General features: G+C 38.6%; 1 long non-coding RNA gene and 2 pseudogenes across 2 annotated transcripts; 2 read left to right on the top strand and 1 right to left on the bottom strand.

Moving 5' to 3' along the window:
- Positions 1-6,711: 6,711 nt before the first annotated feature.
- LOC116658806 lies at positions 6,712-10,505 on the bottom strand. Of its 2 annotated transcripts, XR_004314114.1 has the most exons (4): positions 10,418-10,505; positions 9,925-10,146; positions 8,145-8,226; positions 6,712-7,043 (listed from the first exon to the last, which is right to left on the bottom strand). It is a non-coding gene; the product is annotated as an uncharacterized LOC116658806 (long non-coding RNA). The 2 variants fall into 2 exon arrangements; XR_004314113.1 differs by lacking the exon at positions 6,712-7,043 and having other exon boundaries at positions 7,889-8,226.
- A 31,538-nt stretch (positions 10,506-42,043) lies between these two features.
- Positions 42,044-54,879, top strand: LOC102507943 (annotated as a pseudogene).
- A 13,061-nt stretch (positions 54,880-67,940) lies between these two features.
- On the top strand, positions 67,941-68,116 carry LOC116658828 (annotated as a pseudogene).
- The last annotated feature ends 3,973 nt before the right edge of the window (positions 68,117-72,089 follow it).

Raw genomic sequence — 72,089 nt, 5'->3', positions numbered from 1 at the left:
ACATACTACAGATGAAGAAAGTAACAATTACTGAGTTTAAGCAGCTGCTCAGGATTACAAAGTCACTTGGTGACAAGCAAGATTTGAACCTGAAGTTTTGACTTTCATTATAGCAATCTCTTGCTTTCACAAGCAAGTACCAAACTTTGCAAAGAGTTTTACTTAAAATGCTTTCCAATAAGACAACAATTTTAGATTTTATTTTCCATGAAGAGTAGATTAATCAAATATTATCACTGGATAATCTACCTGGCTAATCTTATCCTTCTCAATTTCAGATAAGCTTTTGTGCTTCAGATAAGCCTTGCCCATCAAACTGACTTCCATGATTAAATGCAGTGCCACTGGACTGCTCTGAACTACTTTTGCTGAGCTCCTGATCTGGAGGATCATCTATATTGCCTACTTTTTTTCTACTCTGTATACTGGGATTTGTGCCAGAAGGTCTTTGAGGATAATTCTAATTAGCTTTCTTTTGAGACTGTTACCTTACCAATGTCTCTTGCTTTCATCAGTACTCCCAGTCAAGTCTCATGTCTTTATCTTTGTCCAGTGCCTAATTTCCACTTGCCTGATCTATTGTAATAAGCTCCTAAGTGATCTCTCTGCCTGCTATTTCTAAACTTTCATGCTATTACTTATGTTCAAAAACTCCCTTCCCCAACCCCAAATAATAGGCTATGCCTATGGAAAAGTTTAAATTCTTGCTACATATTTAAAACTCCCAAAACTCTTCCTTTAACATAATTTTCTAGGTGTATTGCTTTCTACTTCCCTTCAGGATACTTGTTTTTACCAAGCTATTTCTTTGGTCTTCCAAGGACATGTTTTATCATTTCCTTCCCTCTGCCTCTTGCTATGTGCTAAGCCTGAAGTGGCCTTGTCCCCCTCCTCACTTGGTGACATCCTACACCATTCTTAGCCCAGTTCAGAATCTGCCTCCTTCGTGAGACCCTTCTCAGGTTTTGCAAGTCCACCTACTCTCTTCTCAATTTCTACTTCCCTTGCATTTTGAATGTTTCATTATTATGCATTTGACAGTTTCAGCCTTGACTTATAGCTGCTTATAAATATATGAGTCTGTCTTACCAGTCGGTAACATCCCTAAGGGAAGGACCATTTCTTATTCATAGTTGTATCCTCTGCAAGCTTATCACAGCACCTTGCTAATAATAGGTGTTCAGTAAATGCTTGACAACTTAAATACATTCTAATAAATTTAGTTTTTGAGTGTGTGACAAAGGTTATGAAATCATTGAAACTGGATGTTTAAGAAGTAAGGACTAAAATTATTTTTAGATTCTGCTGTTGTCCTGACAGAATGGTATGTTTGATCAGATGCTTTCTTTAATGTTATTCCCTCTGAAACACTCAATATCTTCATGTAAAGGAATTCATTGTAATCTGTTTCTTATTCTGGCTGTCACACTTTGCCTGTGTACTTGATGTCTATTTCAGCAGCCTTTGGATAAAAGCAAAATAACTTGATCTAACCTTGGTCCGTTACAGTGCTTTGTTACGATCTTCTTGGCTTGTGAAAACTATGAGTTGATTTCTCATGATAATAGAGCTCCCTGACCTGTCAATGAAACACAATTCATGTCACAAAATTGATCACTGGAGGCCCTCAATGTTCATTCTTTGCTTTTTTTTTCAAGCTTTATTCATTCTTTCTATTTTTCATTTTTAATAAAATAAGGCTTGTATGAATGATAATGTATGAATATATCATATTATATATACTTATTTATAATATGTGGTATATTTTACATATACCAGCAGTGTGAAAACTCCCTAAAATGACAAACTTTGGAAGATATAATAACATTTCTAGTGCACAGTCATCTTAAAATGAATGTGCATGTGCTATGCAAATAATTTGTAAAATTAATTTATGGTCTTTTTGACCAAATTGTGCCAGACTGAGGCCAAGGAGAGAGCATTCTTCAGTATCACTTAACATGCTTGTGTTTTGTAACTCAACAGTTTGGTCCCAAATTAGCAAATGAAGAGGCACATGGAGAAGTTAAAATGTGCCCTGAGAATAATAATGAAAATGACAAAGCTGTGGAAAATATGAAGAGGTTACCAAAGTGGATTAAATAACAGTGAGAGAGCCTCCCTTGAGGCAGAGTTTTCAAAGTTGTACTTCCATCAGTAACTGACCTCCTTCTCCAACCCAGTGGTCAGGTCGATCTTTTCAACGTCAGGCACCCACCAGCTAGTGGTATCATTTCCCCTGTGCAGTCCCACCTGGGCTGGATACTGACCTCTTCTACACTGAGACTACACTCAGTAAACCCTGCCCCTTCTACCTTTGCCTGTGATCACGAACGTGACACTTGATGTGACTGTACATGTCTCTCAGGGGTTTTTCATCTTTTGTGCCAAGGTCCCTGATAGAACCTGGTAAAAGGTACTTGTTCTGCACTCAGAAAAATGCACATAACCCCAAAGTTTTGCATGTAGTTTTGGAGGTTCACAGACTCCCTGAGTCCAATCCATGGATTCTAAGCTTATAATTCCTTTACTAGACCATAAATTCTACCAGGGCAGAGATTGTTCTTTGTTCATATTTGTATTCCCAATGAAACTGGAGTGTCAAAATTGCTTGGTGAATGCTTGATGAACTAACAAAACTAAGAATTTTGGACAATTATTTTGGAGAAGAAACAGGGAAGATCTGCTCTATAGGTTATAAGAATGTCTGTAACACTAGCTCTTATGGCTGTTGGTCTCTAGCACCATGAGTATACAAAAGGAGAGACAGGGTTACTCCTACTAATTAATTTGTCGTTTCAGCTGAATATAAAGGAGCCCTTCCCAGTAGAAAGGTTGGTGCTTTCATGTTGAAGTGAGTTTAAGAAGTGAGTGATGGATGAACTTCTCTGTGTTGCTTTTAGAGCAGGGTTGTTCTCTGTGAGACAGAGCAGCATGAAGGCAGGAGGGCCAGGCTAGTGAAGGACCAGCCTGAGATTCCACTGTGGGTAATACCTTCACATGCAAGGGCTCTGCAAAGCACCAAGATTCAAAATGAATGCTCTGTCCTCGAAGGCTGAAAGCCCCAATCTGAGACCAAGCACCAGACTGAACAGGACCCCAGGTCAAATGCACACTAGATGACCAGAGTGATGGTGGAGGCGTGGTGAGAAATCCACTTGGAGGGATGAGGTAGGGGTTAGATTTAGATGAATTTGAGGACGAGATGTGGAAGCTCAGACCAGGCAACCAGGAAAACAGGAAGAAAGGGGCATCTGCTGTAATTATAACTTGGTAAATTTCCACCAAACACTAACCTCTCCATCCTAGAGTCTATCTTCAGGCTTAGGAAGGAACGGAAGTCATTCCAAAGACCCAAAGGGTTTTGCCAATGTTCCAGGGCTTAAGGTTTCCCAGAAGTTCCTAGTTCAAAATCAAGTGTGGGATGCATCCAAAGAATTACTGGGGTCTCAAACAGAGAATACTGTTTGCTTGTTTTTCCTACCCATTTCCTCTCTATGACCTTCACCAGTTCTTTCTTTTTCCTATTTCTTCCCCTTTCAACTACTTTTTTGTTACTTTTCCAAGCATGCATTTTAATAGAAATAGAAATATCCTGGTGCTTCTGCCAACCGTCTGATTTGGGGCAAGTTGCTTCACCTCTTAGGCATGTTTTGGCATCTTCTCAGTAAGGGCACTGGACTAAAACTTCTAAGTTGTGATGGTCTATGTATGGTTAGTGCTTCCTCTCTCTCTTCTCATTCTCTTATCTCAGTTTTCGAACCCTGAAGAGGGCATCCTTTAGGGTTAAAATGTTTTTTTATGACTATTAGGGCATAGTATTAATAATAATAATAATAGCCACAATAGATTGCATTTTCCTAAGATGCCCACCACCATACATCCCACCCCACATGCCCATGCACTTATTACACTGTGGCACTGATCCTCCACTAGGTGGTGATGTCTGTGTCCCTTCCCTGTGAACTTGGGAGGAACTTGTGACTGCTTTGGACAGAAGAAGACAGAGGAAGTGATGCTGTGCCAATTTCTGGGCCACTGTCAGAAGCTCTCAACTTCCAATTCCTGCCTTCAGGGTACTGAGCCACAGAAGCCAGCCACCATGCTGGGAGAAACCAAATGCCCCACATGGAGAGACCCTGTGTAGGTGTTTGGATCAACAGCCTCTTCTGAGTTCCCAGCCAGTAGCCAGTATCAACTGCCAGACCTGTGAGCAAAGAAGCCTTCAGATGATTCCAGCCTCCAGCGATAGAAGCCTCAGACATTATGGAGCAGAGATAAGCTGTCCCCACAATACATTTTCCAAGTTCCTGACCCACAGAATCCAAAGGCTTAATAAAATGTTTGCTGCTTTCTGTCATTCAGCATGGGTGGTTTGTTAACCCAGCAGTCAATAATCAGATCAGTAGCTACCCTTTACTGAATGCTTGCTGTGTGCATAACACTCCTCTCAGTGCTTCAGGTGTAATAGTCCCTTTAACTCTCAGAGCAATCCTGTGAAGTATTTACCTATCTGGTAATCCAACAGAGGTGGTCCAGCCCTCGGGCTCTAAACACTTAACTCCTGTGCTATTATGCTACTCAAAAACAGGATTTTTGAGAAGATACATTCGTATTTCAACCATGGATTATAGCTGGAGGAAATCACGTAATCAGATACCTAGCATCCTGATGATCAGCTAAGTAAAAAGCTAGGAAAAGGGGCTTTGTAGGTATTGACTCCAAATGTCAAAGGAACCCTGCCAGAGAGGTCTTGTTATCTTCCTTTTCTCATAGATGAAGAAGGGAGACCATATAAACCTATTGTTTATATACATACATTTGGCTGGAGGCAGATTGGAATTTGAACCCAGGCCTTTCAAAGTCTACAGAGTGCATTTGTGCTTTTAAACTACCCACCCTCCCACTAGGCCATGTAGGCAGTCAAAACCGGAAAGATGAAGAAATAAGAGAGTAACACAGAGAACACATTTCTTCTCATGATAAAATAGTCCTAATTACTGTAATGAAAACATGACATCAGACCATAAACTCCCTAAGGGGTGGGGTTGTGCCTCACTTTTGATTCTCCACTGCTTAACACAGTATCTGGTACATGACAGGTACTTAATAAACGTTTCTTCAGTGTATGAATATGACAGTTTTGTGGTTGTTATATGGTAATGTGGATCCGTATTATTCAGATTTGCTATTTATGTATAATTTATTATTCAGATTTATTAATATTCAATTATTCATAGATATTTATTTAACACCTGCCATGTCTCAAGTAATAGTTTACTCTGTAAGGATATAGTTTTCAACAAGAAAAACAAGTTTCCTGCTCTCATGAACTTTAAATTGTAGTTGGCAAGCAAATATCATATACACAAATTATAAAGTATGACAGAGAGTTACATTTAAGTTGAAGGTTGAATGACTAGGAGATGCCTTTGTACAATCTAGAAGGCAAAGCATTCTAGGCACTAAAAACAGCTCATGTAAAGGTGTGTTTAAGGAAAGCTCTTAGAATTGGGCACGAACTCAACATGTTTGAGGAACAGTAAGAAAGCAAATGGGCTGGAAAGAAGAGTGAGAAGGTTGGAATGAGGGGTCAGAAGGCTGGATCATGCAGGGGCTGGATTTCTTCTAAGGGTGGTGGGAAGCCATTGGTGGTTTCAAGCTGGGAGTGGTGTGGTCAGATTTACATGTTCAGAAGGTGATCATGTGCTGTGTGCAGAACGGATTGAAGGGGCCCAAGTGGAAACAGGAAGAACAGTGTAGAGACCATTGCAGAAACCCAGACAAGAGAAACTGTGATTTGGACTGGGGTGAAGGCAACAGTGATAAACAGAGATGTTAGTTACTTCCCAGAGGCAAAGTCATAGACAGATGTTAGTTACTTTCCAGAGGCAGAGTCATATAATCTACTGTTGTATTGGTTACAGGGGATGGAAGAATGAAAGAAGCCATGGAAGGCTTCTGGTTTTGGGTGAAGCACTGGGGGGAAGGATAGTGCTATTTGGCGAGGTAAAGAAGACGGTGCGAAAGGGGAGCAAGTTGGAGGAGAAAATAAGAGACATACAGTAGTACAAATATGTTATCGGAGACTAAATGCGTACTCAGTGATAATGGCTGTCATTTACCTAAAATGTGTAATCTGTAGCCTTAATGATGCCCCCGCAGGGCACTGCTGGGATCCACATTTTACTAATGACTTTACTGAGACTAAAAGACTAAAGAAAGTATGCGAAACCACTCAGCTAAGATGAGGAGGAGCTAGCACTGGAACCCACGTTGTTGACCGAAAGATCTTCACTAAGCCACACTGCCTCCCAGCACCAACAGGATTATCCCCTTGGTCTTCGGCTGGCATCTCAGATTTTTACTGGATTTGCTGCCCCCTGCTGTTCATTCAATGTATCCATCTGTAGTTAGGAAGGGTTATTCTGGAAGCGGCCACGTTCAGTTAAATGCAACAGAATCTGTTGCACACAAACTAATCACAAGTTTCTGTGGAAGACTTTGTGGGGAATATATTACAAAGAGGAGACAGGCCCTGACCTCGAGGTGCTGTTGAAGTGACAGACTTTTTTGCAGCAAAGGAGTGAAATGCTTTAAGAGTCACATGGAGGAGAAGAGGGAGTGACATTCCAGAGGAAGGTGAGGGAAGTAGGGACTAGGGAAGACTTCTGGGAGGCAGTGGCATTTGAACTGGATCCTGAAGGAATGGGCGGAGGTTGCCGGAGTAATGGCACTCCAAACCAAAAAGATCCCTTGAGCAGGGGCAGACTGCCATCAGCAGGTCCCTGGACCACCAAAGCGGTGGACGGTCATGGTTAGTGGGTGAACCCTGCAGCCAGAACGCCTCCGCTGAGCTCTGCTGCTGATCTCTGATGTGACCCACACAAATTTCTTAACGTTTTTGAGTCTCAGTTTCCTTTTCTGTAGAATGTTGATAATAATGGCATCTACTTCATAGGGTTCTCATGAAATACAAATGATGGAATGAATTTGAAGGACTTCACACAGTTCCTCATTCACAGGAGATGCCGTAACTCCACCTGTGGATAATTGTAGGGGAAGGAAAGCCAGAAAGTTGGAAGCAAATTTTGGAGGACCTTGGATGCTCTAGTAAAGATTTTCTACTTTATCTGTAGACCACAGAGATCCATCAAAGGTTTTTGAGCAGATGAGCACGTGAGTACAGTTGTCCTTTTGCATTTGCAGGTTCCGTGTGTGCAGATTCAACCAGCCAAGGGTAATGGAAAATATTTGGGGAAGGAGGGGAGGATAGAGCACAGGCTTAGTGTGCACAAGGTCCTGGGTTCAATCCCCAGTACCTGCACTAAAAATAAGTAAATAAATAAACCTAATTATCTCGCTCTCCCTAAAAATAATTTTTAAATAAAATTAAAATAAATTAAAAAAAAAAAGAAAAAGAAACTATTTGGGGGGGAGGGATTCCATAAAGTTCCAAAAAGCAAAACTTGAATTTGCCATGATTTGCATTTACACTTTGTTTACAACTATTTACGTAGCATTTCCATTGTATTAGGTATTATAAGTAATCTAGAGATGATTAAAGTGTACGAGAGGATGTGCATAAGTTATATGCAAATACTATGTCATTTTACGTAAGGGACTTGAGCATCCATGGATTTTGGTATCTGTAGGGGATCCTGAAGCAAACCTCCCCTCATCTCACGCCCTCCCTCTGCCCAGATACCAAGGGAGGACTGTGATCTTCCAAAGATAATTCTGGCCTCTTTATGTAGAGAGAGAGGAAGCAGGTGATGGGTTAGGAGGCTATCAGAATTCCCCACTAAGGTGTGTGTAACGTGTGAATGTGTGTTTTGCCTTGTATTTTCATTTCTTCATAAATATGATAATTATAAATCCACAGGAATCAAAGGCTGATTTAACACGCTGCAAACGGGCTGTGGCTAGGTGTGCTTACTAAGAGAAATACTTTAATTTTTCTAGAAATGCTTCCATGGTAGAAATCTACGTAGTATAGAAACTTCACACTGGGCTTACTGGATAAGACAAATTTCTGCGCAAACATTTTTCCAAAGTAGAGATAAAGAAAGGAGTCACTCTCTCTTTCAGAAATGAGAACAAAGAAAAAAAAAAAGATATCAACAGGGGCAAATACAAAATACCTTTCTTGGTTTCGTTGAATAAGCAGATTAATCCAGAAGCGATTCCCCCAACCTATGCAACATTTTCTCCCCCCACTTGCCCCTAAAAGGAGTTAAAAACAGAAGAACAGATGACAAGTACACTTTCTTTTGAACTTAAGAAAATTTTTCTCTTTCACCACAGGTGTTTTTTTTTAACAAATTATTTTTTAACCCAAATTAATGAGGTTATTTGCTCATAAATGTTTCGTAAGCAACTTCAACAGTAACTTACGGGAAAACTGCTTTAGCAAAAATCAAGCAAAGTGATCCAAGAAAACAAGACTTGCCATATGCCAAGAAATACATAAAACTGTTTGCTTTTTTTGAGTGTCATTGGGGAGAAATGAGTGTTCTGAGTTCCACCATCCATAGAATCACCAAAGCTGAGAAAGTTGTGAACAGAGGAAAGAATTACTGCCAAGATATACACCTGTTTGAACTAAATGACTCTGATCAGATTTAATATAGTGCCTGGGTGAAAGTTTATTTTCATTATTGTAATTTTTGTTTTGTTTTGTTTTAAAGCCAGCCTTTACTGTCTTCTTTTACATGCATCCTCACAATATATATAGTCTCCAAGGCAGGAAAAAGGCTGTGGCTTGGTACATTGGACTGCAACCTAATCTTGGGTAAAAAATTAATCTTATTACCTCATAAATTTCTAGCAATAATTTCTTGGTTTAATTTGAATGCAAACTGTTCCAAAAGAATTGAATTTTAGCAATTGCGTTGGGATGTGTGGTATCTGATTTGAAAGAGTGTACCTTTGTCTACCACTGGTTGAAATCACTGACTTTTTTATTGCTTTGATGAATATAAAGTCCCAAGGGTGGTGACTTCTTTGCAGTCTGCTTACTTAAGCACATACCTACACTTTTAAAATGTTTTCCTGTTTATTTGTCCTGCTGTTATCACAGTAGGATAATAGCCGCTGCTTTACCACTCCATTTCTGTGCCTATGATCATAAAAAGCCTGATGGATCAATATGAGGCTTTTAATGTACTTTTTCTGCCTTTCATTACAGGTTTGCAGCCAGAATACTAAAATGCTGTTAAGACATAGTCTTTTTCCAGTGTTTGTTTCCCAGGAAGTGCTTCCCGGGGAAAGTGAGAGTCTACACATGGTGGCTTTCAAGAAATAAAGCAATGGAGCTTCAGTTCCAGTAATTTTATGGGACTTTTTTCCTCTCAAGCATTAGAGACTGTTGCGCAGATGTTCACAGCATCCTCCATGTGCCTTCTGAAGCACTGAAGTTATTTGAATGTTTAATTCTCATTGGGAGCCAAGAGTAAATCGGGAAGTTTATTCCCTTGCACATCAGTGGTGTGCCGGCAAACGGTTAACAGCAGATTCTAGGGGACCGTGATTTGCAGCACTGGCTGACTACTAAGATGCCCATACTCCCACAAAGGCCAGTTTCAAGCTACCAATGACATCACTGAATACGGAGCTGGGAAAGAGAAACATAATAGCACATGGCTATGTAGTGTGATACAAATACAATAGATATTAAAAAAACAACCTCACTAGCATGGCTAATAGTAAAATGTGGCAAAATAATTAGGAAGTGATGGGGTATGAATTTTTATTACCTTCGTTTTTAACGATATTCATTTAGTTGTAAGTTTACAAACATTTTACTAATAACTATGTTTACAATAGGTTTGGAAAATTTCCTAAAATTTTAACAGTTGAGTCTGATGAGCTGATTCCAACAGGCTAAAGCACATGATTTTCTGATCAAAAAAAAAAAATTACCTTTTCTTAGGGAAATGATCACTTCTACAATGCCTCTGGCCCTTAGAGAAGAAATCTCTGCAGCCATTTTCCAGGAAGCTGGTTACCTTCACAGAGAGCACTCAGAAAGTAAAATCAGTTGTGGAAGCAGGATGTGCTCATGACTCAGAGGGCAGCCCATCTGGGCCAAGTGCTGGGAAGGCTTCAGGGCAGCATATCCACAACCCAGCCAGCAGTGGTGTTCTATGAAAAAAACATGGAAATTGTACAATAAAATTTCAACAACTCCGCCATGGAATTCAACTTAAAGAAGACATGAAACGGATTCAGTATGCTATGTACTGTTCACTCATCCTAGTCTTTTAACGGAGGGGGTGGGAATTGGATTTTAGATCAGTTATAAGTTTTTCACATTTTTTGTTCTTGGTTCAAGAGTACATGTTAGCACCATTTACTGCGGTAAAGCTGTCTTTGGTGAAGCACTCATTTATTCATTCATTCTTCACATACTTACTGGGTCCCTATGGCAGGCAAGATGGGGCACAAGGCTCAGTATGCTTAAAGACAAACAAGCTTGTCCCTTCTGAGCTGGACGTCACAGTCTGATGGAGAGATAAATATGTATATAAATCACAACTTCACATATTCATATTTTATTACAGAAATAAAGTGTTATGTGAGCTATGGGGCTGAACAACTGATTAGACCTTTTAATAAACTTCCCGCCAAGAAAAATCTGAGGAACTAAGCAATGGTGTAAAGAAATATCCCAAGAGACGCATGATGAAGAAAGGACCCAGTATTTCAGGCTAGTTTTATTTCCTGCATGTGTCCCCTGCTTCTGTTTTGGTAAAGCCCCCATACATAGCAGCATCTCAGCTGTCTAGTCAGCACTGTCTGTAGGAAGGGCTCAGTGCTCTGACCTCACCAGGACTCAGGTGAGCCGTAAGTCATGGCACAGAGTCTAGCTAGCTGAAGATAATGGGGTTATTTCAAGGATACAGAGAGCCACAGTATAGGTGTTTCAGGAAGCCCAGCGTGCTCTCTCTGTTTCCTTCTTTAAGAGCTGGTCATACTCTTCTGCTTCTCTCTCAACTTCTCCCCTCTCCCTGCTGGGTGATGCCTCACTCTATCCTACCCAGGGCCCATAAAGCCTGCCCTAGCCTCCTCTGCAGCTCTGTAACTCCCCGCTTGTGACATCCCTCTGACCTCTCCTCCTTGGTGCTAACCCTTGAAGGGTTAGGAGCTCACTCCCTTTCTTGTCAGCTGAGACCAGGGCACAAACCGAGGATAGCTAAGACTCAAAGCTTCTTTTTATGGCTTTTCCCTAAAAGCACATATCTACACACAAAAGACATTCGAGTATGCTGGGCTACATAGACACTCAACAGTCATGACTAGAAATAGTCAGGCCCTTTGCTCTTTGTCAAGATTCCCTACTAGTTAAAAGATTTATATTGGGGAAAACTACATGGCCATTAGAAGGAATGAAACACAATTACACGTGCAGATATCAGAAGATATTCAATAATAATCTCAAATTGTAGGACAGTGTGCATTCGTGGCACCATGGGTAGAAAAAAACCTATATGCCTATAGGTTGTACAGGTATATGCAATTTCAGAAAAATGCAAAAAACTGTTAACAGTGGCTTCCTCTGGGGGTAAGGAACATACTGCGTTTGTGTGTGTAAAATATTAGTGAAGCAAAAGAGGCAGTACCTTGGATAACTAATTCAGACCATCACTTTGCTGCCCTGACTGGCATAGTTTAGAAATATCCCTACTTCCTGCGAAGAAGGTTTGAGTGGGCAGTGGGGGGATGGAGAGATTTAGAATGAGCTAGGCAGATGGCTTAAATATTGCACATTTTCCAAATGGTTATTTAACATGCCACTCACTTTGAGGTTTGTGAATAATTTTTACACATGTGTAGTTGTGCTCACTTGGTATGTTTTAAAAGGTACAAATAGATCAGTTGTTGGAAACGTGTTAAGTAATTTCACAATAATTGAGTTGTACACTGAGGGGAGCTAACACACCGAGGTAAGGCATCTAAACCAAGGGCCAGCTTTGCCCATGTACAAGCTCGCCCTCTGCTGGCCATTCTAGGAAAATGACAGCTGTTTTAAAGCAATTGTATCTTCTCCATGGTCTTCATTCATTCCAAGAGTATTGATCACCTACCATGTGCCAGGTGCACATGTGTATCATACACACTGAATATCTGTTGTATGATTCTATTTACTTCTTGTATGTTTAAATATTTCTCATTAAAAAACTCATTAAAAAATCCAATGTGTATAGAGGAAAAAGTGTCAGAAAAATATTATGATAAAGAAAATTTCATATCTTAAATTCTGATGGTAGCTCTTTGTATTGATTAAATGAGGTAAAGGCAGATAATAGATGAAATATCATAACATTTTAGAAATGAATACGGCTTGAGAAATTATTTAGTTCGGTCCTCTTTATTTTACAGCCAAGAAAACTGAGGTTCAGAGACATTAACAGCTAGTGTAGAGACAGGCAGAAAATTCCCTCCCAAAAGTACTAAAATAAGTCCAACCAATATCACTAGGCACTCATTTCTTTCTTTTAAAAATAATCCCATCTTCCAGTCAGATTTTATTTAGCTTAAAGTTCATAAAAAGGCCAGGCTTGCCTTGCTTGCTTGCTTGCTTGCTGTCTTACTTTCTTTCTTTCTTTTTCTTCTTGGAGAACTTAGAAAGGCCTGAAAAAGAAAAGTGGGAGAAATCCATTTATAACAATTTCACAAATGTGGAAACTTTCCCCATCCTTGTACATGCTTTCTGAGCTTTACATGCAGCACACCAATGGCTGGGATCAGTAGCGAGCACCAGCATTGCACAGGGCTGTGATTTCTACTTAGAATTTTTATTAAAATTATTTCTGTGGTAAGATTTCTCCTTGATTCTTTTTCTTTCTTTCTACTCTATGAAACTAACAGCAACTGAGGAAACAGAGAAGGGAAAACATCCTTTTAAAAAAAAAAAAAAAGCAATTCTGACTGACAATATGGAAATATGAACTCCCATCTCTGTTGCTAACAGGGGAAAGTCAGGTATGCATTTTCTCTCTAGAACTCCTCTCTCAGGTCCTTGTCATCAGCTTTGGAGAAGCTCAGCACCAGAAACCTATTATTTTACTTTCTTGGAACCATACTCTGTCTTTCCCTAGACCCCTTATATTGAATTTCCTTTCCTAGGACTGAACATGTTGCCCTTCTCTGGAGACATGATGGCTGGTGTTGCCTGGAGAAGAAAAGCGAATGGTGAAAAGGTAGGGTCCTCCACCAGCAGGCAATTACTGAAAGCAGGATTTATGGGTTTAAAGAGTGTGGGGTCAAAGGAGGCCAAAGGAATCTGTGTGTCAGATTTTAGACATAAACTTCTAACATCAGGGAGGCAACTTTCAGGAATATTCAAAGATTGAAAGCTCCTTATTGCAGACACTTACTCTGTCCTTGGTTTTAAAATTCAGGTTTAATTTGATTATCCTACAGGCTAAGAGAAAATATCTCATAATGTAGAAAGGATAGAAAGAAAGCAGAAATTCACTGATGAAACAAATGTCAGAATGCTAACTATGTGCCAGGAGCTGTGCTAGTCAGGTGGGATCAACATCATTGCCAACAGCAAAGAGCTCTCCCCTGATGGTGAGTCAACGCTTCCCCACGGAGAGGATTAATCTTCACACAAGTTAAGACCGCAGGTGTGTCCAAGGAGGCATTCTGAAGGTGGGAAGAATAATTTTTATGCTCTGATCAGGAAAAGACCTAAGGCATTTTAAGGAATATTTTCTAGAATCCTTTTTGCAGTCTTTCAGGAGACTTCCATCAAGGTCCATTTCGGGGTTTAGTAAAGAAGGGTAATAGCCCCAAGGCTTTGAGTAGGACAGGAATAAAGCTAAATTCAACCTTTTGCAGCCAGATTCTCCAAATGAACTCTTAGATAATTGCAGTGATTATTTAAGTGAAAGTTCACTCCATACCTAAATATTTGCTGAAACCTGTATAGACCATAAGAAAGACTACAAGATCTTTGCCTGCAGACAGCTTACAGCTCAAGACTCCATGTACACAGACCAAACCCAGACAGAATACGAAGTATAGCTAAGCAATGGTGAGGGCAATCAGTGAGGGCAGGGGTGGCCTGGTTGGGGAGAATTCAGAAGGTCAGATGGCGAGGGACTCGAGCTTTGCCCTAAAGGTAACACTTGTCTATGCAAAAGGGAATGATGGAGGTTGAGCCTCCCAGGACGAAATGTTTTAATTATTTCTTTCCTCTCTGCACAGTCAACGAGAGCCATGTGGTTTGTTTTCAAGTATACTCAGGATTACATCAGCTGTGTGGACAGAGTTGCCTCTAAGGCAGTAATGAAACCCAGTTTGTCGTCTCTCTTATCCACTGATCCCAAACTAGCTGTGGACATTTTCTTTGGACCATACACCCCATACCAGTACCACCAGAAGGGACTGGGGAAATGAATGGGATGGAGCCCAGAGAGCCATCCTGATACAGAGAGAATTGATTCTTACACCCATGAAGACCCCAGGTGGTACATGAAGATATCTGCCAATCTCATGGGTCAACCTGGTGCCAGTTTCTCTGTGCCAGCCTGGCCATCTCAGTGTTTGTGATCACCTGCTATTAACGTGACAGAATAAAGCAAAAGCTACAGGGGCCCAAGTGTCCCTCCACTTCTTAAGGCAATCCCTGTGCCTTTGAACGTCTTAATTCCCTTCACCTGGCTTGTCCCCAGAGAGGCATTTACTCATCACAGGTCACTGAGCGAGATTTGACTGGTTGTCATTGTCTTCCTCTGTCATTGTTATTAAGTGCCCACTATGCACATGGCGCTGAACCCAACAATGGTAAGCATCCCACCCTGGAGGAACATCAGTTAAATGACACACCCCTCATGGACTAATGCATGAACAGTATCTCCATTCAGTAAGAACACTTAGATCTTGGTGCCTTGGCCATATTCGTAACAGAGTGGAATTTTAAAGATTTCCACTCCCCTTAGTGTATGGCAGGATTATTGTGTCATTTCAATTGCCCAATATTCAGCTAACATATAAATAAATGAACATGTATTTACCTACTGTTGCTAGCCACATTTCTAGGTGCTTTACATTTGACAAACTTCACAACAACATATACAAGGGAAGAATTTTACATTCCTTTTATGAAAATTGTTAGATCAGATTGCCCAAGATTATATAATAAATGGTGGTTCAGAGTTTGAACCTAACTGATACCAAAGACAGAGTTCTTTTCTGTATACCACACACTCTCTCATTTTAAACTGCTATTTTTACATACTAGAGTTTACATACTAGAATATTTAAAACCCCCCTAGTGTGTTATGCATTTTCTTTACTGCTGATTGCTTGCTGAAGTAAGCAAATTGTTACATTGTGCATAGGCAAAAAAATTTATTTTTCTAACAACACATAAATATTTATAACAGAATGCCTTGTTGAAGTTTCCTTCTTTCATATAATTTACAAATTGCATATTACCATGATGTGAAGCCAGAAATATTTTTAATCAAGCTGTATTTCCTAATATGAAAGTGTTTATCATCTTGGTCCATTTAAAACATTTGAATAAAAGAATATGCACTTTAAAGAATCTTCAGTTAAAGCCTTCTTTTGAACAACTAGCATAGTATATATCATCAATTCCCAATTTCTGGCTCACAGGTGGAATCTGAGGTAATGATAGTGTAAAACGTATGCTAACATTATAAAATACTTGAAAAATTATCTATAAATCCACCAATCTCATTGTAAGATTCATTAGTGTTGTTCATCAAATATTTCTGATTTTTCTCTCTCTCTCTGATCACATAGTAGGAAATAGCTTTCTTGCCCTCTTTGAAGTTTGGTATGATGATGAGACTTGCTTTGGCCAAATAAATGTAAGTAGAAGTGACCTAATTCACTCCTGTGTAGAATCTTTAAGATATAGTGCCGGACACATCTTTCCTCTGCCAAGGCTGAATTAGTTAAGGAAGCAGGTGTGAAGATGGAAACTTCCTCTGCCTGGGTCCCTGAGTGATTACAGTGAGCAGAGCCTGATAATGTAGCATGAGCTTCTGTTGTGATTGACTGACAGGGAATGTTTGTTACTGGAGCATAATCTGACTGATACATTGTTACATCAAGGGAACATTGTTCATGTTCCCATCACACTTTATCTACATACATATACAGTTTTTACATGGATACAATCCTAGTATACATGTATTTTTCTCTGTCACTTTTCAAAACATTATATTGTAAACACTTTCTCAGGTTTTTCATGAACTCCATATTTATCATTTTAATAGCTGTATAATAGCCTACCACATCCACATGCAATTATTTATTAACTATTTCTCTATTATTTAAACTGTTTCTCTTTTTTCTATTAATAATGCAGCTAAAGTTACCTTTGGACATGTAGCTTTCTTCTTTTTTGAAATTATTTTCTTGGGCTAAAGGAAAGAAATAATTGTTTTCCTTTCAATTTTATAGTAGAGTATTTTATAGTCAAGCTTATAGTACCTTTATCTTAAAATTGGTGTAATAATTTTGGTAATAATTAAATTGAAAAAAGATTGCTCTTTATTTTATCATTCTTTGAAATTATAGTGCTAATTGGTTCAAAAGATAACATTGGAATATTAAAAATCTGTCTGAAAATATATTCTTCTGAGATAAAATCAGGGCACACTCTAAACCTGACATCCTGATAAAATCAACTAAACATCAGAGAATTTTTTACTTATAATAAATGGCTTAAAGTGATACAAGTCTGTGCCCAAAAGACAGCTGGATTGTTTCTGCTGAGATTAAATTAGCAATGTTTCATCCTTGCGCTGAACGAGAGAATCAGTATTTCTATAGTCTTTGTCTTGGTGGTAAACATGTTTCCTTAGGAAAGCCAGACTGGTTATCCTGCCCAGAAACAAACAAGCAATCAAAAAACTCTGCTTTCTTCACTTTACATTGATCATTTTGATGAATAAGGCAGTTTTATTTCTTCTAACTCAGGGACTATATATCTGAGATTGTCTTCCACTTTTATATCCCCCACTATTTTATATTTATCTAACACTAATTTCCGAAGCAGCTATTATCCCATAAATGCCGTGTAGGGTGATGAAGTCAGCACTTCACACAAATATCTGCACCATGGAGGGCCAGCATCTGTGAAACGTCTAACCACTGCTAAGATTTTCTCTTCTCCTCTTCCTTCCTCATGCTCCCTCTCACCTCATGCCTTATTTTTAGTTTTCTCTTAAATTTCAGTGACTAAGAGATAAAAATCACTGCAACCAACACCCTGACAGTACAGATGAGGGCTGCATGGAGAGAGGTGCGGGGCCCTTATTTTCCTGGTGCTCACTGATTTATGAGCGTCAGTTATAAGCCTGGCTCCTACTCATATTACCTTATAGAGTGACTCCCCGAGGCAGACACTCTCTCTAGACTGAGAGGTGCTTCTGGGTAATTCTGTGAGAACGTGGTCACATGATCTTTTGAGCACTCAAATGGAACTTGTCATGCCTAATTCACCATTCTCGAAGAGGGGCTGGGAGAATCAGATGAATAATGCATGCAAGAGTGCTTTGAAATTATGTAGGTACAAACATAACCACATTCATCTAATAACATGAAATTAATGGTGTTATTAAACACTCTACCACTGCAGAAGAAACCAAAAGTTTTTTTTTTTAAGTTTCTTTCTCCAAGTGAAAAATCTTATGATAGGTTATTATCCTATTGAGAGAGAAGAGAATGAGACGGAAACCACCCCTCTCCCCTCTTCCCTTTTTTTTTTTTTTTTTTTTTTTTTTTTTTTTTTTGAGAAATAGAAGTCATTTTATACCAACAGGTATTTTTCATAAATAAAAACTGTTCTTAGAGGTCCAGCTCTAAACTAGTTTTCTGCTAACCACCCCAGTTATTCCCATCAGCTGTAAGACACTAGCTTTGCTGCCGGCAGACCTGGATTAAAATCTTGGATAACTCCTTTTGTGACTTCAAGAAAAATCACCCCATCCTTTGGAGTTGGTTTCATGGTTAAAGTGAGAGTACTGAGAACGTACATTCCTGAGCATCAAATATGAAACCATACATTGAAAACATTTTTATAAATAAAAAATAAATCAACCTTTAACAGCATCCACTCCCCTAAACTTAAAACATTTTAAAAGGATGTCATTGGCTAATTCAGGTAACATTTCTAAATCAAAAAGAATGTGATCACCATTGAACGTTAGTAATAAGAAAAGGAAAAGATTAGGTCGTCACAGCTGGTGGAAATGTAGAGACCAAGTCCACTTCCACTTTGCAGATTAGGACTCTGGGGTGGAGAAGGGGCTTGCCCTGTGCTGCTGTGCAGCCTGACCAGGATCCAGCTTAAGAGCGCTCTGATCGGGTTTCTAGCTTCTCTGCCCAGCTTTGCCCTGAGCCAACTGCCTGAACCCTCCTTCCCACTTCCTGCCCACCATCCCACTCACCCCCATCCCATCCCATCCCGCACATCCTCTCTTCTCCCTGAACCTCCACCAAAGCAGCTCTAAAATCACCAGTGAACTTCCAGTTGCCAAAGCCACTTCTCAATTTTTCCTGTTTTTAGTCTCTCTTTGGCATTTGTCACACAATTCCTCCCTCCTTTTTAAACTCTCTCTCTCTTAGATTTTGGTGTTCCCACAGTTGCCTAGCTTTCTCCTACTTTCTTATCATATCTAGTTTACTTATTTTTCAGAATTATTTTCCTCTCTCCACCGTCAGTTTATTGGTGCTTAGATATTAATTTTTACACTTGCATTGAGTTTGCTACTTGCCACAACTGCCCTCCGGATTTAACTAACATTCATCCATTTAGATACCATGCAAACCCTTCTAGGTGCATATACAGTTGTGGAAAGGGAGGCGTAGGAAGGGTAAGTAACTTGCTGCGCTGCTTCCTGCAATGCTGTGCTAGCTCTGAGGCTATCAGAGCTCTCCCCTTGGCCCTCCTGGCTCCTGACTTCATCTACTCTCATGAGGTAATAATAGCATTGCCTGCCCTGGTCTTCATAAGATCTGTATCCCATGTGTCTAGACTCAACCTCTCTCCTAAGCTCCACATTCCAACAGCGCACTGGACGTCAGAACCTGGATTTACCACGAGCATCTCAAATGTAATACGACCCAAGCTGAACGCATTATCTCTCCTCCCCAAACTTGCCCACCACCCAGTCTTCCTGTCTTTTTACCTCTCTGGGCCTCAGTTTCCTCATCTGTATAATTAACGGGTTGAAGGGAATAACCTCCACAAACACCCTTACTTTAACATTGTTTAATTCTCTAAACCTCTGTCCCTGCAGTGTCTCTGGGTTTGATTCTCTCTCTCCCTTTAAGGTCTCTTTATTCATTTATCAATTCTACAAGCAATAGTTTAGTGTATTCTGTGAACCAAATACTGGACAAGCTCTGGTTGGATAAGAGCTCTTTTAGAACATGCACTGGGGAGAGGAATGTAAGTGAAGAAAGGCAGCTCATGTGCTTCAACAGAGTGGTGGCTGTTGTCTCATGTGACCAAACAGAGGCCAGGAGGTGGGGGCATCACCACCCAGCCAGTTGCCAAACCAATCACTCCGTCAGCCACTGAGCTATGTATCTTCACCTCCTAAACACTGATCTTATCTGTAGCCTCTGTCTGTGCAGGTCTGGGTTTCACGATGGTTCACCTCCTTCAGTGCTGGCTGTCAGTTTTCCTGCCTAGATGTCTTCTCCACTACTGATAGAGTAATCTTTCCAAAACCCAAATCTGGCCATAGTGATGCCTCATCGTTTGTAGAGACAATCTTGCAAGGAGCAGGCTCCTTCCCTGTCAGGCTGTGGAACCTCCCCCAGCCTCCCCCCACTTTGGCCTGCCCCCCAGGAGAGCCTTCAGCACTCGTTCCCTGCCTGTGTGCACGCAGTCCCTTCAGTCGGTCTGCCTCTTGTCCAGGGGATAAATTTCTATTGATTATTAGAAACTCAGCTCAGATAATGCCCCTTTCGGGAAAACGTCTCTGCTCCCACCTCCTTTGGAGTCATAAATTTCCTCTTCTTGTGCCACTTCCGTTCTTTAAATGTGTCACTGTTACTGCCTGCAACATACGGCATTGTGACATTGCTTATTGTTTGCTTCCCGCTTAGCGCAGGGAGAACCTCTAGGGGTTCTCTAGGGTGTGGACAGGTTAATCTCTGAACAGCAGTGCTGCCTGGAGAGCAGCACGTCACCAGCCCGTGATAAGGGTTTGCTGAGTTTATACATGAATCACTACGCTGTGCCTCAGACATTAACACAACATTGTAAATCAACTGTATTTCAAGGGAAAAAAAAAAAGATTTGCTGACTGGGTGATGGAGGGGCACCATTTGGAAAAAACGCAAAGGGGAGGAGTCCAAAATCTAAAGTCACAAAATGCAGTCAGTTTGGGCTACGTCGTCGGCATCAGAAGAAAGGTAAGCAGAAAGTAGCTTCAGAACATGAATGAGAGAAGAGCACCGCTCTCATGTATCTGAGCCCTTCTGCACTCCACGCCCCAATTCATCTCTGGGACAGAGGTGTGGGTTTGCCCCGGGAGACCCAAGAGATCAGGTCGCATCAGACTCTTTAGACACATGTGGAAAGCAACGTGAACCACCTTCCCCCAGTGTTCCGCTGCTTGCCATTTACAGCCAGGGCTGGGAAATGGAATTCTGTTTATGCGGTGAGGTGGTTCTGTGGAGGCAGAAGGTTGACCGACTCAGGTCTTTAAACATCTAGTTAGAGAAATAATCTATCTGAAAATTGAGGGTGGTGCAAAGGCTTTGTGTGTGTCAGAAAGGATAAGCAAAGTATTAATTTGTCCTGCAGTTCTCATGTTCTCCCCTTGTCTCAGCCTAAAAAGTCACACACAGTCTCATGTAGGCTCCCTGGGAAACGCCCCCAGATGCCTTGCACGCTGTGGGCAATCAGAAGGTGGCCCAGGGGCGATCAGGGTAGAGACTGCTTTAGCCAGAAATCATTTTTTGTTCCTTCACTTGTATGGGCATCAAGCTAGCAAGACAGTTTGACTCCACCTAGGATGAACTGTCTTCCCAACAATGTAACCTCATTTTTGATGTATTTTTGTAGCAGAGATAGAATCGTCCTTTGCCAGGACACCAATAGCCCAGCTGTGAAACCAGAGCTCAGGTATTAGACAACTGCTAAACTCAGCCTTCTTCTGAGACGGTCAGCATCTGGATTTGTTGTGCATTTTGTGCCACTCAGCCAATGAGTGAAACCCCAGCTCTGCCCTCTGCCACCCTCCACACCATCTCCCACCTGCACACAACACATCCTCAAGGCTCTGGCCTCCGTTTGGACACGTGGAACTACAGTGGGCACCCTGTTGAAGTGTATAAGCTGCTTTTATTCATTTACATTCCTTTCCCTGTGTGTGTTCTGAGGGCTGAGAACTTATTTTATTTAACCACATATCCCCAGTGCTCAGTCCAGGGTTTGGCCCACAGAATGTAGCTAATTATTGCTTGTAAACTTGATGAATGAATGAAGAAAGTTTAAAAGGAGAGAGAAAAATCTGGAGACAGTGCGGGGACAGAGGTTTTAGAGAATTAAAGAACGTTAAAGTAAGAATGTTTATGGAAACTATTTAGTTCAACTTGCTAATTATGCAGAGGTGGGGAGGAGAGGAATTAGAGACAGAAACAAGTATCAACAATTTTTTTGAGGAGTTCAGTGGAAACAAGAGCAGAGAAATTGATTGGTGGGTTGATGGGGGAGCAACAGAAGTCAGCAAAGATGATTCGCTTTTTGCTTTTGGTTTTTGACAACAGAACTAACAGCATCTTTATCTGCTGATAGGAATGATCCGGTAGATCGTAAAAATCCTTGGATGTGCTTGTAAAAAGTGAGAGACAGTCACTTCATCCAGTAAAATTCAATTCATTGCAACTCAATTCAACTCAACTCAATTCTATTCAGTTCAACAAATATTTATTGGGAACCTATCTAGGGCGCTATTCTTTATGAGACAGACAGAAGTTTGTGAACAACATAGAGATTCTGTTATTGCCTAGCAGAGGGAGTCAAATATACAATAGACATCAAAAGTAAGTAAATTATATAGTGTATTAGAAGACAATAAATACTAGGCAGAGGATAACACAGAACAAACTAAGGGGGATAAGGAACACCAGGTATGATCTGTGACTCTAAATAGAGTGCTCTGGATGGCTCTTGTTGGCTGTGCCCGTCTCATTGAAAGAGTATCTCACGCAGGGAAAACCACCAGCGCGCTCCAGAGCAGGAGCGACATGCAGAAGCACGTCAAGATTGGAAAAACACATAGACAAAACCCTCTCATTGCCCTTTGGTTGCCTAGGGAAAGCAACAGCCAGGGAGGATTTGGGTTAGATTGAGAGAAGGAAAGATGCTTAGGAGAAAATGAAGAAGTCCTGCCAAGAGCATGACGCAAGAAGACGAAAGGAAGGTTGTCCTGTGTGCCGGATGATGGAAGAAGTTCTGAGGGTGTAACACTTTTAAAAGGAAAAGCTTCAGCTAAATAACCTCACACTGGCTCGTGTCCCCACTGTTCTTTTATTTTCCTTGTTAGGACACTTAAGGAGTTCAGCACCTGGAGCATACTCCACCCAGACACACCTGCTTGCTTACCACTCTTCCTGGATGAAGGACCAGATCCTTACTTGGCATCACTGGAGCACCTCAGCAGAGCATGCAGTTTCAGTGTCCCAAGCCCCGCAAGCCACCAGAAACCTCTAACCGAGCTGCTGACCTGAGTGAAGTGGAAGTGGCAGGAACTGGGGACAAAGAGAAACATCCAGACAAGTCAGAACTGCTTCTCTGTTCCATTCACAAATGGTTCCCATTTGTCTCTTGAAACAAACTGAAATAAAGGTAGTGCTTCCTACAAGTTAATATGGACTTCTCGTTGAAATGCAGACTCTGATTCAGTAGGTCTGGAGTGGGCGTGAGAATCTGAATTACTAAGAAGCCCCAAGAAGATGTGGATGCCACTCTGAGTAACATAGGATAAGGAGACCTCTTCTTCTTTAGTATATATTCTTGGCTCAGAAAATTAAGAAAACTCAAAAACATCAGCTTGTATTTGCCTGATGTATCTTTTCCTGTACCTCCACTTCCAATCTTCTTTCAAAGTTACTTTCTTTTAGTGTATTTTTAAATAAACAATCTATATTGTCGTTATTCTCTTTAAAACACAGAATAACATTCTCTATCTTTTGATAAAGGGCATTAAGTTGACATTTAATCAAATGTGTTGGAATTTCATCTTCTATTTTTACATCAATTAATTATTTTATGTGTTTTATATTACTTTTTTCTTGTGCTTCTTCTTCTCTTTTACCAGCTTGGACAAGTTTTTGTTTAATATTCCCCTTCCTCCTTCTTATTTTGAAGTTTTCATAGTCAAGTACCTAAAATGAAACTTCTAGGATTCCAAGTGTATATCAATATATTAATTAACATGTTGATAAATGCACATATGAGGTAGGAGATATACTTACATAAATATCAAAATTTGCCACAAGAAGTAGATAAATGTTGCAAAAATATTGAATAGTTTAATAATACATTTAATAAATACATTTAATTGGATTCTACAAAAAAGATAATGTATTATTTTATTATTTAATGTTCTTGCACAGAGGAAATTTTTTTTAAATCAACAACTACTCTACCTAGAAGTTAAAGAGTACAGTCTTACATATGGATCAATAATAGAATTGAGAGCCCAGAAATAAACTCACAGACTTACAGTCAATTCATCTACAACGAGGAGGCAATAACATACAATGGAGAAAGGCAGTCTTTTCAGCAAGTGGTGTCAGGAAAACTGAACAGCCACATGTACATCAATGAAGTTAGAACACTCCCTCACACTACCCACAAAAATAAACTCAAAACAGCTTAAACACTTAAACGTAAGACAAGACACTATAAACCTCCTAGAAGAAAACATAGGCCAAACATCTTCTGACATACATTTTAGCAATGTTCTCCTAGGGAAGTCTACCCAGGCAATAGAAATAAAAGCAAAAGTAAGCAAATGGTACCTAATTAAATTTATAAGCTTTTGCACAGCAAAGGAAACCATAAGCAAAGCAAAAAGACAACTTACAGAATGCGAGAAAATATTTGCAAATGGTGAAACTGACAAAGGCTTAATTTCCAGAATATGCAAACAGCTCATACAACTTAATAACAAAAAAACAAACAACCCAATCCAAAAATGGGCAGAAGACCTAAACAAGCAATTCTCCAATGAGGACACACAAATGGCCAAGAGGCACATGAAAAACTGCTCAATATCACTAATTATCAGAGAAATGCAAATTAAAACTATAATGAGGTATCACCTCACACCAGTCAGAATGGCCAGTATTCAAAAGTCCACAAATGATAAATGCTGGAGAGGGTGTGGAGAACAGGGAACCCTCCTACACTGTTGGTGGGAATGTAGTTTGGTGCAGCCATTATGGTAAACAGCATGGAAATTCCTCAAAAAACTAAAAATAGATTTACCATATGATTCAGCAATACTTTTCCTGGGCATATATCTAGAGGAAACTCTAATTTGAAAAGATACATACACCTCAATGTTCATAGCAGCACTATTTACAACAATCAGGTCATGGAAGGAACCTAAATGTACATTAACAGATGACTGGATAAAGAAACTGTGGTATATTTGTACAATGGAATACTACTCAGCCATAAAAAAGAATAAAATAATGCTATTTACAGCAACATGGATAGAACTGAAGATCATCATTCTAAGCGAAGTAAGCCGGGAAGAGAAAGAAAAATAACATATTATATCATTTATATGTGGAATCTTTAAAAAGACACAAATGAACTTATTTACAAAACAGAAATAGATTCACAGACATAGGAAACAAATATGGGTATCAGAAGGAAGGGGGAGGGAGGGGATAAATTGAGAGTTCACGATTTGCAGATACTAAGTACTATATATAAAATAGATATACAGCAAGTCTCTTCTGTATAGCACAAGGATATATATTCAATATCTTATAGTAACCTATAATGAAAAAGAATATGAAAATGAATATATGTATGTATATGTATAATTGAAACATTATGCTGTATACCAGAAGTTGACACAACATTGTAAACTGACTAGACACTTCAGTAAAAAAAAATGTCATCGTGTTTAAAGAGCAGACAAAGGTATCATCCCAAATTGACAAATTTTCCAACTCTTGACAGAACTGCCTTTCAAGGTATTAAATGTGTTATACATGGGGAAAAAGAAATCTAAGCTCAAATGAGGTTAAGGCACCCAGTGGAAGAACAATGGGCTGTGGACACTTTATTGTGCTCTTAAATTTTGATCAATGTGCAAAATCAAGTTCAGTCGACTAAGTGCCTCTACTGTTAGGACAATGAATATTAGACAGACATTGAGAATATTAATAGTCATAAGAAATGAAACGCACAATGCAATAGGAAGCTGGCACCAAAGAAAGATGATCATGTGTCTAATGGAACATGAAATGACTCTACTTCATGAGAGCATGAGGGTTCAGTCAGGCAGTGAATTTCTGTTCCAACAGCATCATACTGCAGATGGGCAGTCAAGTGATGCCTACCTGTTTAGAAGGACACTCTTATACCCTAGCCATGGTTTGCTCTCTGAGTCTTATAATCCTTCCATGTACCCTGCTAGAAATTCTGGTCCTAAAATGTGCTACAAACACCCAAAAGTTGAAAACCAATGGCAGAGATCTGGGCAATCTGACGGTCTAAAGTTTCTACTGAGGCTTCCCCCTTGATAGTTGTGTAACGTTGGACATGTTATTTAATCTTTCATCATATGTAAAATAGGGCAGGATAATACCCACTTCCAGAACTCTTGTGAGGTGTAAATGACATACAAAGTATGGGAAAGGTGCTTGCCTTTCAAAGTGTCTATAACATAGTATCTGACAAATAATAGCTATTGTTCTGTTAGAGATATAGACCTGTAGTACCTTGGTAGCTTAATAAAAATATTGATTTGAGATTCCTCTCTTGGGCATTCTGATTTAGTAAATATAGGGTGAAGCCCAGAGAGACATGCACCATTTAAGTTCCTTAGTGATTCTAATGCTCAATCAGGTTTGAAAACCACCAAAATAGATAACCAAGTAATAAAAAATGAAATGTATAGGTTATGTTCAATTGCTGAAAGTGTCTTTAAGCATAGCTTTTTTAAATCTAAACCATATCATAATTCTGTGAGGATGGTATTCATATATTATTATTCCTACTTTATAAAAAAATTCTAAAAGAGGCATTGCTCTAATTTCATACAGGTAGTAAGCACCAAGAAATAGAGAGATGAGAAATTCTTCTGACCTACAGTTCAATGCTTTTTCTATGCACAATGTTTTCTAACTGCTTCATTTTGAATATTTACTTTCTGTTTAAACAGATGGATTTAACTGTCTTTAAGGAAAGAAGCATCATATAGCTGTCAATTATCCATAAATGATGTTCAATATTATAGTCAAAATGTGGTTATATACATGTGTGTATTTAAATTACTTAGGATGTAACAAGAAATTTAGCTTCCAGTTTTTCCCTTTCTGCCCTCATTTCAGAAGGTCTCAAAGGAATTGAAGATGTTGATTTTAGAGATAACACCTTCTCCATATTCTACAAAATCACTAAACCCTTATTCAGAGATTTTTACCTCGTCTATTCTTATTTAATTACAATAATCACATTATCTATTAAATAGATTCAATGGTCTTAATTAACTGAAGAAATAATGGCAATGATTTTAAAGGGCTAATAAGATTTAATGCAAAGCTATTAAGATGTATTATAGTGTCACAATTCATTGTCATGAAATAGAAGGCAAAACTATTATATAAGCTTCCAATCTATTATTTCATCACTTATAAAATAAAACTTGAGTCAGCACCTAAGAACATGAATGTGGGAATTTGGAGTGGATTCAATTCACAGAACCTCTCCCATAAGTGGATGTACTAGAAGTCATTTCAGAAGTCTGTGCTTTTGATTAAGGAAACATGCCAGAATAAGATGCTGGCAACAAGACAGCTGGAGGGTTTTCCATAGACTTCAACAACCTTATTAGCACTTTTATTCATTGCATGTCCTCAGACTTTTGATTTCTAAACCCCTTTGATATTTTTTCACCATAGATCTGATACAAGTGAGTCCCCCAACTTGGTTAAATGTCAAAACAACCCTAGGTCAGCACGTTGCCTACTTCTTTCTATCCAAGAATTTGTTTCCTTTGCTTTCTGTTTTAGACCTGTTAATATTCATTTTATTTCTGAGGATTTCTTGACTGTGGAGTGGAATACGGAGTCATTAAATAAGTAAAATAGGTCATTTTTGTTTGTTTTGAGATCTTTCATTCTGGGAAATGGTCAGAAAGTAACAACAGTAACACAGGTAGAGGGGATTAAGAAAGCTTACTAGGTCTCATGGTCAAGATCCTAGATCCACAGCCCCTAAGTTCATTAGGAAGTCCTAATGGCCTCCACTCCCTCAAAAACATTGGAGCTCATCAAGGTACACTGCCCTTCTCTGAGTACAATTTATCCTTTATCAATTTTATATCATCCATCAATTGTCACTATTAACTGAATAAATAGTCAATAAGTATTTACTACTGTTTCCAATGTGGTAGCACTGTTCTAGGCACTGCTAGGAAGGAAAAACTGCTCCCTAATGCTTCCATCTTCTTTCATCTTTTTTTGATACTTCCATTTGGTCATCTAGAATTCTTAAGATTTTTATATGTTTGCTATAGACAAGAATCTTTTAACTTTTTTGATTTCATATCCATTTAAGAAAGGTAAACACTTTGGACAATTTTCCCAGAATAATTCACATTCACATGTGCATGACATTTGCAAACATCCTCGGGAAGTTCATGGACCCTTGACACTCATGCATGACACCTTGGATAGCCATGGGTTTCAGATTTAGAACTATGAACACAGACATTTCTGTATATGATTTTCTGAGTCCCAAAGAAAAGTTTTGGATTAAAGGAGATAAAGGGATAGAGAAGGAAGAGTTGTAACAAGAAGATGAGGGACAGTTCTGAATTTAAGATTCGGATCTGAAAATGACCCTGGGAATGATTTGGCTACCATATTGGAAGTACAATTAGAGAACATTTTTGTCATCACAGAAACTTATATTAAATAACGCTTTTCTGGAGAATCCTGGATTTGATATAAACCCTTTAAGATGATCATCGTTGAGAATTAGTGTAAACTCGCATTCCTCTGAGATGGAAAATGAGATGTTATACATATCCTTGTGTAGTGGAAGCTAGAGGGCACAACTCAAGGTTCAAGATGTGTTAAGACCAGTTGGTAAAAGTATACATGGGAAATATCAGTTACCCTACTTCCCAATGTTGCTAGGGTCACTTTGAAATGAGTCCTAAATTATAGGGAGCATTTTTTGCCTCTCAAGTTCAAAATACAAAAAGGATAAGCGGAGTCACAGAATTTTGAACTATGAATGATGTGAATTATGAAATTATGGCAGATCATAGAGTAACTGGAATAGCACCGCAACACAATTAAAAGAGCAAGAGCTTTGTAATCAAGTGAACTCAGGATTAAAACTCAGTTTCTCCACGTACTGACTGCACTGGCCTTGACATATTACAGGACCGCCACAATTTCCTCATTTTTAAAAATGGGAATACTTACATGTACTTTGCAGGATGGTAAGAGTTAACGATCAAGCACCTGACTTTTGTAGGCATTCAATAAATATTGATTGGATGAATAAAGACTAGCCATTTTGGTTGTTCTTTATTATTATTCTTTATTGTATCATTAATTTTAAGATTGGGAATAAAATGATGAAGACAGCTTCAAAACCTACTTTTATGAAGTCAATCACATTGTAATATATCTGCTCGTTTGTTTGCATCTTCTTTAAATGTTTCCCATATTTTCCCAGAACATTCTGTGTTTCTCACAAAAAGTAGGCTGCCACCATCAAAGAAATGAAGAATTGTAGGAAAGTGCCTTCCATAAGTAAGAGGAAATCTCTATCCAATTAGAACAATCAGGAGACATTGAGTCACTGTTAGTAGCTACAATATGTATTAGAAAACTATGAAATAACATAAATAAACAAGTGTAACTCACTATTTAAAGGAGAGCCACAGTGAATACTCTGATAATGAGACTACACACACACTACCTTGTATGTTGTCCGTTGGATACAACTCCTTTAAGTCCACCCTTCTTTGTGAGCTTTGAGTTCTGCTGGTCAAGATATGAACTCATTAAAAGGCACGTCTTTACATCTGTAAGGCATGTGCACCTGATAAAACAATGAACAGAGGGCTTTTCAGAGCAACCCCTGGAACCATCTCCCTGACTCCTGTGCTACCTCACTCATAATGCTCTCTATTAAACTGACTGCTCATGTTATCCACTCTTCCTGAAACTACATCTTCTCAACAAGAAAACCATGTTCAAGTTTGACATTTCTTTCCTAGGATTAAACAAAGTACCTTCAGTGAGTGACATGATGGCTGACATAGGAAGAGAAAAAAAATTGAAAAAGAGTAAGAAAGTTGCTTCTTGATGAAAGTCAATTGAAAGTGTTTAGATGGAGCTGTCTTTCAAGTATTCTTTACATTTTTCTCATTGTAGACTCTGAATCTATTTGCCTAGATGACATCTCAAGTTATCAGCTTTTTATTTCCTCATAACCAAGCATAAATATCACGTGTGGAATATTTATGGAATGAAATGGATACAGAATGGTCCAGCCTGGAAACTTCAGAACTTCGTTTAAAGTTCATGCAACACTAGATATAGCCTACAATTATGAACTTACATCATGCCATAACCTTAGAGATGTAAAGCACCTGAAAATGTGTGATGTAATGAAAGATTGTTCAACTCTTTTAAGGAGTTGGAAAAATTAACCAATATGAGAAATGAGATGGCAAATCATTACAGAATTCAATTAAAATTCTGCCATGAAATCCCAAGCCTGAAGCTTGTGCCAAATCTTCTTAATGGAAAATTATTCTCAACCTGTGGGGTTGGGAGTGTAATTTATTTCTATTCCACAAATACCTGTCGAGAATCTAACTGTGCATGTCACAGCATGTTCTCTACCAGCAAAAGGCTTTATTCTATGAAGGCAGTTGTCCAGTAACTTTGGTTTAAGAAGGTGGCCCAGGAATTGCATTTCAGGAATACTTCAAATCAAATTAATGTCACACATTTCTGAATAACTAATCTAATATATAATAGAATTTATATAGCATATTCCTTCACCATTGATTAACCAAAACGAGATTATATCCTAATTGAGAATCAAATGCAAGGCCAAAGTACAGGATTTAGGAGAAGAATATTAGTAAGGCAAAGTCTTCTGAAACACACTTATTATTATCCAAGACCCTTGGAAGGATCTGATGGGGACAAAACACACTACATGAATATTTTGTTAGAAACCACTGAGACTGTGGTCAATGAAAACAAGAAAACTCTTCTTATCTCTCACTTTTTGGAGAAATCATCAACCAATGTTTAGAGGAAATTGTGCTTGGAGGGGTGGAGGTTATCATCCAACTTGAGGTTTCTGATTCTTTTTCCCCTTCTGGTTTCAGATTCCTGAATAAACCCCGTGATTACACGCAGAGATGAAATTGCCTCTGAAATAGGAGTGAATCCCAACCTGTTCTCACTTTTCCTGTGGGCTCCAAAGCTGGCTCTGGAAGTTTTCTTTGGGCCATGCACACCTTACCAGTACCACCTACAGGGGCCAGGGAAGCGGGCTAGGGCCTAGGGAGCCATCCTGACCCAGAGAGAGCGGGTCATCAAGCCCCTGAGGACTCGCACCCTCACCTGTGACCAGCCCCCATGCTCTGTGCCATTTGGGCTTGGAAGTGCTGTGTAGCCCTTCTCCCCTTTGTTCTCACTTCAGTCATTATTAAGGATAATCCTCCTATGATCATCACTATATTATAGACTAATAATGACAAACCCTGATTAAGAGACTGGGCATGTGCCAGTGTTGATCCCTCAGTTCATACTAGACCAGGGCAGTAAATTGTCTCATAATTCCAAAATCACCCATATATGAATCCTCTCTTTCATATCCTATATTCAATCTAACAACAAGTTCTATCACCTTCTAAATCAATCCAGAATTTCACCGCTTCTTACGACCTCCACTGCTACCTCCTTACTTACTCCCTACCATCAACTTTTGTTGGTATTATTGTTTAGTAGTCTCCTCATAAGACTCCTTGCTTCACCCTTACATCTCTGTGGTCCATTCTCATTAAAGCAGGCCAAATAATGGTTTCAAAATATAAATCAGGTTACGACACATTATGTCCAAAACTGCCAGTGACTTCCATACCACTGAGTAAAGGCTAAACCCCAACAATACCCTAGCAGTCCCTTCAAGATCTACTTTCCCACCACTTCTCTGACCTCATCTACTACTGATCTCTTCTGTGTTTATTCCTGGAACAAGCCAAGTCTATCCCCACATTGGGGCATTGCACTTGCTGGAACACTCTTCCTCCTGGACAGCAATGAAGCTCACTTCCTTACCTCCTTCAGGTCTTCGCTCAAATGTTGCTTTTTTAAGTGAGATCTTTCTTGACCATATAAAATATCACTTCCTACCCTTCTTACCTGGCTTTATTGCTTTTTCCCATCATAATACATATCAACTCTTTTTCTGTTATTTATTTGTTTTTCTATCTCCTTCTTCAATGTACCAGGGACTTTTACTGTTTTGTCTAGAACAGTTCCTGGTACAAAATGGGTGCTTAAAATTTTTTGTTGAATAAATGGACAAGTAAATATCGACCCTGTTCTCAAAGAGCTTAAAATTTAATAAGAAAAAGTAGCCACATAAACAGATAAGTGACTATGGAACATTGACACATCAGTCTATAACAAATGTATCATCAAGTACCATTAGACTACAGAAGAGACAGCAAAGAACTTGGAAAAGGGGAAGTGAGGAAGGAATTACAGAGATAAGGAAATGGACTGAATCTTTGAAGATGTTTAGGAGTTTTTTTGTTTTTTGGGGTTTTTTCCTGGAAAAAAAAAAGAAGGACACCAGCTATGAAATGTGTGGGCAAGTAGACCAGCCTGGAATAACAGAATATTCAGGGAGTGACCGTAGCACGTGGTGTATGGGAGTGAGAGACAGAAATGAGCCAGAAGAGGTGTTCTGGGGATGGAATTGGAAGAATCTCCACCCTTCCCACCTATACTCACTCCCTGAGTATATCTGAACTTGAACCAGAGCTTCCAACCCTCTTTCTCCCTGCATCCAGCCTCTCCCCCTCATCACACCATCTCCCAAACTGCCACCAGAGTTGAATTTCTAAAAGTCAAATCTAGTCACATCATTCCCCTGCTTAAAACCATTTTCACTCTTTATTGTCAGTGGAATGAAGCTAAAACACCTTAGCTTGCTTATTAAGTTTATTTCTTAGAGATTGCAAGTGAACTTTTTCATTTTTATTAGAAGTTTTCTATATTCATCCAAAAATATAATATTGAAATTCACATTTACATATGATACATACTTCAGTTGTCCCCACATCAGACTCCTGACTCTACTTCTGAGAAGATTCATCATATAAATCTAATCACATAAGAGTAATTCCAAGCATGGAAGAAGTTTTTTGTTTGTTTGTCTTTATTACTTTGATAGTTTTGTTCTGGCCTCTTACTGACAAATGATCCTCGTCAACAATGGGCCTCAAATTTCAGTGTGCAGCCAAATCCTCTAGAGAAGTTGTAAAAACACAAATTGTTGCACTCTATTCAGAGAGATTATAATTTATTAGGTCTAGGGTTGGACCCAAGAATTGGCATTTCGAGCAAGTTCCAAGGTGATATCACTGCTTTGTGGGGACCACACTTTGAGAACCCACAACAGTTGCAGTCATGTGGTCAAGACTACTTATGAACTCATTTCATATGTCCATGGGAAGTGAATTCAGCCAAGAATGTCAAAGCACAGAGGTTTTAGAAAAATGACCGATTCTGTTCTCTCACTCTGGAGTAACTGCATAGACACATGTAGAGGGTAGACAGCAGATCCTCTGGGACCCTGGGAGAGCCAGCTCAGCATTCTTTTTAAGCAAGCCAAAGAGGTCTTCTCCAGTTTAACCTTCATCTGAGATACTTAGAGAGTGATCCTTCCTTGGTCACAGCCAGTTCTGCCTGAGGCTGGCCCTGCCAGGGGGCCCATGAGGGGCAACAAACCCCCACCTCTATCAGCTTCTACACACACAACACCTACCACAGAGCTCACATCCACGGGAGCTCACACTAAGTTCTTATGTCTGAACGACCAAGTTCCATTGTACCCAAATATGCTGGAGGGATTCAGTGCAAGTGGAAAGTACTTTTGAAATTTGTTTCTTTGTATATGTTTATCCTGGATCTTTGATGGTGTCTATTTCAAAGAAACAATAATTGCATGTTTATTATAATTTTTGACATCAGATAATACTTTGCACAGAATCCTTCAGAGGTCGGAAAGATTTAATATCCTTTCATCCTCCAGAAATGAAACATATGTTACACTGTCTGGCCTAAGGCTGCACACTGAGTCACTGCAGGGTGTGGAGATTAAAAACCCAGGAACTCTTAAGGGTTACATCTTGCGCCTGTAACAATACAGCTAGCTGCTCAGCCGTAGTTCCTTAACTTTTCTTGAAGAATTGAAGAAAATTAAGAGCTCAACAATAGAGGAATCATGATATAAGACTTGAATTATTCTCTGAAACCAAGTAAACATAGGAATGTCTGAGTGCAATACTGAACGCATGTCAGTGTTATTTTCTGGGGGAAAAAACAGATTACATAATGACCTTGGTTTTTAAACATAACAATGAAAACCTGGATCTAAAAATCTCAAATTATGTCAAGACAAGTTGGGACGAAGATGAAGGGAGACTAAATTTGGGCTAAATTCCAAGACAATAAAACGTACTCAAAATATTCCATTTACTTGTGACTGTCCTGTAGTAACTGTGAGATACCACTGAAGGTGGGTGATGGAAGTTTGGTGCTCTCTGTGCTCCACCCGCTGGCAATTATCCTTGCTGGCCATTCCTGAAATGGGCTTATGCCCTCCTTCCTGACTAAGCAGGTTCTCCTGTCTATTGTGTGCATCCATAGATGTTTGGGAGCCCAAGGATCATTTTCAGTCTCAAACAGTCACCATCTATTTCAGTCCAGGCAGGTGGTTCTTCTGACAGTACAACTCTCTCAAAAACTTGGCTTCCTACCTGTTCAGTTCCCGCCAGCTCCAACTATCAATAGCCAGTGACCATAGCTTTCTCTATATAAACTTTCTCTATTTGCTGTATGTCTCTGCCTTCAGCCCGGCTGTGCTTCTCCCTGTGCCCCCACCCTCACCCACACATGCTCCCACCTCCCCTGCTTCTCTCCTTCTCTCTGTTCCCCACCCCTGTCTTGAGTGAATGGCAAGTTCTCTGGCAGGGATCAATGGGAGACCAACACCTTGAGCTCTGCTCAACTGAATAGATTTACTGGGCATCAGTGCCCTGACTGGACCTTGAGAACTTAATGCTCTCAGAAACTCTAACAAAGGGTGGGATGGTTGCACCTTTAATTTGATGCTGATTCCAAAGCTGAGTTTTAATCAAACTTTGTCACTCAAAGGTCTTCCCAGTTTTATGTTTTATTTATTGGGTTAAGAATCAGTTGCCTCTTCCAATCCTGAAAGCCCCCACATTTTTTATTCTCTTTATGCCTTTTTCTAGATTCTTGGCAGCATCCCACTTCAATGTATCAGTTTCTCTGTCACTCAGGATATGGTAGATTTTGCTGTGGTTCAAACAGCCCCCAAGCCTCATGGCTCAGAATCACAAATGTTTATTCTGCCTGTGGAAGGTCAGCAGGAGGGCTCCACACATCATAGTCAATCAGCGCCCCCAGCATGTAGAAGCTGCATCTCTAATCACGCTTCTAAAATTGCTGAGACATGAAAAAGTGAACATGGTAAATTGTGCACTCACTCTTCTATCACCTCCTGAGAGAGACACAAGTCACCACCATATTATTGGCCAAAGCAAGTCATGTGGCCACACCTAACTTCAAAGAAGGAGGAAAGTACCATCCTACCACCACTGGATAAACAGTTTTCACAGGAAGGCCAAGAGCTGGAAAACTTCAGAACAGCCCTGATGACTGGGATACAGGGATAGGTTAGAGAATACATCTGAAAACTTTAACCAATAAAATTTAAAAAACAGTATATACAACTTTCCTAATGTCAGAGAAGAGACAAGCAAAGAAAGCAATGTCTGCATGGCTAAGGAAAATATATGGATACTTACAATATGGAAACCATAAAGCATGATGATAGAAATAAAGTCCAAACATATCACTTTTGAAAACAGGTAAATGTAAATGGGGTTAAATTCTCAAACTGGTTGAATAAGACAAAGTCTAACTACAGAAGGCACAACAAAGTAACATCAAAGGTTAGACCAAGGGACAGAAAACTATGACCCTCAGGACAAATCCAGCCCAGTCCACTGCCTATTTTTGTAAATAAAGTTTTATTGGAACACAGCATGCCCATCTGTTTATATATTATCTGTGGCTGTTCTCTGTTGAATAGTTGCCACAGAGACCATATGGCCCACAAAACCTAAACTTTTTTTTTTTTTTTTGGTTGAACATAACCTCTAGTAACTTCCTGAGGCAGAGTTCATTGATGGTAAGTTTTATCAGACCATGCAGGTCTTAAAAGTTTTTAATTTTCCTCCATATTTAACTGATAATGTAGCTGGATACAGAATTTTAGATTTTAAATTATTTTCTATTTGAATTTTTAAGGAATTTATGCACAGTCTTCTTAGCCTCATGCAGTTTGTTTTTCTCCTTGGGATGTTTAATGACAGTCTCTTTATTCCAAACGATCTGAAATTTCATGATAATGTATCCTGGAGATCTTTTCTCATTCTTTGTGCTGGGCATGCAGAGAACTTTTAATTTAGAAATTTGGATTTTTCTGTTTTAGGAAAGACAGCAAAATTTTTAAGTATTTATTTTATTCTATTTCCTCTTTTCTTTTTGTAGAGATCCTATGTTTTGTGTGTTGAATCCCTTTTCCTGATAACCTACTTTTTTCATCTTTTCTCTTCAATTTTCCATCTCTGTTTATTTATTCCACCTTCTGGAAGATTTTTTTCTCAGTCTTCCCTTCCAATATCCTGACGAAATCTTACACCTTTGCTACTATATTTTTAAATTCCAAAAGGTCTACTTCTTTTATGTTCTTTCCTTAAAGCCGTCCAGATTTGTTTCATGCATACATATCTTCTTTTATCCATAAAGATATGAATTATGTCCTTTGTTTTAATTTTCTTTTCCCTTCACTGTCCATTTTCTGTGAGTTTATCTTTTCCCACTTTGTTTATTTTGGTTTCTGTTTTTAATGATATAGTCTTTCCTCAGCTATCTTTGGTTGTCCATTTTAAGAGTGAGGAGAGGGATTTATCGGATGCTCTGTATATAGGTAGAGCTCATCTAATGGTGAGTTTCACTGTATGGTCATCAGCCAGGGAAAGGGATTTCTCAGTGGGAGACTTCCAAATGTCACTGTCTGTAGATGTTTCTTCCCTCTTGGATCAGTCTGTTTTCCTAGAGAGGAGCTCTCCAGACTCCTTTGTATTCTTAGCATTCAAGGAGTTGAGTTAGGGAAAGAAGTAAATGAAGGGTAAATAGACTCACTATCAGGATGTCAGCATCAATTTAATGTGTTACGAGTGTGACACTTTCCCTCTGACATCAGGTATACCTGAGTCCCTGGATCCAGTAGCTGCTTCCAATGCATAAATTCTCCAAGTCTTAGAGCCAAATAAATAAACAAGATAAGTAGAACCAGAGTAACTGGGACACTTCTATACATTCCCACACACCTCCAGACACCACCACCAGTATCCTGGAGGTAAAGAGTCAGATGAGGACTTGATAGTGATGTCAGTTGTTGAGACACTGCCAGAAAATAATGAACGCATTATAATATCTTGCATTGTCACTCTAACCTCCTTCCTCCCCTGCCCCTTCATCAGCCTCTCATTGATGTAAACAAGGTAAGTAACTTACATTAGAACCAGGGAAAGAATGAGCACATTGTCTTTGAAGTCAAGTGCTCACAAGTTTGCCCAGTACATTTTAACTTTCCTAGTCCAGAGAATGGTAAGTAAGTTGACAAAAAGTTCCAGTTACTAAGTTGTATTGGTCGACTCGACAAGTATTTATTTAGTACCCAGAATAGGTACTGCGACTCACATTGTGTTGAGAGAACAGTTGGAATGAGTTGTGCAGATTTTCTTAAAGGGAAATTTAGATAGGATGTGATAGCAGGTCTCAAAGAGTCACCATAAAAAAAAAAAAAGTGGAAGTCCTAAATGGGGACTGCTATACATAAGTTAGAGAGGGAGATGTTACCATAAAGTAAGAAAATTTTTCTAATGATTAAAAGTTTCTGGAAATAGAATATACCACTTGTGAAACATACATATAGTCAAGACCTGATAAACATAGAAGTTTACTGCAAAGAAGAGAATTTCTACATTTGGACAAGATTGGACTAGGTGACCTCTGAGTTCCCTTCCAACTCAAAGACATGTCTATAATTCTTCCTGGGTTATAACTGGGAGCCCAATGCCTAGGTGTTTGGTAGCAATCACTTTATGTTTTATGAATATACTTTTAACATTTTTATTTGTCTTATGTATAGAAAAGCTAAAAATATCATCACCCATAGTTCCGTAGCCCAAATACAATAATTAATAATAATTTGATATATTTCTTTGTGTAATTTATATATATAGCTTACTTTGTCTTCTTTTAAAAGTCATTTATAAGTATTAACTGAACATTATTTTCATTAAAAATTTTCTTAACAGAAATACATTAACATTTTTAACATAAAATTATCTGAAGTGATAAAAATGTTTCAACTGGTGATGAGTTATTAACAACATTGCTGTTTTCCAAAATATTTGTAATACTCCCCCCAGCCAATGCAAATGATTCCTTTTGGATGGTTTTTACAATGTGCCGATTAGCGTTAAAATGATTGCAGCCCAAAATCAGTGAGTGAATTGTAAATCCCATCAAATTAGACATGGTCCCTCCCCTAAAAAGCTCATGGCAATTTTTTGAATTCAAATTGGAGGAGTCATGGGAAGGGATTACAAAGTACCTAATTCAATAAGCTATAAAAGTCTTTAAATTGCTGTGGAATGACTGTTTTAAAGAAGGCAGAAGGAGCAAAAGATGTACTTTGAGAAGCTGAAATTAAACTTGATTTTTCTTCTTTCCAAAGGTTGGTCTCTTATCTTTGTTTTATCATATATATTGCTTTGTGGGGATAGTCATTAATATATTTTATCTGATTATAGTTGGATGGCATAGTATTCTTACTGTCCAACTATGTTAGCAAGTACAAAAAAGTAAGGAAGTTTAGAAATTAACCTGTTCACATGAATTTCATTCTAAGGCACTTATTAAAGGTATCAGCTGTCTCAAATTTTGCTAGGTGCTTATTACTCAGTAAAATAAGGCAGACAGAAGAGTAAATGAAAGGATGTGCTAAATGCAATGATAGAGATCTATGCAAGGCACTGTGTGGTCACCTTATTAGGATGGGCTTAACTATGCCAGAGAATTTCATGGAAGGTGTTACATAGGAGGTGACCAGTAGAAAAGGGAAGACATGTTTATAGTAGAAACAGTATCTTCAACAAATGGCCTTTTCAGCAAGAAAACACAGGGGTCTAACGAATCACTACGAGTGGTTCAGTAATGTTGAGGCACCATTTGCATGTGTCTTAATCTTAGTGGTTACAATTTGGTGTCTTTAACTATCTTTGCACTGCAGTCCTCCTTTAGATTGAAGCCTTGAGGTCAAGGACTATGTCACTGTTCTTTGTGGCCTCAGCAAAGGCACAGTACCTGGTCCATAGCTGGGGATCAATGTATGTTGAACAAATAAATAAGTGGGTAAACAAGCAAGTGAATAAGAAATCTAAGACTCAGAGATACTAAGTACTGACACTTTCATAATAACTCAATAGTTGTTTCAGTCTTACGACATCTTTATTACATGTGTTTTTTAAAAAAATTTTATTGCAATGTAAGAGGCATATAACATTGCATAAGTTTAAGGTGTCCCACCTGTTGATTTGATATATTTATATATCACATATGATTATCCCTGTAGGTAGTAACACCTCTATCACATCATATAATTATCATTCTTTTTTATGGTGAGAACATTTAAGAGCTAGTCTCTTAGCAACTTTACAGACTTGTATTAGAAGATGAGTAAGTTCTCGAGAACGTACAGCATTGTGATCATAGTCAACAATACTGTATTACATACTTCAAAAATAGTTTTTTTTCAGTCCCCAAGTTATTTCAGTTAGCTTGTATTAGATCATTAAAAAAGAGGAAAATATCAATATGTTGGATTTATTTTGTTTGTATAGGCTTTTCTGGAGTGTAACTAACCATCACTTTGTCTACTTTCTCTGGTCTTATTTCCTCCTCAAACTGTTGGAAGACGGCTTCTACCCCACTGCTCCACAGAAATTTCTCTGACAAAGATCCCCCATGACCCTATCTTGACAAATCTGAATGAATCCATTTCAGTCCATATCTTACTGACTTCGGTTTTGCTAGGTTGCATGTAGTTCTCTGTATTTTCTCACTTCTGCCTTCACTCACGTTATCTGCCCTGTCTGGAATGTCATGTACACACATGCACACACACTACCCTTCGTGGTCTTTTACCTAGTGAATTTCTGTTCATTCACCCTTAAGTTTTAGTATGTGTCATTTCCTCCAGCAGGTCAAGTATTCCCCCCTTGCACTGCCTGCCTATAGCACACACAGTATGACAGTATTATTTGCATTTATCACATGGATCTGGCAGTTACATGTTTGTGTTTCTGTCCTCACTATATGGAGAACTTTTTGAGGGAATAAATTTATTTTTGTATATTTTTGTATCCCTTACACCTAACATTCCTGGTGGATAATCAACATATTGATGTTCTCATTGCTAATAAGAACAATCAAAATTTAGGACAGCAAATTGTAGGTCCTGTTACCTACAGTTTCTTTTAAACGGAATGGGTGGTGGTGACAGAGCTTTCCATTTCTACCACCCAGCGCAGTTTTGAGGCACCACGGCCAAGAGGCAAACTGCTGTGATTGGAGCTGGAATTAGTGGACTGGGTGCCACTAAGTGCTGCTTGGATGAAGACTTGGAGCCCACCTGCTCTGAAAGAAATGGCGATATTGGAGGTCTCTGGAAATTTCAAGTAAGTTTGGATTTGATTTGATTTTAAGCAGGTAGCTTTTTAAAATATCTGTAACAGTTTGGATGATGATTTCCTCAAACGGAACATACACTACACCACATTTCCTACACATAACTTGATGTCCTGAATCTTGCTTGCATGACTCACTGACTGAAGAAATTTGTAAATATGTGTCAGTCTCAGACTTAGGCATGAAATTTATGAGATTCCTTTTCTTGGTAGTTGAGATTCCATGTGACCATGAGAAATATTAGAAAGGGATGGTAGTTGAGGATTCCTTCAGCAGATCAGATGGTATTGTGTAAGGAAAAGGATGTCACAGATTTTTTTTTCATGACTTAGCATGGGTATAAGGTGGGTAGAATGAAGTTTTTCTTGTTGTACTTTTGTGTCGTATATAAGCAATTTCATTTATCCCAATGTCTTGAGGATATTCTTCTATATTTTCCCCCGGAACCTTTACTGATTTGCCTTTTCTGTTTAGGTTGATGGTCCATTTTGAATGTCTATTTCTCCTTTTAATTATGTTAATTTTTTACTTTATAAGTTTGAAATTATGTTACTAGGTGAATTCATATTTAAGCTTTTATATTTTCTGTAGAATTGACGTTTATATCATTATGATCTCTCCTTCATCTCTAATCTTGCCGTAAGGTTAATTTGTCTGATAGTAATACAGCCACTCTGGTTGACTTTGGGTTAGTGTTTGAATGTTATACCCAGTCTTTCAGTCTACATTTGTCTCTTGTAAAAAAGATTTTTGTAATGTATTTTGGTTTTTGTTTTAGAGTGTTTACATGCAATGAAATGTGAATATAGCTGAGTTTTAGTTTATTATCTAGTGTGTTTTTATTCGTTTTATATCTTGTTTCTTTATTCCTTATTTTCTTCTTTCTTTTGACATTACTCAAATATTTTTTCTATTTTTCTCACACATTAATTATTAGATATCCATTCTTGCATTATTATTAATGGCCACCCCAAAAATTTCAATATGCATCCTGACATTACTTTCTGTCTTATGTTTTGTATTTTTATCACTTTCTGAATAAAGCAAACATCTTACAACAGCTTGAATCCATTTTCCCCTTCCCATTCTTTGTGTTATCATATATTTTACTTCTTGAAAGTGTTATAAACCCCACAAGACATTACTGCTACTGCAGTTGCTGTTTAACAGTTAACAGACTTTATGTTATCTTTGTATTTATTATTTCTAGTGTCTGCCATTCCTTCATATGTTGGCATGCTCCCATCTTGGCTCATTCCCAGCCAGTCTGAAGAGCTTTCTCATAGTTCTGGGGGTGCTGGATTGCTGGCAAAAAATTCTCTCAGCTTTTGTTTGTCCAAATATGCATCTATTCCACTTTCATTTTTGAAGTATATTTTCACTGCCTTTAGAAGTCTAGGTAAACAGTTTTATTTCACAATTATAAATATATTTTTCCATTGTTTTTGACTTCTGTATTTCTTTTGAGAAGTCAGTCATAAGCCTTCCTGTTCATTCACTGTAACTTTTTTCTCTAGCAGATATGGGAGTGAAGGAGAAAATATTAATTAAGAAAATAAAAGGCGAAGTACTGTTTTATTATACTTGAGGTTATTTTTCTTCTTTAAAATATTTTATCTTGATTTTCTTGTTATTGAGAAGTTTATTAAGAGCGGGTTACTTTTTGCAGAAAAGTACTTCGGAGAAAATGCCCAGCATCTACAAATCGGTGACCATCAACACTTCCAAAGAGATGATGTGCTTCAGTGACTTCCCCATACCTGATCATTTTCCTAACTACATGCACAACTCCAAATTCATGGACTACTTCAGGAATGTATGCCAGACACTTTGGCCTCTTGAAATACATTCGTTTCAAGGTACAATATAAATGAAATACTGCATTGTGGGGCGGGGGAGGTGCAGACACACTCGTGCACACACAAGAGTTATCCCTTGGCACCCTCTAGTATGAACAGAGGAAAAGATCACTAGCGGGCTTCCACCCTGGAAAGCCATCACTTACAACAAAGTAATGTTTTGAAGATTACATTTAAATATGAGGTTGGAGAGTTTTGCACCGTTCTGATCAAATACCTTCGTGTGGTGTGGTAAGGGTCCTCTCTATTAGCCTTAAATTAAAAATATTTAAGGACTTACAATAATGGCAGTAGTAATTGAGCAAAATTATATAGAATCAGGGTCATGTAAATAACATAAAGAAGACTTCTTCAGATCCGTGAAGTTCCCATAATCTATCTACAACCACCACCCTCAACACACACACAAAAATCCATCCTACAGTCATAGTGGAGCATCAGCCCAACTCTGAAACTCAAAGTCAAGCCCAGGGAAACTGGGCAGGCCTGTGCTACAGCACAAAAACCATGAGGAATACTAGTTGCCCTCATTTGGAAGTCTGCCTGGAAAAGGGACATTAGTCACTTCCTTGTTTTTCCACAGTTAAATCTCAACCATTTCTATGGGAAATTAGGTTTTTGATGAAATACTCATATTATCTTGAAAATGCACTGTTTCAGTCTATTCAAGCTACTATAACAAAATACTACAGACAGAGTGGCTTATAAACAACAGAAATTTGTTTCTCACATTATTTCTGGAAGCTGGAAGTCTGAGGTCAAAGATCCAGTATGGTTGGGTGGGGACTCTCTTCCTGGTTCACACGCCCATGCCTTCTCTCTCTGACCTCCCATGGTGGGAGGGGCTAGGATGCTCTGTGGGGCCCCTTTTCTAAGAGCACTAATACCTTTCATGGGGGCTTCACCATCAGGACCTGATCACCACTCTAAAGCCCTCACCTGCTGACGCCATCACCTTTGGGGTTAAGATTTCTACATATGGATTTGGGGGGACACAACATTCAGACCATATCACACACCCACAGCAGAACCATCGTAAGAGTACCCAGGAGTGGGGACTAAATGAGCATGAATGCCTCAGATGGGTTGTGTTGTTCAGGTTTATGGAGTTTGGGGGAGGAAGAATGAACCTGACAAGAGTGACTGTGTATGATTTGTACTTGTGCCCTTGTTCTCAGACCAAAGTGCGCAGTGTGAGAAAACGTCCAGCTTTCCCCTTCAGTGGACAATGGGACGTTGTTGTGGAGGCTAATGGAAAACAGGAGGCTTTGGTCTTTGATGGGGTCTTGGTCTGCAGTGGACATCACACAGATCCCTACTTACCACTTCAGTCCTTCCCAGGTGTGTCAGAAGAATCTGTTTGGTAGAAGAGTACTTGCCCAAAAACTTACAGAGCAAAATGATTGGGCATAAAATTTGTGACTAAAATTAATGAAATGTCTCTGGTCACATTTAATGACAAACAACAAACTGTCCAACATATATGTTACTAGGACAGTATAGTCCCTTGAAATACAAAAGTAGGCAAAGACAACAATTTCTACTTTATTTACTACAGTTTCATATAGCTTATAATAAACAACAAAAAATTAGCCCACATCTAAATGGTTTTAGTTTCATGTCCATTCATTTGATCTCATTCCCTTCCAGAGAAAGTGAAATTAATAAAATTAATGACAAGTGAGACAAGCAAAATCCATAAATGTAGAAATTTGCTTCTCTACAATATGAAAGAGAGTATGGGACAAGATCTGAAAATAATATTCATTTATCATGGACTTTCACTGGTTAATAAAACCAAACTAGTAGCTTATTGCTCCCTTTGAATTATCTGTATAAATGATTCCTTTATCAAAAAAGGCTATTACTTAAAAAAAAAGACTTCCCCCCGCTAACTAAACCCTCTCCCTTTACCCCTGCTCCATTTGTCCTCCCTTTCCTTCAATTCCCATTAAAGTCAATCAAGAAATACTTGTATCAGTGACTTTCTATGATGCTTAAAAAGCCATCATAAGAAACTGTTCAGGGGTTGAGGCAAACTGAAAATTGAAGAGTCCTAGATGGAAATCAAGGGACTTAAAACTGGATTTTGGCTGTCCAACTGACTGGCTAAGTTATGTATGACAAGTACCTAATTTTTCTGTGTCTGCACACCAACAGTCACTTGTAAAATGAAAGCACTTGATCTTCGGGATGTTAAAATGTAATATATTCTGAAAATCACAATATAAAATATGACATAGTCTACAGCTTATATTATTGTTACATATTTTCATCTTCTTTGTGACTTGCTTCCTTCCTGAGAGACACTCCCTACAGAGGGACATGTGGGGTATGCATATTTGGGTAGATTTCAGTAAGGAGAAACTAAACATGTTCAGAGTGTGACAATCTCCAAGAATGGCAGACACAGAGTGGGGACTGTTCTGAAGCCCTTGGCAGAGCCAGGGACAGTATGAAGACATTAGATGCTTGAAGATCAGAGGGGATGTCAAATTGATTAAGAAAAGTCCTCTATCTCCTTATAAAGTAATAAAACAAAACAGTATCAACCAGTCTCCTGCTTCATCGTTTTGCTTAAGACTGCATGGGGCAATGTAATAATGTATAAAGTTCACTATTCGTAGTGAAATTGTTATGAAACTTTCATTTTGGGCAGGTCCAAGACAGATCTACCATTTACTATGTCACAAGATCACTAGTCTGTAACTAGTATTCATAGGTACTGATTCTGAGTTTACTCCCTCTTTCAGGCCTGTGAAATATAAAATTAAATTTTTAAGACAAAGCATGATATTCAATTTACTGACCCAGACTCAGAATCTTGCTCTTTCAAACTGTGTAGAACATTATTTCTTCTTTGTGTTGAATTAGCAATGTGAAAAGTACTCATTATAATGAGAAATTCTTTTCTCCCACCACAGGCATTGAGAAGTTTGAAGGCTGTTATTTCCACAGTCGGGAGTATAAAAGCCCTGAGGACTTTTCAGGAAAGAGGATTATAGTCGTTGGCATTGGGAATTCTGGAGTGGATATCGCAGTGGAGCTCAGCCATGTAGCAAAACAGGTTTGTTTGTTAGAAAACCACAGTGTTCACTAGTAAAAGCCTCTGCATATATGGGTGACATCCAGAATGCATGTCTGGTCTCTGAGGGACAAAAATAAGAAAACGAAATTGATGGGCCCTGGCCTCAAGATATTTAAATTCACGGGAAGCAGATGATAAATGCAAAATAAATACCTCATCTTCACAATGGAAAAGACATGTAAACAAATTACAATTAACTGAGTTAATGACGTAAAACATTAACATAGATAAAACAAAATGTTAGATAATGGAGCTGGCTTTTCTCATTACCATAGCAACATCTGGGTCCTGAAATAGACTTCAAATAGCGTTAAAGACAAGAAACTAGGAGTCCATCTGGGAGCAGTAGATTTTGGTGGTAGAATTAAAGAACAGGAAAAAGAGAAAAACCAAGGCAGATGATAAACATATGATCCTCTTTAACTAGGAGTATTGTATCTACAGTGATGGAGGAAGATTAGGAAAATATAAATTCCATTTTAGGCATATTTTATTTTTTAAAAAAGCAAGTTATCCAAGAACTTCATTTATGATTGATTATTCTTTCTTCCATGGAAAAATTAACAATACTATGATTTAGGAAGAAAATGATAGAACTTTTGAACTCAGGATTATTAACCTTAAGTAATGCAAAGCCCAACCCACTAGGATGTTCCGATATCCTGATTATGTTTACATATTTACCTTTTTTTATTATCATTTATCTTAAGTAATACTAAGTCACTCACTAAGAGTATAAAGGGTTTTAAATAAGCATTTTAAAAGGTAAATGCTTTGTAATGAACATCCATCTGATTTATCTTCTGCTTCGCAGATTTGATCAATGAGAATTGAGATTCAACATAATCACTTCAAGACTGCAAAAGCACCAGAATCAAATCAGTAATTCAGGATATTTTCTAATTGCATCAGAATGCTGAAAAGTTTACAAATATAGTGCAGAAAGATTTGAAAGGGATTCTAGTTACATTCCAGTAAGCAGTACACTAGTCCTGAATAATTTGATTGATTCAAGGTTTTAATGTACATTTTCATTTTGATGTAAACAATATAGTGGAATTATGTAGTAGTCAAGATGATAATTCACTCACTTCTAAATTTAAACTCATATATGAAGCACAGGGATCTATCAATATCCAGGGATTTTTTTTTTAATAGTAATTCAGAAACATACAGACTAGTGACTGAAGTTTTCTGTTTTTCATTCAGAAACTTGTTATCATAGAGTAGCCTTTTTCTGGAAATCAGTAGACAGCTCTGGGTGTCTGGGATAAGTCAAGGGTGATCACTGAAAAATATTTTACCTCTTACTTCTCAGTAGCCAACATTCCGTGAGCTGGGTAACTGGGTAAACTATGAATAAAAATAATCCTATATGAAGGGTTCTCCCTTCTTCTCTGGCTTGCTCTCTGTCTCCTTCAGGTATTCCTCAGTACTCAACGAGGAGCGTGGATTTTACACCATGTTTGGGATAATGGGTTTCCCATGGATAGTTCATTCTTCACCCGGTTCAATAGTTTTTACCGGAAAATAGCAACTACAGCAATAGTAAATAAATAACCACTTAGAGAAGATACTGAACTCAAGATTCAATCATGCACACTATGGCCTTCAGCCTCAGCACAGGTGACAACCAGAGTGCCTTAATGTGTGTAATTATGTGTATGTGTAAGAGTGAATTTACCTTAAAGATAATTCAGCTTCTGATTGTGGTCAATTAATCTCATGCATTTGTTAATATAAGCATATATTATAACATATATATGATATATATTACTGCACATAAATGTGAGTTTGTTTTCTGATGCTACTTAACCACTCTTATTCATTCAGCAGTCATTTCATATTCAACTACTATGTGCCAACACAAAAATAAATAACACATTGTCCCTCCTTTCAACCAGGCATGAAGTCTAGAGGAGAGAGAAAGCCATGAAAACAGGTTAGAGCAAGGAAGTGTGACTGGTGTTATAACAGATGTCAGGGTAGGGTACAATGAGGCTAAACGTAAGAATTTTAACTGAGATTGGGGTGCAAATGTCAGGTAAGACCACATGGGAGATACCTTAGGATCCCTTCCTCAGCTTGCGTACCTCTGTGACTCCAGGTCTATCCCAGGGAGGCTGCAGCTTCTGGTTAAAAGGCAAAAGACAGACGTGGGAATCAGTACCAAGCTGAGTTAACAGAAGAGAGAGAATAGAATGAAGAAAATGAGATTTTAGGAAGTAAAAGTATCAACCAAAGAATCAATCTGAGGAATAACAGTTTGGAATTATAAGCCAGTGGTTGTTTTTCTCATATGACTACTTAGTTTTCTCTAAAGGTAATTCTGAAAGAGAAATTTCTGAAATGTTTGGCAAATGAGACAAAAGAATGTGGTGATTATTGATTCATTCATTAAAAATATTTAGTGAGCATCTACTATGCTTTGGATACAGAGCAAAACTGCATTTTACCTGAAGGAGATAGATAGTAAAAAAAAAAAAAAAGAGAGAGAGAGAGAGAGAGAAGGAGAAGGAGAGGAAGAGGAGGAAAAGGAAGAGGAAGAAGAAGATTATGAGAACTCTGAAGCATCATGTGATAAAGACTAATGAGTAGGGGCAGGCAAGTAATGCAATGGAATCATCAAGAAGGTATTTCTGAAAGGTAATGTTTAAGCTAAGACTTAAAAGATAAGAAGGAGCAGCCAATGAAGAGAGTTGGGAGAAAAGGATTCAAATAGAAGGACGTGAAAGTACAAAATTATTGAACTGGGTGGGAGTTCAGTACAAATTGAGTAGCATAAAGAAAACCAGGGTGATCAGAACAAAGTCAGCGAGAAGAGAATGGTAGAAGAGGAGGCTAGAGAGGGAGGCAGGAGCCAGATCGTGTATTTCCAGGCCATGGTGCAAAGTTTGGATTTTATCCCAAGAACAGTGAGAAATAAGTATTTTAAGCATGAGAGAGTCATGATTTGATGCACATTTTTAAAGGATCACTCTGACTGCTGTTGGAGGAAAATGAAAAGCCTAGTGGTTACAGGTGGGATCAAAAGGAAAAGGAGTAGCTTAAGAGAGTGATAAATTGGCTTGGATGCCTATAATAGAACTAGAGAGGAAGTAAAGTAGACAGATTCATGATGGGCTTTGAAAATAAAACTTACAGTACTTGCTGATGGGTTGAGAATGGAAGGGGAATGAAAGAAAAGGAAGAATCAAGAACTCTCAGGTTTTTCACTTGAGCAATTGGGTTGACAATTTGGTCATTTACTGCAATTGGGATGAAAAGCAGTCCAGAGGAGGAACACGTTTGGAAGCAAAAGCTGAGAGTTCTGTTTTGCCTATGTTGAGTTTGAGATGCTTATGAGACAGTCAAATGGAGACAAATATCAAGCAAGTAGTTAACTATGTGGGACTGGAACTCAGAGAAGAGGTCTGAGTTAAGAGATATAAATCAGGAAAGATAAAAATCATTGATCGAATAACTTCTATTAGTTTCACTCAAGCACAATCTCATAACTGCAATCTATTCTTTAAAAACCTTTATTGCAAGGAAAAAGTAGACAAGAGGATTCTGCAAACAATGTACACCGCTCCCTTTCTCTTAATCCCAGCTATACCTACCTTTGTTCTCTGAGCCACAGTTGCTGGTGCCTAAGGGCAATAGGGGTCAGTTAAGGATCTGAGGTCTATGTAAGTCTTTCTCCCCCATGACCCAGGCAAGTTCCTAGAGATCAGCTTCAGAGATCTCCAAGGTAAGAACCAGAGATCATGAGGTCCTGGGCAAAACTTGGTGTGGAGCTCTTTGGTGAAAGTCAACAGCAGCCCTTCATGACGAATGCCTGGCCCTACCACCAATGATGGTTAAGAAAAAAAAAAAATGACTGAGTAGGCTGAGTCCTTCCTGAAGCCAGGAAAGTCCCCAGAGTGGGGGACACAGGTAAGTTTTCTCCAGGTACCTGAACAAGAGAAAGGCTGCTTGTTTCTATATCTTGGGCCCAAAGAGGTGGTCCTTTTCATTTTTCCAAAACAGCTGCCACAAGGGGTACTCCAATAATCAGATCTTGGCCCCAATAAGCTGCCAAAGAAAAATACTATCCCATGTAATGAAGCCAGCATCCAAAGAGAGGAAGGTGAGTCAGAAAACCAGAAAAATGGCCTAGGAAAATAGAAGAAGAAAGAGAGGCTAATTTGCATAAAAATATGAAGAGAACTTTCAGGAGACTCAGTGTGGCACAAAACATTCTTTTAAGCTTAAAAATATTATTTCTAAGCTAAAGATGACAGCAGATAGATTAAAGCAGAAAATGGTTACTGGATAGGTTAAGAGAAGTGAGAACAGATGGAGGAGACAAAATACTTAAATAAATCATAGAAAAAGTTTCAGATTGAAAAGAGACCACTGAATCCAGGTTGAATCATTAAACACACATGCACGCGCGCGCGCGCGCGCACACACACACACACACACACACACACAGAGCGTGAGGTGCATTCCATGAATATGCTTCCAACCAGAAAGAATAAGTAATCTACAAAGGAAAAATAATTAGATACTCATCAGACATTACATTTACAAGACTGGAACCTAGAATACAGTGGAACAAAATCTACAGCTTCTGAGGGAAAATGTCTTTAAACCTACGAATTCTAAATCCTGACAAGATATGAGTCATCTGTAATAAGGAGAGAAAATTACCTGAGGGTATATCTTCAACAAATAAATCAGAACAGACACCTCAACGCAGAAGAAAATGAAAAAAGGGGAAAAGATGTTAAGCAATCTGTCTATAATTAAATCCAAATAAATAAAGATGAACCATTGGGACTGTGTAACAGAACGACTAAATATAGGTTTTTTTAAACAAAGAGTGCCTAGCAAAGTAAAATTCTAATAAATGTACCAAACTGGCTCAACAAAATCAAGGAGGGAGGAGGGGAGAAAACAGGTGAGTGATGTGGCTGGAGCTGCACTTCAGAAAATTAATCCATTCGGTCATAATAAAAACCAAAGGTCAAAGATTCCTCTTAATGGTTATGAGTTTTCATGTTTTATCTTAAAGATAAATCTGTTTTTTATCATCTGTGTTACATTTTTTTTCTAATCATTTTTTTTCCATTGGTTTAACTTGTGATGCTTTTTAAAAATACAAGTGTCTTCAAGATCTTACGGTAGCTCGCAGAGAAAAAAATGTGACAATGAATATATATATGTTCATGTATAACTGAAAAATTGTGCTCTACACTGGAATTTGACACAACATTGTAAAATGATTATAAATCAATTAAAAATATTTAAAAAAATACAAGTGTCTTAAATTTTCAATACTCATATATGTTGTACTTTCTGGGTTTATTTTTTTTCATTTTTGTATATATATTTTTTGTTGAAGTATAGTCAGTTTACAATGTTGTGTCAATTTCTGGTGTACAGCATAATGCTTCAGTCATACATGACCATACATATATTTGCCTTTTTGAGTTTTAAAACTGGTTAAGAAGGTCTCCCCTGCCCCAGGATTCTCCAAGATTTACATGCAAGATTCTTACTTTTTAATTTTTTTATTCTTGTCTTTTATCAATTTAGAATTTATTTTCAACATAGTAACTGTAAAATCAGAGTCTAAATTTTATGTATAGTCTTATAGAACTCTCCCTTTACCCTCAGATGAAGCCCAAACTCAGTGGCCCTGCATTTTTATTCCCCACTCCTCCCCTTCAAGTTGCCTAAACCAAACTTAACTCTACATTAATTTTTCTATGTGTACCTCACTTTTCTATATCTGTATCTTTGTTCACTCTTTCCCCTCTACCCTATTTTCAGTTCAGATCTCCCTCTCTCTGTAACAGACCCTCCCTGTAATTTACCAAGTTGCTCCTTCTTCCTTGCAACAGAAGATGGTTGGGTCAGGGTGTTCATGTGACCCAGTTTTCTTCAAGAAGAGTAAAGGGAAGACTACTGAATGGACTTTCTGGGAAGGCTAATGTTTGCCTAGAAAAAGACTCACACTCCACCAGCGTAAATCCTTGTCCTTCCCTTTCTCCCTCCTCTCTGGAGCATGGATTCAATACCTGGAGGCAGAATTACTTAAGACAACCATTTAGTCATTAACAAGTTATTTGAATGAGTACTTGTGTAGGGTACCTGTTTTGAAATTCACAAATGTGTTTATAACAAATGTGTTACAAACCTAACTTGGAGGTTGATTTTGCCTGCAAAGGATAATAATTTGGTAAGGAAGTAAGGTGGGAAGGCTAATGGTAATAACTGTGCTTTCCAAACTGGGATCATTGTAATAGATCATTTTTTCCTCTATTTTAAGTAGTTCAAACTATTTTAACACTAAAAAAAAAAAATGACGGCACAAAATGTGAGATTACACAAATTTTTAAGATAAAATATAAGACTACAGGAAAAAAAAAAAGTAGAGCTGAGGCGGCCACTAAAGCATTCAGGGTATAAAATTTCTCTCTTGTGAGAGGCAGAAAGTTGGATAAGCACAGATTTGGGGGAGGGGATGCAAATGGCTGGCTTCAATCCCTTCTCATATGCATTACTCTTTTTGTATATTTATTTACTTGGGATTTTTTGTGTTTTTTTATCTAGACCTTTAAGTCAGCATTCAACTGTCAGTGATGACCTCCCAAATCACATAATTTCTGGAAGAGTCCAGGTGAAGCCCAACGTGAAGGAGTTTACGGAAACAGATGCCATTTTTGAAGACGGCAGCAGAGAGGAGAGTATCGATGTTGTCATCTTTCCTACAGGATACAGTTTCTCTTTTCCTTTCCTGGATGGCTTGATCGAAGTTACTAATAATAAAGTGTCCCTGTATAAACTCGTGTTCCCCCCGGACCTGGAGAAGCCAACACTGGCTGTCATTGGCCTTGTCCAGCCCCTGGGCATCATCCTGCCTATTGCAGAACTCCAGTCTCGCTGGGCTACACGAGTGATCAAAGGTACGTGAATGAGTACTGGAGCAATTCCTAACGCTTCAGGGAGAGCTACTTCTCAGTGTCTTCTTGCCCCTAGTGCTCCCCTTTCAACCCTTGGAATCCTGACAAACTCTGAATTAATTTTCTTTTCCAGGGCTGAGCCACTTACCCTCAGTGAAGACCATGATGGCAGACATTGCCCAGAGGGAGAGGGCTATGGAAAAACGGTAAACGAATAATTAGTAACAACTAGCTGGGAACCTTCACAGGGATCATGGAATTCCTAATCTGGGATCAAAATCCCTACTTCATCTCACTTTATCATGTGGGGGTTTTCCTCCACGTCCTAAGTAATTATGTATCACAAAACCAAGTATGAATCTTAGTCCCCTGACTCAGTTATGCAACAAATGATCAGATTTATTCTCTTTAAATCATATTAAATCTGAATTTCAGTCCTTACCTTCAGTCATTATTGGCATTTCTCCCAGGGTCCCACCAGAATCCGGGAAACTTATGTGATTCCCCAGAACACGGGCATAGACCTTGATTTTCACCACATCACGTTCCTTACTGGCATCTTCATTGCCTAAGTCTAAAGCATGCACTTAAAATCTGGAGGCTTTTGGCTCCCTTGCCAGGAGTAGGATGAAGGGATCTTTGCTGAAGGTGGGCTGTCCAGCTGAGATGAGCTCAGAGGCCAATCTCCCCAGGAGCCCCTCACAGCTATTCCCTCTGACCCCCTAAAACCCCCCTAGACCATTTCACACAACTCTTCTATTTCACAGTGTGTAATCTCTTCCTCTCCCCTCTTGTTTCCCTCAAAGATATTACATTTTCTCCCATGATCCTTGAACTTAAGGAAACAAAAGCTAGAAGTGGAAATATTTTGCAAGGAAGATATTTCATTGACCAAGTAATTAAAAATGTCTGAGACTAGGAAACACAAAAGGCTTGATAGAATGGTGGAGAAGAGGAATATAGTCAGAAACCATACAAATTAATATCTTAATTACCTTGCCACATCATTTTCGGATTTTAAAGACTGTAATGTGTATGCATGTGTGTCCATATAAAGAAACAAAATTCATTCTCATTAGCCCACCCCACTTTATGCTCAGTTTTTCAAAAGTTGACACACAAAGAAAACCATTGGTTGAGAAAGTATTCAAGTACCATTCTTATCAATATTTGGAAGAAGAGGTGAAATGTCTCTAATTCATTCATTAAAATTAAAATTAAAATATCTTGTGCCTATTATGGCAGGTGTACTGCTAAGCATTTCCAACATGGTAATGAAGAGTGGTATAAAATGGCGACACGATTGTTTCTTCTTCTTATGTAACAGTATCTAAAACAAGCCTACTGTTCTCAGATGCGAAGGCTACAAAATTTATGTCATGGTGAAGGTCCCACACACACCATGGAACAAATCTTCAGTTCCTGCAAGAGAGGCACCAGCTCTCCCAGACCTCTAAGATGACACTTTGTGTGCTCTTGCTTCAAGAAATATACTGTACCCTTACCCCACCTTGTGCAGGTGTGCACGGGGCTGCTGATATTCCATAAAACACATTTATGCCTATTAGAAAAAGTCACTGCTTCCTCAAGACACTTGACTTCTAGGCATGAGAAGTTAAACTGTCATACTGAAAATGAAATCTGCGATATGAGCGGGGCTTCTAGCGTTCTGCAGTCTCTGAAAGCGCGTCATGCTGAAGCATCTGGATCAAGGCAGGGCTGTCCAAACAGCTGCCATTTCCCAGCAGTGCTGCAGAGTTCCTGTGCTCTGCAGGGGCAGCTACACCCACTGCATCCCTACCCTCCTGCAGCCACCAAGCTCCTGGAGCCAGGTTCTCAATGACTGCTTGACTATCCATCCCCTGGTTGACTGCACACACACACACACACATACACACAGAGGAGGCTAGAAGTTAAGAGTTTTCCATCCCACCTACACAACACACAAGGAAGTACTCAACTGGATCGCAATCCTTCATTTACCAAATGAATATCTTAGAGGGTAGGGACTCACTGCTAAAAGCAGTCTGCAATTCAGTTACCCTGGTGCCGTCAAAAATGAAGGGACAAGAGCATGGAAACTCAGGTTCTGGGAACACTCTCCCATTTAATGGCTGAGTGGAGTTGGGTTTGTCACTTGGCTTTCTAGCTCTCAGTTTTGTCACCTCTAGGGTGAGTAGAAGTAAACTGGTGGCTTTCAGATTGTACAAAGCTCTGTCCTCCCCCTTGTTTCAGGTACGTGAAGACGCCCCGCCACACAATCCAAGTGGACCACATCGAGTACATGGATGAGATCACCGCCCTGGTGGGCGCGAAGCCCAACCTGCTACTCCTCTTTCTCTCAGACCCAAAGCTGGCCGTGGAGGTTTTCTTTGGCCCATGCACCCCGTACCAGTACCACCTGCAGGGCCCAGGAAAGTGGGCTGGGGCCCGGAGAGCCATCCTGACCCAGAGAGAATGGATTATCAAGCCCCTGAGGACTAGAATAACTAGTGAAGACAGTCCCGCATCCTCACAGCTCTCTTGGATAAAGATGGCACCAGGTGGCCTGGCACTTCTGGCTGCTGGGTTAGCATACTTTAGATATATTCATCGTGGTAAACAGAAATGAATGAACACTGAGTAGAAAAAGCATATAGTAGCTTCTACTCACCCTGGATCCTTATGTTTTAAAATTTTGTCAGTAACATATTCCAGTGTTATTTAGTACTGCTATAATTGCTATAGAAAATGTTGTCTAAAATACCGTAAGATATCACTTACATGTGGAATCTTAAAAAATACAACAAACTAGAGAATATAACAGAAAAGAGATGAACTTACAGATGTAGAGAGGGAACTAGTGGTTACCGGTGGGGAAAGGGAGAGGGGAGGGGCAAGATGGAGGTGGAGGGTTAAGAGGTACAAACTATTAGATATAAAATTAGCTACAGGGATGAATTGTACAACATGGGGAATATAGCCAATATTTTATAATAACTATAAATGGAGTATAACCTTTAAAAATTGTGAATCACTATATTGTATACCTGTAACGTATAATACTGTACATCAACTATACTTCAATTTAAAAAAATGACATTGTAAAATAAATACGTAAATAAAGTTTAAAAAAGAAAATGTTGTCTAGATACTCTTTACAAATAGATTTCTTAAAAAACATGTATTTATCATTCTTCTAGTAGTAATATGAATGCACAAGAAAAGCTTATCATTAAAAGGAATCCTGTCTAAGCCTTAAGAATGTTTTGCAACTTAAAGTGTACCTGAATTGGTTTCACAAGGCTCGATTCGCCTTATAAGAACTGATAAATAAAATTTTACTTAATCATTTTATTTTCAGTGTTACTCTTTTCTTCCTTCTGAGTAATTCTATCAAATTCTCATCCAGAATGAAAGCTGAAAAAATTTTTAATTAAGATTTTATCTTTCTATGCTTATGTTTACTGCATAGGCATAAAAAAGTCACAAGGAAAAATTAAGTCACAAGGAAAAATATTTTACACTTTCACTAGAAATGAATAATGCTTTTCTTTTAAATTGTTTTGCAAGCAACCATTTTATTTTGAAGAAACAGCTAAAGAAAAAAAGTACTATATATTTCAGACATTTCAATAAATTACTCTAAGCCTTCAATATTAAGAAATTATATTATATAAGCAGTTCTATTCTATTAGTAACTATAGTATATTAAGATGAAGTCTGTACTGATATCCAATTACCAAATCAAAAGTCCTTATAAGGGAAAGAGGGAGGCATGAGAATCAGAGGACATGTGATATAGACAGCAGAGATCGAGTGATGCTGTTGCTGGCTTTGAAGAAGTTAAGAGGGCCACGGGTCAAGGAGTGTAGACAGCCTCTAGAATCTGGAAGAAGCAAGGAAATGAATTACCTACCCTCTAAAATCTCCGGAAGGAATACAGATCAGTCAGCACCTTGGTTTTAAACCAATTGAGTTTTCTAACCTCCAGAGCTGTAAGGTAACAAATTTGTATTAGTTAAGTCATCAAATGTGTGGCAATTTGTTACAGCAGTGGTAAGAAACTAATACTGTCTAGGCATAGAAAGACATTAGTTAAAATATTATATGTGTGTGTTTATATATATATATATATAGTATATATACAAGCTGTTGATTTAAAAAACGATGCTTATGTTTATAATTATTGCACATTAGTGACTCTAAAGAATGTGCCTTAATTTTGAAAGTAAAATGCCTTAGTTCTTCAATTTTCCTTTATCCTTTCTTAATGACTTTTCTTTGCACTGGATTTTATAATCATCTTCCTGTTGGTCAGTAAAGCTCACGTTAAAGTAATACGTGTAATATTTTTACTCCAGAATTAAAAGTAGATAGCCAAATATAGTATAGCTAATTATAAAACATTTAAAAATATATATTATTTGGTTTCATCATATCGTAGGTGGATAAAGATTGGTGTTTTTTAAGGGTTAATCTACTTTTTGAATAAAGGAATGAACAACAACTTTGAGGGGGGAAAGACAGAGGCTTAGAGATGGTTAGAAAGCAGGTCTAAAGGTGGATCTTGGACCTTTCTTGCTGAATCCTGCTCCTCTACACATAGTTCATCACGCCACACCCCCGCTACACTACACTGGTGTGGTTTGGTACCCCTTTCAGATTTCCATTTGTCTGCTCTCCCACAGACTTCTAAACAGCCTTGTAAATTTTCACCCAAATTACTGAATGCTTTTTTTATTTAGAATTTTTTTTTCCTAGTAGCTTAGCTCCTTTCTAACTGTTGCTTCCTTTACTGTACAAAACACGTGGGTTTATGCAACGCTCACTCAATAGTGCACATGTTGAAAGATAAGTTATACAAAAACAACTTATGAGTGTTGACTACTTTTATAAATAGTATGTTTCAAGAACAAGGTGTAGTCTAATGAATCTTGGCTCATGAATGCTAATTTACTTTATAATGGCACATGTGTTTCAAGAACAAGCTCTTCTCAGATGAATCCTAATTAATGAACTAATTTTTAACAATACAAGTCCTACAAGAACAGGATGTACCCAGACGAGTTCTCCTGGGTAAGTGAGCCTTTTCTCACACCCACCCATCTCCCAAAGACTGATGTTTCAAAACCCCCTCCTTGACTCCTCTCTTACCACGCTGCACCCCCTCTGCAGATGATGTCACTCAGGATGAAGCTTCAGCTGCAATCTGATGACTTCCAAATCTTGATCCTCCAGCATAGGATTCTTTCTTGTTTATACCTCATGTTTATACCTGCCTTCTGAACAACTCCCACAGGCACCTCACACTCTCATTTCTGAAACTGAACTCGATTTATTTCCATTAAAACAATTCCCCAAGGACATCAGTTCATCTTGATCCCGCATCTTTGTACAGGGTATTCTGTTTGAAAAACTCTTTCCCTCTTAGCTGCCTGGTAAGCTGCTATTCATCCCTCAAAACCTGGCTAAAACTCCATCTCCTTTAAGAACTGTTTCCTGACCCTTACTTCCCTAACCCAAGCAGAATTAGGGAGTTCGTATGAAATTACGAAGAAGCAAAAAGAGAAGAGATGAGAAGTCTGGCTACTTGCTGCTGTGTTTTGTTTATAATGAGAATGGGCTAAAAACAGTGACTCACTGTCCTATTGGGGAAAAATAGACAATGAATTACTGAACCAGCTGCAGTCCATCCTCCCAAGTCTCCTTCATTCTGTTAATGGCTCTGTGTTAGTTTCTCATCACTGCTGTAATAAATTACCACAAACTCAGCAGCTTAAAACAAGATGAATTTATTATCTTACAGTTTTGGAGTTTAGAAGTTCAAAATCAGTTTCACCAGGATAAAATCAAGGTGTCAACAGGTCTGTGTTCCTTCTGGAGACTCTAAGGGAGAATCTGTTTCTTGCCTTTTCCAGCTTCTAGAGACTTCTTCCATTCCTTGATTTGAGACGAACTCTTCCATCTTCACAGCCAGCAGCAAAGCATTTCCTTCCTCCCTGATCTTTACTTCCATTCTCACATCTCTCTCTGATTCTAATCCTCTGCCTCCTTCTTATAAGGACCTATGTGAAGGACTGGGCCCACATGGATAATCCAGGCTACTCCTTCCATATCAAGATCCTTAACTCAGTCTCACCTACAAGGCCTTCTTTTTGCCACATAAGTTAATATACTCATAGGTTCTTTTTTTCTTAATTGAAGTATAGTTGAGGTACAATGGTGTATTAGCTTCAGGTGTACAGCAAAGTGATTCAGTTATACAACACACACACACTCTTAGCAACTTTCAAATATGCAATGCAATATTACTAAAGTCATTGATGTATATTACATGCCTAGGACTTATTTTATAACTGGAGGTTTGTACCTTTTGATCGTCTTCATCAATTCCCCTCACTCCTTGCCTCCTTTTCAACTCCATATACAAGTGAGATCATATGTCATTTCTCTGTATGACTTATTTCACTTAGCATAATGTCCTTGAGGTCCATTCCTAGTGCTGCAAATGGCAAGATTTCCTTCTTTTTTATGGCTGAATAATATTTTATTGTGTATGCCTTTTTCTTTATCTAAAAAAGTAGTATTTCAATATTTAAATATTATAGCAAAAAAAAAAAAAAACCCTACAGTATATGGTATATCCTAAATAGCTTTCAGCTGCACCACCTCAAATCTTCATTGAATAAAGTTTTAGTAGCATCATTTGTAACTCTTCTTGCACATTTAATTTCCCAAAAATGTCAGCAGTGAGAGGGGTCAAGACACACACATTGTGACTGAAAGCTTAGGGTCCAAAGTCAGACTGACGTGGGTTCAAATCTCAGCCCTACCTCTTATTACTATGCAATATGGGGCAAGCTGCCTCACCCAACCAAGTCTCCATGTCCACATCTGTGACATGTGGGTAACAGCCCCTACCTCACAGAAGAGTCATGACTATGAGATGAATAAAGCATGAATGGTGCATCTTAGCATTGTGCCTGATAAGTGTCAGATACAATTGTGATTACTGTAATTTTCTGCTGCATTCCTATCCTCCCGCAGAGGTCAGAAATGCATGTTAAATCTTGATCTTTGACAAATGGCATGAACAAAGCTATTGAGGCAGCATGGACAACAGAAGCCCCCCTGAACTCATGCAATGTTCCCCAAAGTTTATCCAATCCACGCCTGGGAAATCCCCAGAGAAGATATTTTTCAACTTCTTTAAATCCTCCATACTGCTGCTTAGAGAACTTACAAATGTAGTTTCCTGAATCCTTAAGCTTCCTAATAATTATTGTTCTCTTCTACACTGAAGGTGCCCACCAAAAATGTTAATTTTGATGATAAGTTGTTTTTATGAAAGTTAAAAAAAATTGGTTGAACTGATGCTAGAAATAAAAATTTTATTGGAAATGAGGATGTGGACCAAAATTTTCAAACATCTTTTCTGTTCCAAAGGCATTTGGGCATGGTGGCAGTAGCATGTGAATGCAGGGACCAGGTAAGGAATATTCTGCTGTCCCTGGTTCTCTAGTCATCTCAGACACTATAGGGTGGGAAGGTTGAGCAAGGTGTCTGAAGAACCAGGACTAGATATAGACTCCAGGATCTTTCCTTTCAGGATGAATGAACTATCAGATCCATTAGGAAGCCACAAAAAAAATACACTCAATCAGAAGAACTCATTGCTGAGAATAGGAGACTGGTTCAGTCCATTCCAGAGAGACCCCCTCAAACAAATGGATCCTTCTGTAGGGCATGAAAAAGCCTCAACCTTGTCTTTCTTCTCAGATAATACCCAGCAAGGAACTTAACAAACATTTCTGACTAAATAAGGCCCATTGGGTGGCCCCATGCCCGAGGGAAGTAAATGAATAAGAAGACACATTATAAGCTTAGTGTTTTTGACACGTAGTTTTCCCTGACTCTTCGAAGGAGTATATTTCCAAATAATATAAATGTGAAACAATTTGAAACCTGAACTAATTACTTTATATATGTTCTTTAGTTGCCAGGATGCATTGAAACCCCTTCATGTTTGAAATGATGAAACAGACAGGTACAGTTGGCTGGCCTAAGGCACCGCAGTGAATAGGGATTAAGAGGCAGGAACATCCAAAGTGGATCCTACGGTTTGAATTACACAGCTGCACTGCCACTGTTTCCAAAGCCTTGAAGGAAATCGTAGCCAATCAGTAAGTCAGTAACTCCAGTGCTGCGGGAGGTGGGGGCACCAGCTGTCTGGTACTGTCATTCCTGCAATGATACCTCAACGACAGGTCCCAGGTTTTCCCAGGTCATGGGAATTCAAGGGCATATCACAGTGGGTGGTTCATAGCTTGGTACCACAGCTGGATACAATTCAAAGCATGAATGGGTCCTTATAGTCTCAGAAAATCCTTCCCTTAGCTGGCTCAGGCATCCTGTTTAATTAGTAAACAAAGCCAGCTGAAGCATGATCTTATTCTGAACCCAAAGGAAGTATCATTGTTCTTACACGGTGCTAGCAGTATTCTCCACGTGTGCGATTTCATTCATGCATACTCATTCATCAGTACAGCAGACATTTCTCAGCTCCATGTGCTGTCCGAGGCACTAGGGATACAGCAGGAAACGAGACAAGCAAAACCCCTTTGTAGTGTGGAGGCACATAGTGTAGGGGGAGACAGACACTAAACAGACAGATGAGCATAATGCCAAGGAGGGGAAAGGACCAGGAGGAAACGCCAATCTTTATTAAATAAAATGACCCAGGAAGGACACTCTGAGGAAGAACACTACAGCGGAGACCTGAATGAAGCGAGAAAGGCAAAAACTAGGAGCAACCTGGTGCCTAGTCCTTCTCATTCTTTTTCGTATAACTACTCCAGCAATTTTTCTGCAAAAATTGGAACATACCAGACCTGCTTTCTTCCTACTAAACTTCCACAGTTTATTTCAGTAACCCACCACTTGTTGGAATGTAGTTAGTTTCAACATATTAGAGTTTATAAAAAGAAATTGACTGAATAGTAATTATTAATTATAAAATAGTAGATAATGAATATGTTAAATAACTAAAAAGCCTAAAGGCTAGAAAACCTGTCTATAGTACAACCAAAAGTCATTGTCATGTTGACCAGTTTGCTCTTAGTCAATCACTGCACGACGTCCAGAGCATTCCTTTACAGTCCCTGTGGGTTCCCCTACTATTTCCCCATACCTGTCAGCATCGCCGTCACCTCCGTAATCAGTCATCATCAGGAGAGCCTTTGTGCCCCTCCAACACAAAGGAAATAATTCAAGATCTACTGTTTGTGGCATCGGGAATCAAGAAAGAACATCTGAGCAGGAAACATCGTCTGGCTCCCCTCCTCAAACAGACAAGTCCCTTCCTGATAGCAAAATATACCTGGAAACTTCCTAAACCCTGTGGAAATTCTACCTCAGCCTAAATTCTGCTTTCCTGTGGATCTACACCCCCCCATCCATCCACTTTCTGTCATACCCTGTCCTGCTCATCTGTACCCCAGCCTTGAAAACTTGAGAAGGTGACCTAGAGGCATGACACAAGAAGTACAGAGTTCCCATGGGATGCAGTCCACTCTGTCACCTGGTACAATGGGAGGGTGTGAGCTGAAAGAAGAGTCATGGGACTCCCAATGTACACATTCCCACCCCTTTCCCATCCTGGCAACAATTTAAAAAAAGAGAGCCATGGGAACCTCACGACCACATCTTCCCTTAATGAATCAGGGCTTCTCAGGGACGTTGGAGCCCGGCTGCACCTGTGCCACAACGTCTAAAGAAGAGAGGACTCCCTGCCCATCTTTCTGTGGGCTGACTCACTAGGCTGTCACCCCAGCCTCTCCTTACCAGCTTGTTCCCCACTTACCAGTCCCCTTCATTGAGGAATTATTTGTAGCCCCCAGCCCATCACTGTGGTTGCCTTTGGTACCCTCTCATCTGGGCAGCCTTCCAAACTCCCTTAGTTATTTTGGACCTTAGCTTTCTAGCAAAGTGTTGTTTTGTTCACTCCTTCCCCACCAAAAAAAAGAAAAAGAAAAAGAGGAAAACCTCATAAAATATAGCTATCTAGAGTCTTTTCAGACAAGGATGGACAGTCCCAAGTTCAATGAAACATACTAACCTTTTTAAAGTTGAAACTAAATGTATAAATAACATATATCAGAGTATAGGTATTTGATTTAAATGTATCAAAGAAACTATATCTCTGTAGGCATGCTGAATATGAATTGTCACATTCAAGTAATTTGGATAAAAATGTTTTGCCTTCTTTTCCCAGTATGAGGATGTTTGTGAATTATGAAACTGCAGAATTTGTTCCAAATTGGAACGAGACTTGGAAAGGGAAAAACAGAGGGGCAGCAGGTGGGTGGAAGAAGCATTGCTACAGGAATCTTTCTGGAAACTTGTTTCCATTTTAACATGAGTGGTGGATGAGCACACACTTCCACCTGGTGGCAGGATTCTGACTCGCAGAGGCAGTATTACAAGGTTACAAAGCACCTTTGAGGCTGCATGTGCAATATTATGATTATGAAACACACCCTATTAATGGCATCTAAGTTGACCTTTCAAGACAAATCTAGGTGAGTAACGACAAAATGCATGGACAAAAACTGGGACAAGAGAGACAGCCCACTTAGAACCTTCTGAGATGACAGAATGATATAAACTCATTTTCCAATGATGGACTTCTGCCTCTTCCATTGTCTTCAGTTCAGTGCAAAGGCAGACCTCCAAGGAAGCCCCAGTGAATGACCCAACGTGATAGCAGGGCCAAAGCAATACACTAGGCAAAGCAAACACCCCTGTGGATGTTTCCAATAAAACCCTTCCCAGAGACAGCTTTGTTTAAATAAATGTCACGTAATTTCCAAGGAATGCTGGTTAATGTTTAACAAGATATCCTTGGTCTCATTTTTTTTGTATGAACACATTGAAGTCAGGAGCTAGAGACTGAGGAGAGGAGATGGGACCGGGAATTGACTGGCTCAACACTGGTAGATTCTGGAGATCCTGCCAGGCCAAAATGGTGGCGTAGTAATGTCCAGTAGCAGGAATCCCCACCTCATGTTGGGAAATAACTTATAAGACTGACTGCAGAGAGCATCAGGGTTTTGTGCAAACAGAAGCTCCTTAAAGGACAAAGTCAGAGGTGCAGAAGTCAAGCTGAAACCCCCAGGGGTCTGGAGGCTAAGAACATGGACACCTCTGGCCTTGCTAGTTGTCACAGTCTCGCATTATCGTGATCAAAAAGTGATGCTGAGGAATGTCCTTGCCTCGGGGACATACAAAAGGGCTCACGTGGGCACTGACATTCTCATCATACAACCCATTAGTCAGCGTTTCTCTAAAGAATGTATGCTATTTCTCCAAAAGAATTTCCATGCTACTCTTTAAAGAATTAATATAAGGAGATTTGAGGTCATCTGGGTGACCAGTGACCGAATTTGCTTGTGTCCATGAATGCAGTGGTGCCAAAAGGAACAGGTTCTTAATTGTCTCAGAGCAGCTAAATAGAATGTAATACGTAAGTGATAAACAACCAAGTGAAGGCAAAACAAAGTTTCTGTAGTAAGGAGAGAAAAGTAAAATTTTACAAAAAGAGAGAGAGAAGGGGGAAACGCTTAGCTCGTCACACAGCACACAGTGATGCAGCCATGCCGATGCCAAAAGAACCACAGTGGTTCATACCAGGTTCATGCTGAAGCATTTAGAATAAGAGCTAATACGTGGTTTATTGTACAGTTAAATCCATCATGAACGCCGCATTTTTCAGGTCCTCTGTAGTATGAGGCTAAATTAAGCAAACGAGAGGACATTTCGACAAATGTGCAGGACTACCTAACATAGGACAAACACACAGTCTGACCTCCAGAAACTGGAAAACTGCTCGAAGCTCAGAAGGACCCTCTCCCTCCCCCATCTCTGCTCTGACCACAGATTCCTTCTCCCCTCTCTCTACAGATCATCTTCCTCTGCTCCCAGCCTACAGTGTGGGATATGATTGCCCATCACTTCCCAGGTTAAGTTAATAGCCCAGTAGCATGAGGAGAATGCTTCTCAATTCCTGTTCTAAATTTCCAGTGAATGGATTAGGTCAATTTGGGTCAAATTTTTACCCCTAAGCCAAGCAACCATGGCTTTATGAAGAAGGAAGAGATATTTTATATCCACATGGCAGCTGGGAGCCCATGTCATGAATTGAGAGGGGGCAGTTAAGAAAGTTGCTGAAAGTTAGGCAGTTCTCTACAAATATATTCACAGTAAATAATATACAGGGGTTCTGATTTTTGTGCAGTGAGTGCATGGAGAGAAAAACAAAGCTTCCTCTCTGCAAAATCTTGGAAACACTACTTCTTTATAAGGATTGCAATGAACTCTAACCCTGTTTTCATTTGCTTAAAGGTTAAGCGTGAGTCCTCTTCAACTATATTTCTCTCTTCCTCTTAAATTTTCTGCTACATCTCTGCCATTTAGTTCCTTAGGAATGGCTTCTCTCTTCATCAGCACGATCCTGGAGCTGCCCCTAGCCCCTCTGAGCTCTGTCCCAGGTACTTCTGCGTTCTCCAGGAGCCACTGTGCTCTGTCTTCTGCCTCTGGCTTCCAGGGTCAGCTCCTTCACTGGACCTAGCCTGAATTAGGGGCCAGGACACCTCCTCTGTATCACCCACAAGATGCACAGTTACTCCAACCAACAACCACTCAACAACCTGTGGGTACCACGGATGCTGTAGATATAGGAAGCAATGACCTCATCTACAAATCTGCCCAGTCTCTTCCGTTTTGGATTGAGAGCAAGCCCCACAGAGCATAGGAGGTTGGGAGCATGTTTTTAAGCTTATGACTTTTTGAATTCACGCGCCACAGATTAAAGAAACTTTAAAAAGTAGAAAAGGGGGAGCAGTGTGATGTTTTATGCAGGTAGTCATTTCAGAATATTTTACTACAATTTCCGATTTCAATCGTGATGAGAATGATTGGTTCTGCCCTAGTAGCAGTGATTGGCTCTATATAAGACGACCAGATGGGCAATCTCCCCCACATAGAGCAGGTGCGCCTCCACTCTGTACTTCCCTTGTATAATATCTTGAAGTGTCTTGTCAGGCTGTTTTCTGCTATCCAAAAAGAGGACAGAGACCATGTCTTTTCCTCTTTTTATCCCCATCACCTAGAAAAGTTAGCAGCGCATAGCAAGTGCTATATATACATTTACTTGGTGAATGAAAAAAAAAACAACTACAAAAGGCTTCTATAAGAAGCAGGACTACGATCGCTAAACAGATGCAAGTAAAGTAAACCCCACACTTGGGACACATTTTTTAAAATGCACTCCCAGCCGCGTATAATTTGTGAATTTTGAGTGCTCTCTGACGGGTAGGAAGGACTGTGCAGCTGCTTTGAAATAATGCAGTGATCTAGATGTTTTTATAATAAGACAAGAATATTTCTTTTCACTGCTGACAAATGTTTACATTTTTCCACTGTGAGGTTAACCTAATCTTGTACCTTGTCATTTTTCCCTCTTTTGCAGAGCTAAACCCTCTGTCTATAAATGTATACAACCATAATCCCATGAGCTTCACAAAGACAGCTTGACAGTTTTGACTGAGTAACATAATATTTAGTAGCTCAAGGGGGAGCTGATAAAGAAGTAATTAAGAGAGAATAGATTTGCCCAAGCAGATAAAAATTCTTCCCATAGCGTAGTTTGCTAACTACAAAGGTAGGACTTAATAAATCCAGAGATAAATATTAGAGATAATTAGCTTCGGGCCCTTTCAAAAATAAGCTGAAAATAAATTTGTGCTTAAACCCACTGAACGTAATTAATGTCAGTTACATCTCAGTTTCCTTATTTCTAGGTATTTGTAGTTTCTTAAAAGTTGGCATTAAAAGATGATCAGAAAATGCTAGAGTATGTTTAACTTTGAAGCACTGAATTCTTTCAGTATTTGTGGAGCCTACAACATTCTATACACTGTCCTTGACCCTGGGGTACAAAAATGAGTAAGACATGGCCTCTGCTCTCAAAAAGCTTACAATCTAGGGCAGATGAGCTTGTGATTCTATTTTCTTTCTTCTTTTCTTTTCTTTTTTCTTTTCTTCTCTTTTCTTTTTTCTTTTCTTCTTTTCTTTTCTTTTCTTTTCTTTTCTTTTCTTTTCTTTTCTTTCTTTTCTTTTCTTTTCTTTCTTTCTTTTTCTTTTTCCTTCCTTCCTTCCTTCCTTTCTTCCTTTCTTCCTTTCTTTCTTCCTTTCTTTCTTTTAAAAAAATTTTTTTAATGGAGGTATTGGGGATTGAACCCAGGACTTCGTGCATGATAAACATGCACTCTACCACTGAGCTATACCCCACCCCCCATTTTCATAGTAAGTATTCAAAATTGAGGGACCCTGGAATACCATAGACCTCTGGAGTTTATTCTCTGGCCCCTCACAGTTCTCATTTAAACCATCCTAAGTGTCTATGCATGCTTGTTTCTCTTGGCAAGAGCTTCGAAAGATATAGTAAATGTCTACTTCGGTACTATTACTAATATGTGTCTTTAATAGTCAGTTAAAAACATCAAAAATAAAAGCAACATCCAGTAGATGGTGAGTGTAAGCATGATCAAAAATTCACTAGTCTTTTATCAGTGACTCAAAGTTGATGTATTAGTAGCCACATTACAAATTTCCTTTAAATTTTTCTCAGAGAACTCACAAAATCCATGGGGTCTTTGAAGTCTAGCAACATTCCATCCTGGTAGGATGATTTGAGATATGAGATTCACTTTCCTTAGCAGGACTTTTTTTATTTCTGTAGCCATATGTAAGTGTCACAGCCACATAAAAATGTCTCATTCATAGTTTCTTTACTAACTGCAGCATTCCCATTGTCTCACGAAGGTCTCCAGGTAACTGTAATGGGTTAGAGTTGATTTTAGGCATTTTGCTGCTTTTCCCTTACTCCCAAAGCAAAAATGCTCCTCCAAAATACAAGATGAAGAAAGAGTTTTGATAACAGTGCAAAGCCACAGTCATGCTAGCATGAGAACTTCGATGAGTAAAGGTTAGATATTCCAAATATTCTTCTCAATACAGCAGGAGACCATCAGTCCTGCTGCTTTGGCAACTAGGTGTGGGCAAACCAAGATGGTGCTATCCAAGCAGTGCTTCCATTCTTGCTTCTGGCCTTTCCCCTCTTCCCAAGTCCTGGCTTTAGCCAACAGGTAAGGTAAGTGATAGGATAAAGGTTACAAAGTGAGGGAAGGTCTTAAAAGTGCAATTTCAAGAGACTCTAGGGAACTTAGAAAAATGCAGTTTAAAAATACTTCAGAAACATTCCATTGTGCCCACCAATGGGAGACCTGTGACTTTCCCTGGAGGGGTTGGGGGTGAGGAAAGCATATAGAGCAAAATAAGGAAAGTGTTAAAAGCACAAGGAAAAGAAAACATAACAAGATGACAGAAGAAACACAAATTATATAAATTAAGGTAAATAAATTAAACATCCACTTAAAAAAAAAAAAAAGGAAAATGCTTGTATTGGGTTAAACTGCAAATCCAGCTCTAGGTGGTTTAAAGGAAACATATCTAAAACAAAATGACCTGGAAGATTAAGATTAAAATAATTGTCAATGTTATAGCTAGAAAATATGAAAAAAATGCAGAGTTTACTTACATTAAAATTAGATTCAAAAGAATTTAAGGAAAAAAATTAAATGGTTTCTACTGATTAAACAATACAATTCAAATGAATTAAAACAGCCATGAAACTGAGGCTCATCTATTGCACTCCAGATGTGCTGACCCCTGCGATTCCCCCCAAATGTGGGAAACTCAACTGCATAATTTGTGGTAGTGGGGAACTGTGTTTACACTCCCCCCTGAAATTTTTGTCTTTCTAAGAAAGGTTAACTAGATTCTGTGATGTTTTTGGTGGCTTAGTAGCTTTTAATAGATTAAAGCTAATGCAAAGTTAAGGTAAAAAAAAAAATAGCCATGAACCTTTAGCTCAAAATTTTACTTTAATATATAAGGTAAAATAAGTTAGAAATCAAGGAAAACCTAACTAACACCTATTGCTAGTGGCTGCTGTTCACTATGTCATGGTCTATAATTAATAATATCCCTAGAGTCTGACAAAATAATATATAAAACCAATCTGGTGAAAACATTAACAATCTAGGATACACAAGACTCTCAAAAAAAGTTATAAAATAAGCTTCACGTAAGATGATCTGACAATCAAAAACTATAAAACACATCAAAACATTCTGTCAATAAAAAGTATCAGAAAACAAAATAAGCAGTGTGATTAACTACCCAGGCTGTTTTTCATCCATTTTTCCATATTCAATAAATGTATATTCAGTGTCTATGACATGCTAAGCGTTGTTCTAGGCACTGGGGATCCAACAACAAAAAACAACAAGAAACATTCAATTGAGGTAGTCTATAAATAATAAACATTTAAATATATAATAGGATGTTACATGTTAAGGATATAAAAAAAGCAATGAAAGGACAAACAGAATGAGATGCAATTTTAGATTGGGCGGTTAAGGAAGAAGTCTTACATTAAGTTCACTCAAAAACCAGAGTCTGAGAGGCTTGTGTGCAGATGGCTTATCTGGGAGGTGATTCCAAGGAACAGGAGTGATGAAACAAAAAAAGCAGACACGGAAGGAGAAAAAACCCAATGTAAGTGTGTGTTATTGCTGCCAAGAGCAGCAGGGTTTTGCTTCCTCCCAGAATTCTCTGCACAAAAGACAGTAGCAAGGGAATTTATCCATCAGCTCCCATCTATCACTGACTGAGGGTTGTCCACGGCGATGCTACTCCCAGAACTTCCACACTGTATATGTGTATGGGCCAAGTGTGCTAACACCAGAGTGCTAAGCATTGGAGAAGTCCCTGAACACAAAGTGAGCGACTTGATGGGTGAGTTTGAAGCCCAGACATACTGTCCACTATAGCTGTAGCTGGAACTAGAGATGAAGCAGAGAGGGTATGAATCAGAGCACCAGAGGAGTCTGCTAAAAGAGCCCTCCTTGAGTAAGTGACACCTGAGTAGAGACTTGAAGGAATGGAGGGAGGGAGATTCATGATATCTGGGGGAAGGAGAAAAGAGGCAGAAGGAACACCGGTGTGCATTTGTGATTATGGTGGAAAACATTTAAAGAGATGTGAAGAGGGGAATAGTATAACCCAACTCTCATTTAAAAATAATCATCCTAGCTGCTGTGTAGAGAATAGACAGAGTGGAAAAACAATCAGATAGAGACTCTAAGGTAAGTGTGCTTAAAACGATTAAAAAGAAAAAAGAAGACATACATCCTTTTAATGTCTTTTTTAGCATGATGTCTTTTTTATACATGAATGTATAAAAGACTCTGTTTTAAAAAACCACACAGATAATGGAAAATCAAAGAACATTATGATAATTGAAATTATTTAAGGAATTATTTAATTATTTCAATTATAATTGAAATTATTTAAACAGTAATTTTGACACAAAGAAGGCAGAATTAGAAAATTTAAAAATATGTCTGAGGAGAGGGGAAGGATATAGCTCAAGTGGTAGAGCTCAGGCATAGCACACACAATGTCCTGGGTTCAATCCCCAGGACTTCCTCTAAAAATAAGTGAGTAAAGCTAACTGTCTCCCCCTATAAAAAAAAAATAATAACAAAATACATTAAAAAAAAGATATTTCTGAGGAAATTATTCAGAATGCAGCATGGAAAGATAAACGTTTGGAAAGCTAGGAAAGAGAAATTAAAAGGCAGGAAGATTGGAATAAAAAGGTCCAGCATATGCCTAATTGAGTCCCAGTGAGGAAAAATAGAGAAAGAGAATAAAAATATTTGAAAAGAAAATGGCTGAGATTCTTTTAGACTTAATAAATGATATTAATTCTTATACGCAAGCCACATACCCCAAGCAAAAATCTTAAATCCATGTAATTCATCACATTATCAGAATGAAGCAGGAAAACCTTATGATTATTTCTACAGATGCAGAAAAATCATTTGCTAAAATTTAACATCCATATATGATTTTTCAAACTGTAGCAAACTAAGAACAAAAGAAAATATCCTTTTACCAAAAAAATAGAAATATGAAAAAACAATAGCTAAGCTTTTATTTTTTTAATGTTTTATTGAAGTACATATTTATCAGCTCTAGTAGTTTCTGTGTGGAGTCTACAATTTTCTCTACATGGTAATATGTCATCTGCATATAATGAAGAATGTCTTGTCTTGTTAAGCATGGAATTTAAATTTGGCACCATAAATGTGTTAGTATTTTATGGTTTCACAGGAATGAAAACTTCCTGCCATCTGTAGTTATTCAGTGACCAGCAGGGATGATGACCAAGGTGTCTGGATCCCTGGAAAGCAGGCTCTTTGAGCTCCAGCTCTAGCTGCTACTCACTTTAATAAATCTACAACTTAAACACTTAAAAGTTTTATGCTTCAGATGTGAACAGTTTGACAAATTCAGGCTAATTGCAATACCCCACAGGATGACTATTTGCAATGAGTGATTGTTGTAATTCATTCTCAATTTCTGCAACAGTGAAATTATTCTTGTTAACGATCTCAGATTTCTATTAGGTAAGAATAGGGGCTTATTTCTGTGTTAAATACATTCCATTTTAAAATTTCCTTCTTTATAATCATCTAAGTCCAATTTTCTGCCCTTGGGAATGTGGTAATGGATGTTTTGTGTCTACTTGACTTTTTTAATTTATGAGATGACTTTTTTTCTTTCTAGCCTTGATTTGCTTTGTTGTGTAGTCGTTTGCTATTAATATTTCACAATATTCTTAACAGGCTATCCCTAATGAGTAATACTTTTTAGAAACCAAATTATCCCTTAGCTATTCTTTTTGCATAAGGAAAATATAAATTGTGTAAATTAGCTGGAGAGATGTGAAAAATCTTAACCTTTAGCCATCTAGTAATTGGCAATATTTCCACCCTTACTAATAATGTTAGTGGCTCTCAATCCCCTTTATATCCTTAAAACCATTGAAGACTCCAAAAGAATTCTTTATGTGAGTTACACCTATTGATATTCCCATATTAGAAATTAAAACTGAGACATTTTAAAAGCATTTACTTGTTTATTTAAGAATGACAATAAACTCAATGCCTATTAACATAGACCTATTTAATGAAAAATAAATACCTTTTTCAGAAGAAAGAATTTTTAGTGTAATGAGTGGCATTCATTGTTTTTTCATTTTGCAAATCTCTTCAATGTCTGGTTGACAGAAGACATTCTAATACATGCTTCTGTATTTAGTCTGTTCCAGTATGTTGTTTTCATTGAAGTTTATAAAGGAAATGCAGCCTAGCTTGGGCATGGTTGGAAAAAGGAAGCATATTTTAATACTCCTTTGCAGATAATTGAAGCTATTCCTCTTTGATTTTAAAACAAACCCCTACAAGTGATAGCTCCTTACAGATTATTTGTAGCATAAAATCTGAACTGCCTCAATGAGCTGTTTGTAGTCTTATTACATTAAAATCCTTCGGTCTATCTTGCACTTTGAACGCATCTGTTAACTATGTATACTTTTGTAGAATCATGCACTGGTTATTTAGAAAATACTGGTTTCCTGAGTTGTCCAGATTTTCCAAATGTTGACATTATATCATTATACAGTATCAAAGAATCACATTTCTCATCAGAAAAGCCTTTAAGTATTGGGAAGCTATCAAGCTTATAGTAACAAATACATGTTTTCCAATATTTGAATCTTTGCTTGAATGCTGTCACTTTATCATTGACAACAGAGGCTATCAGTTGTTTTCCTTGAATTGACAAGCTTACTCCATCCAGTTTTTA

Source organism: Camelus ferus, chromosome 21 (genome assembly GCF_009834535.1).
Source record: "Camelus ferus isolate YT-003-E chromosome 21, BCGSAC_Cfer_1.0, whole genome shotgun sequence".
Taxonomy (NCBI): Eukaryota; Metazoa; Chordata; class Mammalia; order Artiodactyla; family Camelidae; genus Camelus; species Camelus ferus.
The sequence above is the reverse complement of the archived record's forward strand: the minus strand, read 5'-3'. Positions and strand labels throughout refer to the sequence as shown.